We start from the raw sequence: 69,491 nt of genomic DNA, 5'->3' as shown, positions 1-69,491 counted from the left end.
GAATACGTATTATGTGGATCTCGAAGTTTTAGATTTGAATTTGTAAGGATGGGAGTGCAGACTCACGATGGCGTTTTGTGAGAGGACCTCATTGGATCCTGATTCTTCGTATTTTACTATTTTAGGGTCCCAGGCTAAGCTTCAAAGGTTAACTCAGACTATGGGCGAACCCTTGTACTAGCTTACCAAGGAAAAACCAGATAAATTCAGACATTGATAGAAAAGTGTTTGAAATTATAAAAGTGATTTCACACATGGTTTAAAACAGTTGATTGTTTTCATACAAATAGAATTGTTTTCAATACAACAATTGAAAATATAAAACATAAATAAAAACTAATATATGAGTGCCAAATACCAAAACTATGAAGGCTATACTTGTTGGCATAGTACAAAATATCAAGATAGGGCAATATATCGACTCCTGATTTATGGATATGTATCGTGGATATATCCCTCTATGTGGGGATATTTTACATTGAGGCATTTGTAAATATCCTGGATATAGATATATCGACAAATATCCACAAATATCAAGGATAATTTTTAAAATATGGTTTTGCACATGTAAAAGAAAAACTCACTGAACCCAGGAAAATTGCTAGTTAATAAATAATTTCCAACGTTGCCTGGTTAATATAATTATAATTATGTAAATACATAATTGGAAGTTCCTTTGTGTTTTGTGAATTATTGCAATTATTTAAGTATCATTAAGATTGTAAGAAGCCAAAAGCGTAATAGTCAATAAGACAACAGTGGCAAACTAACATAAGTTAACCACCTCTTTTAATGAAACTGGAAAAAGACTAACACAACAAACCAGATACCAGATTACCAGTTACACCATTTTTCCCGGCATGATTCTCAAAAGCCTATGATACACTGCTACCAATTACAGCTTCAGTCACTCAAACACAAATAATATGTTGATCTCCCGAGTCCCATCACCCTCAGCGATCACATCTTTACATGCTCTTGACGAGTCACAATGGATATGACATCCATCTTTTGAATTGCTCCTTCAACTCGCACTTTCTTGTGACATGTGCAGCAGGTATACAAAACCTTCAACAATCTTCAATCAATTTGGATAAATTTCAAATTCCTTTAATGGGTTACCAAGAAAATTCAAGCTTCAAGTTTCTTCCCTGCTCTAGCAATCTATTAATTCCTTAATTCCTTCTAAAGCTGACCTTACATCGACATTATATCGAGACATGAGGTCGCTTGTTCTTTCCAATTTCAACTGGTTCAATATCAATTTGAACAATCTTAGCTCGACTAGCAAAAGCCTTCAATTTTATCATTAACCCGATGATCAAGTTTGGTGATATATTGTGATATCCACTATATCGACGAAATATCTCGATATATCGATAAGTATTGGAGATATTTGCATTGGATTACTGGAATATATCCAATCCTATATCGTGATATTTATATATCCACTTTCAATTTCTCGATATATATCGCGATATGGGGGGGGGCGATGTGTCCCACCTATCTAATGACTTACAAAGAACTCTAACAGTTGTCATAACCATAGTACAAAATATCGTGATATATCCACTTTCAATTTCTCGATATATATCGTCAGAGGGGAATATTATGTTGTTTTCCCACCTATCTAATAACTTACAAAGAACTCTAACAGTTGTCATAACCACTTCAACAAGAAATCTGAATGTCAAATCTGTGGAAAAGAGAGAAATACCGTGTTGGCAGTTGTTCACAATAGACTAACTCTTTTATTTATTTTATTTATTTTTCTGTTACTAAGTCAAAAATAAACGGAAGTTAATTGAATAAGAAAGTACGGAGTTCCACTTGCACGCTAAGGAATTTTTTCTGCTTTTAACATCCAATGTTACTTTCTTGGAACAAGAAAGTTAATCATAAAAGGATAAAATATAATATAAACCCCATAAAATTTACATAAATAAATTTCACGGACGACAAAACTCCCAGCCATTTCTAATGCACAAAGCTGTATGAGCAGGATAGCATTTTGCAATTTCTAGCTCCTCGTGAGAAAGATCTATTATGTTGTTTAGGAATTATCACAGAAAAGAATCATTTGTAATATCAAATACATCTATATATTTACAAGAAACAGGGGATGGAGAAATGGGAGAAAGTGCCGGAAAGAAAGAAAATAATAAACTATAGAACATGATTCATATTTAGGAAACTTTATAAAATTGAACTCCCAAACATACCTCTATCGTTAAACTTTCTCAGTGTGGGGCCAATGAGCAATATAGAAGCTGCTTCCAAATGAGGCATCTCAAGGATAGGATTCTCCTCCACTAGCAAATGCTGCAGCAAAGACAGATAGAAATAAGAAACTCGAGAGTTAAGAGCGTGCATTTCTTTCAACTCTTAGTCTTCTATAAACATATATGACATGGATCTGAGTTAACTAAGAAAATTCATCCTTGTGCAAGATTCATGAAGAACAATTGAAAGGTAAAAAGCAACAGAGGAACACGATTAAACTGTCATGAAACCAAACTAAGCAGGAACATCATCTTCAAGGTTTACAACAAATAAATCTACTGTACACATGGATCACAGTGTTTACTTGCAAATGTATATTTTTCCAGATGATCCGCCCATGAGCATATGTGGATCAATCCTTGTAAGTGTGCAACTTCCTTCACTCAGATGAATCCACCCATATGCCCTTTTAACAATCATTTTGTATTTGCTCCAAACTTAATCAAGGTTGCCTGGATTGACGATAAGAGATTAATGCATTATAAACATCACATTGTCAAGTTCAGACCATATCCACATATCCAGGAGATCAGACTCAAGCTCAAATGAGTTATATATCTTCATTGATCATGGTTAAAGGAGTCGCCATTCGCACATACCTATATATACTTCTATAAAACTTCCTTACCATTGAAAGAACGTTGACAAGTACCAATTGCGAGTAGAAGAGTATATAATTGGTGGGTTATTATCGAAAAAAAAAAGAAGTAGAATAGTATATTATTTCTACCAGAAAGCAAAAATTGTTTGAGTAACGCCCCAACTTTGCTCCCTTGATTAGGATAAGAGAGCTAACCTCAAGAACTGGTAGATAGGGAAATCTTTGAGAGTTGATATTCTATTTTTGTTGGCGGCTAATACCTATACAAACAACAAGATTAAAAAAAAAGTTAGATGAACAAATCAATAGGCACACCAATAATTTATAAGAGAAATTTTAGCTTTAACCCGTTAAAAATGACTTGACATTGAAAGAGACTTTAACTTATTTTGAGTAACTGAGAGGAACTGAAAAAGAACACAATTCAGCAATACTAGGGTGGAAATGCAAAGAGTGACCGAATAATGGCCATGATTTTTAATCTTAGGACTAAGAAAAATATTTAAAATTATACACGCATGAAACATTTGATACATATAACTAAAGTACATCAAATTTTATTGATTGGAGGAGAGAATACCGTGTTTTCTGTTTTTTATCAACAAGTGATTGCTACATGAAAATCTTATTCAAGTTGTTTTTTATTTATCTTTTTATATTAATATATATATTTTTTTGGCTAAGTACCACTTAACATTCAAGTTATGAAGGTATGACAACTGTTAGAGTTATTTGTAAGTCATTAGATAGGTGGGACACATCGCCCCCCCCCCAACCCATATAACTAAAGTACATCAAATTTTATTGATTGGAGGAGAGAGGACCGTGTTTTATGTTTTTTATCAACAAGTGATTGCTACATGAAAATCTTATTCAAGTTGTTTTTTATTTATCTTTTTATGTTAATATATATATATTTTTTTGGCTAAGTACCACTTAACATTCAAGTTATGATGGTATGACAACTGTTAGAGTTCTTTGTAAGTCATTAGATAGGTGGGACACATCGCCCCTCCCAACCCATATAACTAAAGTACATCAAATTTTATTGATTGGAGGAGAGAAGACCGTGTTTAATGTTTTTTATCAACAAGTGATTGCTACATGAAAATCTTATTCAAGTTGTTTTTTATTTATCTTTTTATGTTAATATATATATATATTTTTTGGCTAAGTACCACTTAACATTCAAGTTATGATGGTATGACAACTGTTAGAGTTCTTTGTAAGTCATTAAATAGGTGGGACACATCGCCCCCCTCACAAGAAAATATTTTGTTAAACATTTGCTAAACCGTACATATGTTTTCATACTTTTAAGCATCCAATATTTAGTCTTTCAAGCATATAGTTGTAACGATATTGTAGTGTAAAACGTATAAAACGGATGGACTACAGAAGCACAACAACGTGTTACAATTAAAAAAGCAACTAGAAATTAAAAACAAAATGACAGAAAGGTTTACCAAAAATGGAGGCAAAATTGCGTGGAATTTTGAACATATAAGTCTTGACTTACTGAAATAAGAGTTTATGTACAGACCATATCGATACTTATATGACTTCTGTGAATGTTTTCTGCTAATTGAGGCGTCACTTACCTGCTTAGGAACTTTAATATGGAAAATTCACATTTTTAATCATACTTAAGTAAACCATGTATTACTTTTATAAGTTGACCTCTTCAAAATTGCAGATTACATAATTATATGTATCTTAACATCGTTGTGTCCATTTTAAACCGGTGGTCCAAAAACGCATTACTATTTTTACTATTTTCATTTCTTTTTTTATGGTGAAACAATATTATATTAATGAAAACAATGTGGACCGGAGAGAGTCACCTTACATACCTAGGTCTTTCTATTATTTTGGATCGGTTTCTTCTTCGGTAAAAATGTAACTTCATTCTATTTATAAGTCTCATTTTTTTTTGACTAGCTTTTCCCCAAATTGAACTTTTTTATCGATTTTGGTAATTATGTAGAGGGTGAGATATTGAGAAAAAGAACACAATTCAACAATACTAGGGTGGAAATGCAAAGAGTGACCGAATAATGGCCATGATTTTTAATCTTAGGACTAAGAAAAATATTTAAAATTATACACGCAGGAAACATTTGATACATATAACTAAAGTACATCAAATTTTATTGATTAGAGGAGAGAGGACCGTGTTTTATGTTTTTTATCAACAAGTGATTGCTACATGAAAATCTTATTCAAGTTGTTTTTTATTTATCTTTTTATATTAATATATATATATTTTTTTGCTAAGTACCACTTAACAATCAAGTTATGAAGGTATGACAACTGTTAGAGTTATTTGTAAGTCATTAGATAGGTGGGACACATCGCCCCCCCCAACCCATATAACTAAAGTACATCAAATTTTATTGATTGGAGGAGAGAGGACCGTGTTTTATGTTTTTTATCAACAAGTGATTGCTACATGAAAATCTTATTCAAGTTGTTTTTTATTTATCTTTTTATGTTAATATATATATATTTTTTGGCTAAGTACCACTTAACATTCAAGTTATGATGGTATGACAACTGTTAGAGTTCTTTGTAAGTCATTAGATAGGTGGGACACATCGCCCCTCCCCGACCCATATAACTAAAGTACATCAAATTTTATTGATTGGAGGAGAGAAGACCGTGTTTTATGTTTTTTATCAACAAGTGATTGCTACATGAAAATCTTATTCAAGTTGTTTTTTATTTATCTTTTTATGTTAATATATATATATATTTTTTTTAGGTTCCACTTAACATTCAAGAGTTATGATGGTATGACATTTTCAAAGTTCTTTTATAAGTCATTAAATAGGTGGGACACATAATTGCTTAACCCATATAACTAACTAAAAATCAAATTTTATTGATTGGAGGAGAGAATTTTTGGATGGTGTTTTATGTTTTTTATCAACAAGTGATTCTACATGAAAATCTTATTCAAGTTGTTTTTATTTATCTTATTTTATGTTAATATATATATATTTTTGCTAAGTACCAATTTAACATTCATTTTATGATGGTATGACAACCGTTAGAGTTTTTTGTAAGTCATTAGATAGGTGGACACATATACCATGCCTTAAACAATATTTTTTGAGGTTTTCCATATTGTGAGCAAACTATTTTCTTAAGTTACATTGACACGGATAGGAAATCTCTGACACAGCAAAATATCAAATATCAAGGTAAATCACATGCAATATGTGTCCGACACGGGCACATGGATATGTATCCGATACGGATTTTTTTCAAAATATGGTGTGTCCATGTGACATAACTATTTTCTGATATAAGAATTGTGAGAGAAGGCGAGAAACTAATTAAGCCAAACTCTCTTCTCTCTCGTTTCTCTCTCAACTTTCTTCTTTATTAGCAGCAATATAATTATACTGATACAATTTTGATGTTAACATTTCCTATCTAGCTTACTAATATAGAACCAGTGCATGCGACATATACTTCCAAATTAGGAAGTTGAGGAAGGCTCATTAGAGAAGTGATTTGACTCCCAGCAAGATAGAGTTGCTGCATGAACAAAAAATACTTCAAATTAGGAAATGTTATGTGATAATACTACTTTTTTCACTATGTGATAGAGAAACACAGACCTAATGCATTTTGCAATTCTCAAGCGGTTCAAACCCAGGGTCTTTAAAATCGATAAAACTCAAATCAAGAACCTGGAAGGAAAACAAATGTTTTCTCAATAATGAACATTTGTGCAAGATTTAGTTTTACTTATATCCCAAACAAAATATATAAAAATAATAATAAGTATAAGATATATAACTAAAGATGCAAAAAATACGAAAACAAACCTTAACTAGCAATCTATTAATTCCTTAATTCATTCTAAAGCTGACCTTACATCAGCACATATCGAGACATGAGGCTGCTTGTTATTTCCAATTTCAACTAGTTCAATATCAATTTGAACAATCTTAGCTCGACTAGCAAAAGTCTTCAAATTTATCATTAACCCGATGATCAAGTTTGGTAATATATTGTGATATCCACTATATCGTCGAAATATCTCGATATATCGATAAGTATTGGGGATATTTGCATTGGATATTGGAATATATTCAATCCTATATCGTGATATTTATATATCCACTTTCAATTTCTTGATATATATCGCGATATTTTGTACTATGGTTATGACAACGGTTAGAGTTATTTGTAAGTCATTAGATATGTGGGACACATCGCCCCCCTCGACCCATATTTTTTTGAGGTTATTCATATTGTAAGCAAACTATTTTCTTAAGTTACATTGACACGGATAGGAAATCTCTGACATAGCAAAATATCAAATATCAAGGTAAATCACATGCAATATGTGTCCGACACGGGCACATGGATACGTATCCGACACGGATTTTTTTTCAAAATATGGTGTGTCCATGTGACATAACTATTTTCTGATATAAGAATTGTGAGAGAAGGCGGAAACTAATTAAGCCAAACTCTCTTCTCTCACATATAAAACCCGAAACCGAACCCGGACTGAAATCCAAATCCGATTTCAATTGCATACTACTAATCTCATATAAAAGAATGAGTTAGATACATATTTGGATTATGATCTCATTCATGTTTATAATGATGAGTTATTTAATATATTGGATTATGAAAAAAATTATGTCGGAATTTCCAATTTTTTCAGTAATTGCACGTGATCATGTGTCTATAGTTCATTCTGAGTCCATCTATTTTTAAATCATATCAAATAATTATGTCCGAGTATAGATGATAATTACTTTCAAGTTTATTAGAAGTTTTATTTTGTTTGAAGGATTGATGAATAGCCGAAGAAGGAATAAAATATAGATATATATTTTAAATAAAGTTTCTTATTGTCTTCTTTTTTCATTTATACCAGGCTTTATCTTACCCGAAATCCGAACCCGAGCCCGATGGGTACCGAAATATAGGGTTAGGGTAGGGTTTGGTAACACTTCTCAACAAAATACCCGACTCTAAACCCGACCCGCTAAAAATGGGTCCGGGTTCGGATAACCCAATACCCGTTCAAAACCCGAAAAGTCGGGTTCGGGCCGGGTTGGGTACCCGTTTGGACATCCCTTGAATAGCCTATAAAACTACGTTTTTAGATATTTGATCCCGGATACCTCTTTGGGTATAGAGACAACTAGTACGTTGGTGCAGTCTCTCCTTCCTCAAAAACTCTAATTCCCTAATCTTTCGATCCTTCGGAGGAGAACCACCTTGAGAATGTCGGGCTGACTTTTTGCCCCGACAAAGATAATTGGTTTTTTAAAATTTGTATCAAACAATTTTTTTTATATACAAAATCAATTATGAGACTCATAATTGATTATATGTCATAAATTTACGTATTATATAATATTTGGTAGAGAGATACGTACTCAATTTTGAAATTGCATATCAAGTATGTTAACTGTTGATGTACATCTTTTCTATGTTCTAATTCCTGGTCCAACTTGTGTAGCCATTGCCTCAGTCATGTGCCGAACCAAGGTTAGGGGATGTTTGCCTCCGGGCTTAATGTCAAGAAGAAGGTAGAATAACAAAAATGTCAAGGTTCCAGAATAATAAAGAGATTTACCTTCTCATATGTTATATATTTTCTGATGTAATAAGCTAGCTACATTCAAAGGCCTAGCCAACCTGGCATTGTAATGGGCGTGTGTTATGATCATTGCAATGACAGTTGTTATTTCGTAAATTGGTGACTTTCTTTCTTAAGGTTGCTCATAAGCGCATAAAGAAGGTAGATCTAATAAGAAACAAGCTCGCCTAATTCAAGCAATAATAATTGGATAATGAAGATTCAAATTGGCTTGTTCTGTAATCTGAACACATTTAATTGATTTAATTTATCCAAATGGGATGTGCCAGAAAAAGAAAAGAAATGAGAACTTACAATTGGTAATTTGAGAATTCAGCACTAGGCATCCCAAAGGCTCGACACCGTAGTTTTCAATGGGTTTTCAAAGCAAACACTGATGGTTCAGCTCTTGGCAACCCAAGTTATGGTGGTGCGGTTGTGATTTTCAGAATGCAGAGTTGTTGGGAGTTCTAGCTCATGGTATGGGAATGACTACAAGCTATAATGCCGAATGCACAACTATTGTACTGACAGCAGAAGTGGCTGGAGGGAAAGACCAGAAACAGTTATGGATAGAATGTGACTCAGCGCCCGTTGTCTTGGCTTTCGGAAAAAGCACAATTCCTTGGAAATTGCAAACTAGGTGGAAGAGAGCTATTCATAAACTCGATATCTCTTATACTTATATGGAAGCCAACTTCGGAGTGGATGCAGCAGCAAAGCAGGGTGCAGCACTCACTCCAGGAGACACGCTATGGAGTTCTACAAGACCAAACTTTATCACAAAACTTAAATATCCTTACTGGACATACTATATATTTAGTTTAGTCTGGAATTGTAAGCTCTAGAAGCATGTAAATTTTTTATTTCTTGTACATTTTTTCATTCTTTATAAAATCCCTAGTTGAGTGCTAAAAAAGACACCGTAGTTTTCACTTTTCAGTACATTTGTAGTCAATTGTTACAGCTTCTTTTAAGATTCGGGAAACGTCCCAGAACATATACTGATATACAAGTAGTTCCACACATCCTCTTCTATGTGTTTGCTTCAGTTCCTTTGAAATTATTTTGCGTTTAAGTCACATGTGAATATGTGAACCAACTTAGAAACTATTTAACAATGATTCAAGTTGTTTTGTTCCACAAATTCAAAATTTTCAACATATTCATTCTACAAAGAAGTCTTGTGTATGAAGTTCTTGTTTTTTGCCTGGTGAAATATCATGTCAGATGCCCCAGGTCGATCAGTCCCATACATGGTATAGTTCCTAATTTCCTATGGTCTATCACTGAATTCCTTTGGAGGGATGGTTATGATTTATGAACAGGAAAAATAGCACAAGGATCGATACAAAATTACAAATACAGAGTCGGACTGATAGTACAAAACAGTTTACTTAATATTATACCATCATTTGGCCGTGGAAACTCTTTATCTAATTTGTGCGCAAAATAAATAAACTCAAACAAGATTACTACCATCATATGGCCATCGAATCACTTTCCCCATTCGTGGGAAAAATCCTCGTATGTAAGAGTTGTATCCAAATCAAAAGGTTTAACTCTTTGGAACGCCGTGGCTTTTTGTATACTTGTAAGTTTGGATGGGATTGATGCACTGCATTCTAGGGCATGATCAGTTCACGTCTTGCTGGACATGTTGTAGTGAGTAACTGAGTATTAGTCTAAAATCTTAATCAGGTATTGAGGTCAAAGGAGGCGGCGACAGTCATTAGTTTGGGATATCATGCAAAGCAAATAAATGGAGCACCATTGGTCAAAGTGTCATACCATTTATTGCGTTACAACGTGTAAATGTGCTAGCCAAGTGTCTCTCTCTTCTATTTAAAGAAGTGATCAGAGTGAAACAAAACAATCAAGTAAGAAAATATGAAGAAGGTGACAGCTTTACTTGTGATGTTGTTCTTGCTCTCAATTCAGGTGCAGACTATTGAACCTGCTGTGACTGACTGTTATGACGCTTGTTCAACTGGATGTGTTCAAAGAGACAGTAAGTATTAAGTTATTAGCACAGATTGTCCATTATATGTCCTAATTTTCTTTTCTTATATAGCGTTGGAAGTTTGATTTGATTTTCGTTCTTCTGAATTTTCAGCTCGGCTTATGCAGCGTTGCGATCGCAAGTGCGCAATCAAATGCGAGCCTTCTGGTATATCTTCATTTCCTTGGTAGTTTTCTTACCTTTCCCAAATTCTCAATTTTGAATATTATTGTCCTTAAGATTGTTCTAATTTCTTTTGCAGCTCTTGTTGAAGAGGTTGGAAGAGGTTGATAAAGTATGTGATGAACTGTTGCGCATTAGAGGCCATATGTCTCAGGACCCACTTTCCCAGTCTGAAAATGTGTTATTGCGTAATGTTTTGTGGACATTTATTTGTAATTTTTCTCACCCTTTTACTATTGTATCTTGGAATAACCTTGAGAAACTCTATTGATCTTGATTAACAGAGATTCACAATTTGATTTTGGATAAATTTGTAACTGACAAATTTTCAAGATTAGAGATTTTATTATTTCAATATCAAAACAAACATCAAGTTGATAATCAAAAGGTATAACTCTTTGGAACGCCATGGCTTTTTAGTACATTTGTTTGTAAGTTTGGATGGGAAGACGCACAAGGGCTACATTCTAGTGCTGGACTGCTGGACATGTATGAGTGAGTAAGAGCAAGGCTCAAAATATCGATATCGGTTAATATATCGGTGTACCAAAAAACCGATATATATCAGATATATTGGAAATATCGGTTTTTTTAGTGACCAGTCCAAACTATTTAAAATATCAGATATATCGGAAATATATTGAAAATATCGGATTTATATTTAAAAATGGTCAAAAAGTCAACCGATATATATTGGATCGATTATATCGGTGATATAAAGTTTCAATCGGAAATCGATATACGAAAAAAAGGGGTTCAATGGTGGATATACCCGAAATATCGATTTGGGAGATATTAAATGAGATATTGGATAGGTATTTTGGGCCATGAGTAAGAGTACATTTGTTTACTAGGAATTAGACTTGAGTAGTAGAATTAATTAACTATAATCATTGGTGGACCACCCATTTTTGGGGCCTGTTTGGGAGGGATGAAATCCAATAGAATTGGATTCTAAACAGACTCCAACTCTTTTTATCAAGTCTTTGAGAGACCTCCTGTTAATCCAATGAAATAAACTAAAAATTGGAGTATGTTAAAGGATTATATACGACAATCAATCACATAAATTTAAATAGGAATTGAATTTCAGTGATTTATAAATATTTGCCAAACACACATTTTGAAAGTTAGAATTAAATGCTATTATAGTGGGTTCCATTCTAATAGTTTCCAACTCCATTTTATTATTGATTAGTTTTCAGTTCCAGTTGCCAAACACACTCTAATCTCTACACTATATGATAGCCGGGTTTTGAAAAACCCACTCTCCACTAATCGAGTAGGCAAATTGAAATCTTCTTATTTGCTTAATTTATAAACACCTCCTCACAAAAATTAGAACCCCCCCCCCCTTCCCTTATTAATAACTTAGAAAAACCCTCCTAATGTAACTTAAATTATATAATTATTCCCTATTTTTCTCCCTCAATTTAGAACAAACCCTCTTTTATTAATAATTTAGAAAAAAAATTCTTTAATGTCACTTAAATAACATAATTACCTCTTATATTAAATTAGATGTGCCTCCCTTATGTAATTACAATTAGAATCCAAAAAAACCATACTAATTATCGATCTCAAATGAGGAGTTTCAAGACTTCAGGAAAAAAAAAACCTTGTGTTCTTAATCAGGGATTGAGGTCAAACGAAAAAAAAAAAAAAACCATTTACTCTAAACCATTTGAAGCATAGAAGAAAAAGGCTTCCTACTAATATTTTGAATCCAAGCCCAATGGAAACGGCTTTTATCCGGAAAACAAAAACCCGATCCAAATACAAAACAGTTTCTTCAAAATAACGATTAACGACTTTTTCTGAAAATTCCCAAATCAAAAAAAAAAAACTAGGGTTTGTAATTGTGCAACGAAATTGAGAAATTGAGAATTGAAAATGGGTCATGGTGGAATCTCTCATTCAGTAGAAATGGTAGAAGCAGTATTAGGTGTTGCTGATGTGGCTTGGGAAGCTATGGAATTTGGTCACCGCCGCTTCCACCAAAAACACAACGAAGAAGAAAACCAACATGCTGACTCAGCATCATCAGTGAATGTAGATGAAGAAATTGAATCTCTTAAGGTTGAGAATCGTCGTCTAAGAAAAGTTTTAGAAGAGAATCTCAAAATCCTTCAACGTTTATCTGCTTGTCCTTCTATTTACGAGGATTGCCCTTCTGATGTAATCCCTGCAACTAATTTTGTTTGTTTTTTGTTTTATTTTTATTGCATATAATTTTTATTGAAATTGTACTAGTAATTTTTTTTTGGTTTGAAAATTTATCAGCTCTATAAGATGCTTGAAGCAGCTGTGGACTCTAAAACATTCTTGACTCAGCTTGAATCATTACATGAGGCATCTTTGGATGCTCCTTGTAATAAGTTTCCATTCGACAAAGCAACAGGTTTTTTTTTTTTTTTTGCATTTTCTGAGCTTAAGTCATGTTTTGTTCTTACTTAGGCTGGGTGCAATGACTCCCCATTCCCTCAAAAGTGGAGGGAGTGGCAGTGGTTTTTGCCACGCGAGTTGAAATGGCATGGTTTGTAAAAACCCAAACGGCGCCACTTTTGAAGTGGCGTGGAATGCATTTTTTTTTTTTTTAATTCCGCGCCGGTCGAAGTGGCGTAGAATGGTCCGAACCATTGGACACCAAAATTGACTCCCCATCCTCAAAACACTGTTTTTTGGTGGAATGGAGATAAAGGGTGATGCACCATTGGACTCAGCCTTAGCCCCACTTTATCTAATTCTGTCTGCATATGGTGTGTGTTGTTTTTGTTTATTGGATTTTAGGAGCAGATATAAATTCAGCAGAAATTGTTGTGAATCTTGGTCTGAAAGAACCGAGTTTGTGGGTGTGGGTTACACATGAAAATGTATCTCCTAATGTTGAAGAGTTGAGCGGAATTGATAATGAATGTTATGTTATCGTTAATGAGGACCTTGTGGTTGATGGTGTCGCTAATTTTATGGCTAGATGCATCCTCTCCAATCCCAAGTCCAAGGTTTAGTAATACATACCTTTCCCTAATTATTTATGTTTCATGTCAATTTTCAAGGCAGTTTGCCAGTATCTCATATAGTTTATTTGAAATTGCAGCGTCTATCACCAGAGGAGCTGCAGAAAAGTGAGTGTTTGCTAGCCTTTAGGTTGATTTGTTCTTTTTTAGAGATGTTTGATTATAAACTTAGATGGAATAATTTTTCATGGATAATTTTTGAAATTGCAGCTGTGGCTAAAGCTTTGGGTGGTGTGAATAAAGTGGAAAAGATGTTCAATATTTGGCATGCTGGGCAGCTCTTCTATGCCTTGGCTACCTGGGGACTTTGTCTGTCAGGGTGAGGCTGGATCTTGTTTAAATTTTGATATCCTCTTGAAAATTTTGCTTCCGCTTATTGTGGAAAATAGTGGTGTCTAATTCTTGCCTATGTGATTGTTATTGCAGGTTGTATAGGCATCGTGCAGCCGTTCGAGTGGCTGCAAAAGGAATTGGAACAACTGGTAAAATTCTTATGAAGTCGCTGTAGAGCACAATTCCTCTACTCCCTCTGATGGATCAAAACTGTACATGTATTGTGTGGGTGCTAAAACAAGAGCATCATCAATGTATAGATTCTGTAAATTATTAATGTATCTTAAGTTTTCTGTCTATAGTATTTTATGTTGTGCTGGTACTAAAACAGAATTCATTTTATGTCAATTTGGCTTCTTGCTGTGACCTGTGCCTTCTATGCTTCCTAGTGTTTTTCTTTTATGCTCCTTGTGCTTTATTAAATAAGCTCTAACTTCTCGTGTGCACCCTATTGGATTCTAAATTCATTCCTCAAGACTATTTAGAAGCTAGAACCGACCAGTGGCAATCGTGCACGCACAACAAAGCGACACAGAAATTTAAATTACAGCAGCACCTTCAGCAACAACAGTATCTTCAATTGTTGTATCAAGAAGGGGCAATGTATGCTCTGTTACTTTATATCCAAAGTTTATAAAGGTTTCACTAGGTCTGCACACCATATGGACCTATGGTTTTTGTTTGCCGATAAGGTCTTTGCGGTTAACTATTGAAGGGAAAAAGGGTACTGTTAAAGTGTTTAGTGTTAACAGAGGGATGGTTAGGTGATCAACACAGAAGTGAGACTTACAAAAGGAGATATCTGATCTTCCGTTGTATAAGATCTTTGAGGAGGAATCAGCTTCCTTCCCCACTATTATACCAAAAAGAATAACTGGGCACCTGTCAAGGACACATTGGCAAACACAAAGGAGAATAAAACGGACAAAACCATATTTTACGAACTTCTCCAGCTTTTCCACAAATTGGGAGGCTTAATTCTTCCAATCTTCCTTAGTTATTTTCCACCATTTGCTTATTTTATAAGCATCAAGGCTATTGCCTTTTGAGATTAGATTGGTTTGTCCACTTCTTAACAGTGTTTAATTCTTTTACTGCCATTGATAGTCTCCTTCATCAATGTCAAGAAAGTTTACTAGGATATCTGATTAACCAATTTTCAGTGCTGAAGTGCTGAAAAAATTAATCCTGAACCCAAAATCAGGAAGAAATTATAGACCCAATTTTTATAGACTTCTAACTCATAATTTGGATCAGTAAAGCAGCAAATATTGTTGGGTTATTTAGGTTTTAGTCATCCTAAAAATGTAATATTTGAGATTTGGTCCTTACCAAGGCATTTATTATGTTTTGGTCTTTCAAAGAATGTAAATCAAAGAAGTTGTGAGAGAAGACAAAGCGCATTCTAAAGTTTGCAGATTATGACACTTGTTTATTTTAAGAGCATCTCTAGTAATAAAGGCATCAACTGTTATATTTGAGGCAAGCATATGCAAACAATGACTAATTCTAGGTGGGAAATCGCAAATTGTCAAGAAACTAATTCACGTGACAAGAGCAATGTTTCTAAAAAAAAATGAAAAATAAAAATAAATTTAAAACAAATAGTTTGTGAAAAGTATTACACCATTTCAAAAAAGAAAAAGACCTTCCACAAATTATCGATTACTTCTTTTGACCAATACACACGCATCCCTCTACCTGATGAGTGCCCACGCCAATGTGTTCACCAAATGGTTCAAAAGATGGTACCTCCACCTAGAAATGTTCTAAATATAAAAAAATTTTTTTTTGCACGTGTTACAATTGCAATGTCCCAGGTGAAATAATAATAATAATAATAATAATTAAAAACAAATAGTGACAAAAAAACAGTTGCAAAAAGTATTACACCATTTCAAAAGTCAAAAAAAAATCCACGCCAAGATCTATATCCGAGCCAAGAAATCTGCCTCCATAGATGCGGCTGTTTTTTTTTTTAAATGCTCTAAAAAATAAAGTCCCCGAGAGATGGTTTATTCCGATGGTACCTCCACCTAGAAATGCTCTAAATACTTAAAAAAACATTTTTTTTTTCTTCCAGATTCTCACGTGTTAGTCATGACTCATGAGAATCAAAACCTAATAAACGCCCATTAGTAGTTTAGTACCTCATAATCCTTCGGCAGTTTGAATTTTGTTTTCTACTCAGCCCTCATATCGCCACGTGCCTACACAATAACCCACCTAAACCCGTCTCTCGAGTGGGTTATCGGGTACGGGTGTGGACTCTGGATTTAAAGTACGAACTGCACTGCTTACACACACCCGTCACCCGTACCCGGAAATGGCAGCAGTAATGGCAATCTCCTGTTCAATTGCTTTTCGACACAGAACAAAAAAGTTGGTTTCTTTAACCCCTTTTGCCTGTTCTACATTTTCAACCCAATCAAATCTTCCATTGAGGAAACTTGTTTTTACTCAAAACCAGGTTGTTGTTTATGTGATGGCCTTAAAGAAAAACTCCATGCTGCTTTGTCTCTCTCTGCCCCTGATTCACTCCATGACGTTGATTTGCAGGTATTATTACTCAAAGTCTTATTCTTTTTGTGTTGTCATTTTGAATTTCTTTGTTTTGATGTTGTTGTTGTTGTTTAGATAAGAGATATAACAAGTAATCCAGAGTGGGAGAATGCTTATCAATATGAAATACCCGTTTTGGCTCGAGTTTTGTCTGATGGCACTGAGGTTAGTTTTTATACATTGTCATTGGTTGTGTAGAATTTTAATTGTAAGAGTGACTTTTTGTTTCATGGATTATTGAGAATTTTCCCCTTGTAGGCCATTAACAGTGAATGTAGTTACAATTTCATTTCATAATGATACAATTGATTTTCAAGCTGTGTTGCATGGGTACGGGACGGAGTGTCTGGTTTGGACACGGGGAGATCTGAGAACTAGGGTCTGTTTTGCTTGTGTCCGGGTGTCCGTGTCCGTAGACACGGGTACGCGATACAGAGGAAATTAGGGCGTACCCATGCAACAGAGTTTTCAAGTCATGGCTTCTGTAGCTTTCGATTTGGATTTTAGGCTGCTAATGTTCGGTTTAATTAATCTGTAGTTTCATTTCATATTTGATCTAGTCTAAAAGTTGTATTAGTTGACAGTAGAGATTTTGGTGAGTTGATGATAAATGTTGGTTCAGCTAGTCTGGAACAATTGAGAACTTTGGCTTGGTGTATGGGAAACGAGAAGTAGAGTATAGATCTTCAGTTGAACTAGAAGTAGAGCATTTTTCCTGTAACGCAACCAAGAGAACAGATACAACTAAAGTGGTAGTCAGTTGAAGTGATGAACCTTTTCGGTGTGCAAATGTGTCATGGTGGAATTGTGCAGAAAATTTATGGAAAACACCTAAGAATATATTCTTGACATGAGGTTCAGATTTCAGAGGCTATATATAAACCATGTTGCCATCAAAAGCTTGTATAAGTTAAAGTGTCCCTTGTCCAACTTTAACTCTGGCCTTATATCTTGGTGATTGCTAGCACCAAACAAAGGAAGCCCTTCATTACATATAAGGACTAAAGGACCTGTGATGTAGTACACACACATGCATCCATGCAGCAGATCAGTTGTTGTGACTCATAATGTGCACCTTACTTGACCACTCACAATAGGGGATCTCGTCAGCCTCAACCACAATATGAGGAACAATGACAATAACTAGACCTTTTTGCTTACTTACTTAAGATCGCCTCTTATTGTCCATGTTTCTTCAGGAAAATTTTCTCTTCTTGAAGGCACTTACTTGTTCAGCGGATTGTCTCATACTAACAATCAATACCCGTTATCCACCCACTCACACAGTAATGCACTGATGCATGACAGATTAGAAATCCTGGAATTAAACCTTCAAACCTCTGAGAATTAACAGTGAAGTTAAAAGTTCCCATGGAAGACCAAGAAAATTACTAACCATACTCTAGATGTTAACTAGGCAGTGTTTCCATCCTCACTTTTTGAGCAAACTTAAAAATCAATAATTGATATTGACAGAAGGTAGAATCAGTTTGTGTAAAGTTATTTACTAGTGGCTGCTCATTTCCAAAGACATTTCACACTCGAAGCCTAGTTTGCAAAGTTCAATAAAGCAGACAACTGAACCCTTTTCTTTGGGGCATAGTTCTTAGATAGAGAGAGCCAAGGTTCATTGTCATCTGATCTGAAGTGAATTAATCAAGCATTAGGTTTTTTCGTTCCCTTGTGGTTAAGTAGATTTGGGGTGCTGTGGGATGACCTTATTGATTTCTGTATCTGTTGCCTGCATTCTTTTTGTTAAAATGCTTAAGGGCGGGTGACATTAGTTAGATACATGCTTTAAATGATTAACATCTAATGTTTAAATCAAAATGCTTAAATCATGTGATATTCCTTGTCCTTCAGTGTTGGTAGGTATTTTACCAGACCTCTGTCATGCCCATCAACATGACTCTTAATTACATTTTTTTCTGTGATTATTGGCTTGGAATTCCTCTAGTGCATAAGTTGACATATTTATAGAGATTAGATAGTTATACATTAGTTTTCTATTATAAGATGCATTTGAGTCTAACAGGTGTCAAGCTTTCTAATAGTCTGTTAACAGATTCTGTTTTTGTGTAAGAGTAAATGCATTCCTATAAATAGGGGCCACAATTGTAATCAGAATATTTTTCATTTTCAATACTTGTTTACATATTATTTGAATCTTCCTAACAACAAATTCTGCATTTTCTTGCTACTGTTGCAGGAAACACTCCCAAGATTATCTCCCCGTCTAGGAGTTGAGCTTATACAAAAGAAAATTGCAGCCGCTCTAAAACAATAATACCTGTTGGGGATTCTCCTAAGTTCATTAAAAGAGACAAGTCAAACAGGAAGAGATATTGTAAAAAAAAATGTCTATGTATTTCATCCTAAAACTCAATGATAATAAGCTCATATTTATCTTCCATTCCTCCACTGATATTCTCATGTTGCTCAGATCATACATTTTGTACTTTCTTGCAGAACAGTACCACTGAAATATATAATGTTGAAATCAAGGACTAAAATATTGCCGATATATTGTTGATATATATTATTTTTTGGTACAAAAACCAATATCAAAATATTTCCAATATATATTTATTGAATATTGAATCTTTTTTTCCGATATGATATGTTCGATATTTTCTGATATAAAATTTTTATATCCGATATATATAATTGATGATATAATGATATTTATGATATATATCATTTGACTTTTTGACTATTTTTTAATATAAATCCGATATTTCCAATATATTTTTGATATTTATGATATTATATTTCCGATATTTTAAATAGTTTGGACGGTAAAAAAAATAGATATATCCGATATATATCGGTTTTTGGGTACACCGATATATTCACCGATATTGATATTTTAGTTCTTGGTTGAAATATATATCGTAAAAAAATTCAAAAGTTTCGAAATATCATATTGTCGGAATTTCGAAATTCCAGTCAATGCCGCGTGAGTTGAGATAATATTAAGTAACAGGAAACAAAATTAGAGATCTGACCTCTGAGAGTTTGGTTTCCTCTTCTCTTCTGAAAGAGAGAGATTTTTTTTTTTTAACGTGGGGAAGGATGGAAAAAGTTGGAAGGTTAATTTTGTTAGTATTGGTGGTAAATTTTCTACCTTTGGGGCAATCGATTTGGTTAAATCTACCGAGTTCAGGAACAAAATGTGTTTCTGAAGAAATCCAAACGAACGTTGTTGTGTTAGCTGAGTATGGTGTCATATCTGAAGATCGGTCCCATGAGATGCCCACCCTCTCTGTCAAGGTATCAATTATCATCATCCTCTTTTTCATAATTATTTAACATTGAAAGATTAGACATTGAATTTCAATTCATATTTGATATTTGATATTGCATATTGGACTTTGCATTATTGTGAAACCTTATATTGCTCTGCAAATTATTGAACTTGGATAGAGTTATGCCTTAGTGGTGAAGTGAATTGTGTTTGTAAGGCCATAAAGGGAAGAATTTTAATAAGAAAAACTTGTGTGTATTTTATTGGTAAAATTTCACTTTTGTTAGACAAGGAAGGGAAAAAAATAAAGGATTGGAGAGGGGTATAAAAGATGGAGTGTAATTTTCTGCCTTTTCTCTTTTTCGGTCGCTTAAGATTCAAAATTTCCCTCTTTTTTTTTGTTTGGTAAGCCTGTTTTAAATGAGATCAGTAACTCTTTGATGCTGGTGGGATTCGAGCCCCAGACCTCTAGTATCATCACCCAAAGGTTTTACCGACTTTGCTAGTTGGCACCTGCAAAATGTGTGGGCAAGCCTGTTTTTAAAGAGATCAGTAACTCAATTGTGTGTAGCGGAGTTTGAACCCCAAACCTCTAGTATCATCACCCAAAGGTTTTACCAACTAAGCTAGAAGGATTTCCCTCTTGACATGAGTTGCTAACTAATTTATGCCCAAAGAAGTTGTCTTATATATTTCTTCTATCTGTCTATTGTGTTAAGAAATCTTGGAGACCCATTTTCTTCATGGTGTATACTGAGTTAGCTTTCACTTGGAGATATGACTTTTGAAATGATTAGAGATGCTCATCAAATATGTATGCATGAGTGGATGGATGAATATTACAACGCTGCAAAAGCCTTGTACAAGTTAATGTAGTTATTAAGCATCTGTTTTATATATAAACGTATGATCAGTTTTGATTAAGTTGGGGATATACTTGGTCGAGTTGAGAAGGTTATCCTCACCAAAATCAGCTCGTTTTGAATTTTTGACGTGGGTCGAATGGTCAGAGTTTTAATTAGAAAAATGTTCTCTTGTTCGTCTGCTTACTAAAATAGCAGAGACAGATGCATTGCACAGCCTACTTGAACGTTAACATGAACATGATGCTTTTGGCAGTTCCTGTCTTGTACTAATTCACCATTTGTTACATTCTTGATGATGTCATGTTTGTAATAATGGTGAATCTTGCTCACTTTGTTGTCACAAGTCTCATTCATTTAGATGAACTTGTGTCATAATGTTTTTGGTTGTCACTGTATACCTTTGAGTCTTTGACTGTTAATTTATTACCTCAAACAGTAGCGAGTTTTGAATAAAGCTTTGCTGTATAATTTGCAGGTCACGTCACCATATGGAAATAATCTTCATCATCAAGAAAATGTGACCCAGGGTCAGTTTGCATTCACAACCAGTGAGGCAGGCAACTACCTGGCGTGTTTCTGGGTGGATGGCCATAATCATGGAGGTGGAGCAAGCGTCAATCTTGACTGGAAAATTGGAATAGCTGCAAAGGATTGGGAATCAGTTGCAAGAAAAGAAAAACTCGAGGCTAGTGCTAACCCTTTTTTTTTTCCATTGATTTTTATTGAAGCTTCTTGTATATATTTTTTTCTTAATTTCCATGGATCAAACCCATTGAATCCTGAATATATCCTGTCCTCTAATATATAGGGTGTTGAGCTTGAGCTGAGGAAACTTGAAGGTGCAGTGGAGGCAATCCATGAAAATTTACTATATCTCAAGGGCAGGTAATTTTTGTGTTTTAATTGTTACTCATTCTCTTAGAAAAATTTCTCATTTGGCTTTAAGATTTTTTTTTAAAACATTCCACAGGGAGGCGGAGATGAGGGAAGTGAGTGAACTAACCAATTCCAGAGTAGCGTGGTTTAGTGTTATGTCCCTCGGTGTTTGTATAGTTGTTTCTGGTCTGCAGTTGTGGCATTTGAAGCATTTCTTCCAAAAGAAAAAACTTATCTGAGTTTTACTTTGCGACTGTTTTCTCGATAAGAACTTCCCATGTTATAAGAGTAAAGAAATGTTTAGAATCATTTTAATATCGTTGTACTAGACTTGCTTTCTTATTTGATGAAAAAATGGGAAAATTTTGATACTGTTATGTAGAGATTAAGAAAATTTTGGTGGAGCCTTTTGTCTTTGTTGTGTATAGGTTACCAAAATTGAGTAAGCGCTCTCTGTTTGATGTTTATAGATTTTGGCCATCTACAGAATTCGTATAGTATAACCTTCCCTTTGGGAAACACTTTTGCAACCAAAGATGTATCTTCGATGGAGCCACATTCGAAATGCCGTACCGTGGGTGATTAGGAAGCATTTCTTTTTAATGCGATAGATTGTTCTGTGGTTAAAGGGTTAAGGTTAATTCTTAATATCTGCCTTGATCATTTTAGTCTTCTTCACTGATTATTATAATTCATTTTATGACATATAATCTATTATGAGTCCCATAATTGTTTTTAGACTTCAAAAAAAATTGTTAGGTAATTTTTTAAAAGCAATAATTCATTAAAACATAAACGAAAAAAAGTAGCTTAAAGAATGAGAAACAAAATTTATGGAGCTTTCCTCTATAAACGAGTTACCATATTTTAATTTTTTTTGGTTTTTGACAATTTATGTTTTTATTTTTGGTTTAATCATAAAATCAAAACTTGATTTGTATTTGATTGTTTAGTATTCCATAAAGGTTTATCTCAAAAAAAAATATTTACGGTTAGAATTGATTTTAAAAACATAATTTTTTTCTACTAATAATGGCTGCCAAACGCCCCAGAAAAATAAAATATATTTAATGGTTAATTCCAATTTCAATTTCAAATTCTAATACGAAATTGCCTATTCCTTTTTGGATTCTTGTGTTTAGAAACACCAACACAAAAAAAAAAAAAAAAAGGTGCAAACAATCCTCCGACGATCCTAATTACGTCCACAGCTGTTTCGAGTTTCATGTCATGTATAAACCTTTCCTTCCTGATATTGCAAAAAGTGCAGCTGGTTTAAGCTGACTTCAAATTCTTATTTAGGTAGACTATATAAAAGGTACCTATTCCCAAAAGATAATCTTAATCGGGGAACATTCGTTCTGTGGGTGTTGTAATCTTAAAATCATTAGTTCTGCTTCAAATAATGATCCAAATTTTTATGTAATATTCCATAACAGGTTGACAACTAGTAATTACTAAATGGAATTATAACTTTCTATGTTAGTGAAAATAAGCGAAGGACAGTATATACAGTTTTATTTTTGGTAACTCAGTATATACAGTTAAATATACTTACAAAATACGCGAAGGACAGTATATACAGTTTCATTTTTGGTAACTCAGTATATACAGTTAAATATACTTACAAAATACGCAAAGGACAGTATATACATTTTTTTTTTGGTAACTCAGTATATACAGTTAAATATACTTAAACTACAGAGCAGATACAATTCATTTTTATCATATAAATGGTTCACCCAATTGACAATTAATCACATGTTCGTACTCGAGCTGTTTTGAGTTGTAAAAGAAAGGCAAATCACTGAAGAGGATATACTGGTTTCTAGCATGTGTATCAGGGTCCATATGATATTCGTGATCAAGTTATATTTGTCGCAAGGATCTCTCATAGTAAACCACATGTAAAATTATTAAACTACGTGTTAAAACGCTGCAATCTTCATCAACAAATGGAGCCATCAGCAATGCAAAAATCGACACTGCATGGACAACGCGTGGTGTCATATTTTTAAGTATGGTAAGGATCATTTCATCTCCAACTCCAACATCAATTAGTATATATTTTGAGAACCTTGGCAATGCAAATGCATTGTGTTATGGAAAATATTTTGCCGTGCGAAATTATCCTTCAAGAAATTCTACCTCGTGTTCCAGCCAAGTCTTTAGTCCGATTTAGATGTGTTTGCAAGTATTGGTGCAGTTATATTTCATCTAATCCTCATTTCCTGAGAAGCCATCTTCATCATTGGAAGTCGAGCCAATATGGCATCATCAAAGAACACAACGATGAACAATTCACGTTCCTTGATCAAGAAAGAGGTGAGAAATTTGATTTGAAACTGAACCGTTTGCTAAAACTTTCTACTTGCTTGTTGCCAGTCACTTCATCTGATGGTTTGCTTCTTGTTCAAAGCCTTGATTGTTCTAATTCCATGCCTACATTCTATGTTTGTAATCCTATAACTAGGCAATCCACAAAACTCCCCCCGGCCCCATACTATATAAATCCATGTGAAATAGCATATGATGCTGTTGCACAAAAATATAAGGTAATTTCTTGGTGTCGAAGAAGAGGTTGTGCAGTTTTTACAATTGGCGATGATGCAGCAAAAGATAAATCATCGTGGAGATTGGTTAAAATGCCACCAGGTTCCGGTGACATTTATGCGCGCGCAGTTTCAGCAAATGGTGCTCTATATTGGGTTTCTATTGCTTTTGCAAGCCCTTTTGATAAAGCTATCACTCCTTACTCTTCTTTTACTGCTTGCATTCTGTCTTTGGACTTAAACAAGGAGGAAATCAAGAAGGTGAAAATGCCAGAGGAAGAAGAGAAGTATGATAATAAACCTCCAATCTTAGTAGAGTTGGAAGGGGTTTTGTATGCAGTGTTTAATAGTGAAGCGAATTTGGATGGATTGGTGCTCTGGGCATTGGATTGGAAGGTGAATACATGGAAAAAGCTTAGCAAATGCTCAAAATCTGTTTCTATATACTCTTCTATCACTAAGATCGTCGGACGAGACAGACTCATTTTGCAGTATGGGATATTACCTTTGCGTGAAAGAAAAACTGGTTTTAACTTTTACGTTGAGCATGTGAATACCCTTGTGAGTTGGGATGGCAAGGCATTTGACAAGAAGAGAAAGTGGTATTCAAGCAGATGTCTCAAGTTCATTTCTTGTAGTTTTTGTTACTTGTTTCTCTTCTATTTTTTTTCACATCAGGTCATACTGTGCTAATGTTGATGCGTGTTGTTTTAGAGTGAGTTTCCAATATATTTTAAGCCATACTAAGCAATTGGATGCAAATGATTGATTACGAATCATACCAGCAAATTAACATTACTACATCTGCTAAATTTAAGGTTGGATAATGTGCCCAATCAATACCCTTTACTTGTAAACAAACCATATAAGCAACAAAATAAGAACTTATTACTAACTTCTTATGTGCTAAACAGTGATATTCATCAGTAAACTAGAGATAAGTATATAACAATTACGTTTTCCATGTAACATGAAACACAGGACTCACAAATATTAGACTAAAACATCCATCTAAGTATCTAACTAGCAAAATCAGAGCACAGACTAACAGAAAGTATGTGTACCATTCCGAGAAGATATCAGCGACGACCCCACGATGCACCTTAAACTGCAATAACATCCCCATTATCATCAGCATTGTGATTGTGAACAGTACCACTGTTTATTGCAAGTCCACCACAGTAGCGATAGCGATAACAGAAAATAACAGAGGTAACCACTAAGATCACTACGAATAACGATGCACTCATCTGCAAGTATACGTTATCCGTATCTTCCATGAAAAAGAACAAGACTAAAGGTTGAGGTTGGATTATATTTGTGAAGAACAGCACCAAAGGGAGCTTTTCTCACAACTCTGGTAAGAATATTCTGCAGAAACTTGATTTTATCTAGTATGATGAAACTTGAGCTCTTCATCTCAAATCTCAGTCTGGCTTTAATCTTCGGCAGGGCTTTCATTTAGATACGTTCACCATTTTTGTACTTCCCTCAAGTCAATTGTGTTTTTATTACACTCTGATCCTTATAATGTCTACCGAAATTTAGCAATAATATCAACTGTATGCATCACGCATGCTATATGTCCTATGTAATCAATGATTCTTTTAATACCTTCGAGAACGTCTATTTACCTATAGAGTCTTTTGGCAACTGGGATTGGAAACTGCATAAGAATTTCAAAATTCAACTTGCTCACTCAAATGTAGCACGCTCAGACAAATTGTTTCCTCTCGAGGTTAACCACCAAGCAATAAAACCTCCATGAGTCCATGGTGCATGGTTAATGCGTGGAAATTACATGATGTACTGTTGAAGTTGCTCTGAGTGACTTTTTTTAGTTTTTCTGTAACGTGCTCCGAGTGATTTGAATTAAGAAGTATGCACATAAAAGTATAAGACAACAATCTTCACAAAATTGTTTTAATTCTTAACCACATATCCCATGAAGTTGCAAACTTTACCTGAAAAAAAAATACAGTTGCAAACATTTTTGTGGAAATCCGACGCTATTAGTTAATTTGGAATACTGTTTAAGTTGCTCATATAGTCACTTGAATTAAGAAGTATTTGCGAAAGATGACAAGCTTTGTATAAAATGTTTTCATTCTCAACCACAAATGTACAACTATCTATAAACAAACAAGCAAATATATTTCTTAATGCTACTTTGTTTATGATATCTTTGATGATTTGGGTTTCGGAATAAGAAGTTATATAATCTTTGTCCACAAGAAAATCTAACCCACAAAAATTCTATTTGAAATCCTAATTTCCAAAATATCTAGTAAGCACATAGTGTATTAGTTTTAAAAAATAATATTCTATCAGTTCTCGCTCAGTAATTGGTTAACTACTATTCCTGTGGAATCCAGAGCAAACTTTAAGTAAATTTTTAAGAGAAAATTTGCCACCCTCGAGAAAAACTACTTAACAAACTCAGTTAAGACGCAAAGAGCACTAGAAACATGGACAAATATTTTAAATTTTAATCTCCATTTATAAATGGAAAACATAATAACAGCAAGAATTTTAACTGATTCTCACTGACTTGAATATGTTTCTTTCTTTTTTGGTAATTGACTTGAATATGTTTTTATCTGTCCATCATCAAAATAATGATTTTTGTTGATTAGATAAATGGGCACTTTTGTCAATTTTCGTAACTGTGCAAGTACCTGGGAAATGTTTGGGATTTTCCTATTATTTGCTTGTATAAGAAGGTCACTTCATCACAACTTATTTGGTACTCTCATTTACCAATAAATTACTTTTAGAGTGTGTTTTAGAGAAACCAAATGGGAGACCAAGGTAAATATAGGAATCTAATTGCAAACTTTAGCAAGGTGAAGGCTTACTTGGCTATGGTTACCCTACAGTGTGGCTATGCTGGGATGGTTATACTCACTATGCTTTGTTTGAACCGTGGTCTTAATCATAACATTCTCGTTGTCTACCGCAATGCAGCCGCAACAATCGTTGTCGCTCCCTTTGCTTTGATTTTCGAAAGGTCTATATCATCTATGATCTACTGGCTATTAATTTACTAAGAGTCATTCGAGTTTTAACTGAAAGTATGATATTCGACTCATTTCCCATGTCTCTTTTACAGGAAAATCAGACCCAAGATGACAATTTCCATATTCATCAAGATAATGGCGTTAGGCTTGATAGAGTATTGCTCTCAAACCCACATACACTTCACAGAAAAAGAATAACTTTACCTTTATTAAGAGCTCATTCTTAGCGACCTTACACATGTCAACCATTTACATGCAATTGTGCATTATGGAAAAATATGGAATATTAAAATCTTTAACTAGACAAGCAAAAGATTCTGATTTTGAGGGGTGTGTTCATGACCATGATCCATGTTTTTAATTGCTTAGGACATATGTGGATATAGGATGTACATCTTAACATTATATATAGGTAATCAACAAGATATGATTGAGCGAGGATGTTCACATATTCATTTTGTTTGCAGGCCAGTTATTGATCAGAACCTATACTACATGGGAATGAAGTACACATCAGCAACCTTTGCTTCTGCTATCTTGAATATCCAGCCTGCAGTCACCTTCACTATGGCTCTTATTTTTAGGTAAACCGTACCAAAAATTATCTTGAACTCTTTTATTTCAACAGAGAGCTCGCAGTACCAGCAAAAATCCCAACACTTTATACAGATGAACAACCCATCCGCACACTTATTGTTACACCCAAGGAATTAAATTTCATTTTCGGTCATTGTTTCGGTGACACAGAAAACGAAAATATGAGAAATTTTTGTAAAAAGTAAGAGAAAAATTGCGAATACATTAGCAAACATTATAAATATGGGTAGCAACTATACTTTTAAATTTAAATGTCCATATACCAAAAATTACCAAAATAAGCAATTCTTTATCTCAAAATTAATAATCATCTCTCTCTCTCACACATATATATATAATCAAAATGGAGAGAGAAGAGAAAGTTTATCTAGGTGAAATTAGATGAGTCTCTCAAATCTTTGGATGACTCAATTAAATGTTTGGAAAAAATTAGATAGTTAATGATTAGTAATTTAGTAAATAAAAATAAAAATAGACAAAACTAGCCTCTATTTTAAATATATATTGTATTTGCTACCATTTTAAAATTTTCCTGAAAAACTACAAATTAGTGAACAAAATGGACAAAAATCGAAAAAATATCAAAATTTTTGTGAAAAGTGACATCATCACTTCGAAAACTTGCAAATATAAATGAGTAGTGCTACATGGAACAACTTTTTAGACCTATTGCGACTCACTATTTTGATAACGTTGGTTTGCATTGCAATACACACGGACACGTATCTCTATGTAAATCAATGATTATGACTTTTGATACATCAGTAAGTCCAAATAATAAGTCAAATAAGTGTGCCATTCTACCATTACTAGACAAAAAGCCTTATTTACTCTTCTTTTCTTGGTTGACAGTTATATTTTTGACAAATAATAGGTCAACTTTACTAGACACAAACTTAATTATTTTTCTTTATTGACAGTTATATTTTGACCAACTTTCACAAACTAATTAGCTTACCTGTTTTCAAGCTCCAAAAGGTAATCAATTAGTTTGTCTAGTGGCTGTGTTTCCTTATGGTGCTAGTGTTTACAGAGGCACAAACGTTTTGTAAATCTATATAGGGGAACAAATATAGAAACTCATCTAAATTTGAGTTACAAATGATAGGATTTAAATTAGAATATTGCAGTGAAAGTTGAGAACAAACAAGAAGCACACCATAATTTAATACTGAAATTAACATATATAGGTTATTGAATGATTTATCAGGTTAGAGAAAGTAAAGATTAAGAGTATACACAGCCAAGCTAAGATTGCAGGGACTATAGTTTCTCTTGGTGGAGCCATGATCATGACCTTGTACAAAGGCCCCATTATAGATATGGTCTGGTCGACAAGAGAAAATCACAGTGGATCTACCAGCATTTCCACTTCCACGGCACAGAATTGGTTCGTTGGGACGCTAATGCTCCTAGGCAGTTGTACCACCTGGTCTGGTTTCTTCATACTGCAAGTAAGCATTTTCACTTTGGCCCAAAAAAATGAACAGAAAAAGGGACTAGCTGTACGCCTGTACGTGCAACTTGTAGGGCGCTTGTCTGTAATGATTTTGTTCCGATATTCAATAAAATATATAGTTGGTTAAAAGAAAAGACTACCATATAAACCATAGGCTCTCCAATTAAGCCAGGTGATTGCAAACCAACTATTTTCTAGTACGCGGTATTGTGTTGCAGTTCCGAAGTTCATGTTGTGGATCTCTACCAAAAAAAAAAAAAAAATCATGTTGTAGATGTCACATTTGCGTACACTCTTACCTGCTAAATTTTGTCTATCTATGCATTTCTGTATGTGCAGTCAATCACCTTAAAGGAGTACCCAGCCGAGCTCTCTTTGACCTCGTTGATAGTCTTTATGGGTGTGATACAAGGTGGAGTCGTTGCACTTGTGATGGAACGTGACTTCAGCGCCTGGGTCATTGGTTTCGACTCTAGACTTTTGGCTCCTGTTTATTCTGTAAGTGCAGTTCCTCTTCTTAGGCCAAACAGGCGGATTTTTCTCCCTATTTATATTTTACTCTCTTATATAGAGAGTAATATTGAGGAATAGAGAGTGGTTTGAATTGGCGGAAAATGAAGAGAGTGCGTTCTGCGCGAGTTGAATTGGCGCAAAATGAACAAAACCAAATTGTTTAAAGTGTTTTGACTTGTCCAAGTGTTTAAAGTGTATGTTCCAAACTATTGGATCCAATTTGATACTCCCTAATCCCTATCCTTAAAACACAGGATTTTTTTAAGTTTTGCATATAGAGAGAGTCCAAGACCATTAGACTCGGCCTCATGGATTTAATTTTAACATCTTCTAGCTAGGTTCTGCACTTGTGTCCGGCTGCTTGGTATACAAGAGGAATAAATTGCATGCTAAACTTTTTATGCATTATGTTAACTAAAGCATGCATATTTATTTTTAAGACTTGGAAGTGGTTTATGGTAGCATTTTTAGCTCTGTTCCACCAAATGCTTCACAAGCGCGCTGTCATGCTTATCGGCAGTTCATTTTGGTTGGCGCAGTTGGCACATATTTATGCCCAAGTTGTTTACGGCGCTACCACCAACTGGATACCACAAAGGCGCACACAATGATTATTACTTCTGTCCATTTGCGCAACAAATTAGTCTCTTCTCTAATGAATTCCTAACATACGACAGTTTCATACACATTGAATTTTCCTTTTACGCGTTTGCAGGGGATAGTAGGTTCTGCATTTGCGTATTACGTGCAAGGAGTTGTAATGAAAGATCGAGGCCCCGTTTTTGTTACTGCCTTCAACCCTCTATGCATGATTATTGTTGCTGTTTTGGGGACCATGATAATAGCAGAGCCGCTACACTTGGGAAGGTAATTCACTAATGCCAGGTTTTGGGAACCTCTAGTATGTGTGTGAGTGGTCGAATCAATCAACATTTTCTGTTTTATTGACATTTATTTTTATCATGGATCAGTCTTATTGGATCTCTGGTTATAGTTGTGGGCCTTTACTCGGTCATCTGGGGCAAAAGCAAAGATCAAAGTGGATCATCAACATTGACCGATGGGAACGCCAGTTGCTTTGAATTACCAATTGCAGCAAAATATAGCAATAAAATCGGGATTCCGATGAGTGTCATTGATCGTGACAACACCATACCAAAGGTTAATAGTGGAACTACCAAGTCAGAAGTTCCTATCGAAATGCTCATATCACATAAATGATAACCTTTACGTGCATAGATGATATTCTATAGTCGGATTCTGTGTTCTTTTAGACGTTTTATCTGTATGGATTTGAGAATCACGTCGTCAAGATTCCTGAGAAAGAAAGAGAGCTGAAACCAGAGATTTTTAGGCAAAGAAACTGATAATATATGCAGTTGAAGAGACAGCGACATATGAGTTTTGAAGTGATATATATATATATGTATCTGGCTAGGTTTGTATGTTTTTTTTTTCTCCTGCCTCTTTCTACTGTAAGCGTACTAGGCAATATAATGCCTATGGGAGTTGTTTAGCATCTACTGGTTTTACGTTTTCATGATATATTATTTCATCACATTATGAATTGATGATATAGTCTCAAAATATGAAAAAAGTATATAAACTTTTTAAGGGATTTCTGTCTCTCTGAGGGTTCCACTCAAGTTGCACTTCAAGTACTGGCGTACTGCTACATATTTTTCCTTTAATTAGTATAGTGACTAATAATTACCACATTTTAGGCTCACAGACTAGCTTAATCTATGATTTGGTAAATATAACTGCCGAGTTCAATACTTGAATTATAAATTACCATGTTCTGGTTGTCACAGTTTATCGTTCGAGGTTTCGAGCCAATACAGAGATGGAGCGTATTCGAAAAATCACCTATGCTATTTAATTTGCCATTCTATCTCATATGGCCGATGTGCCGATCGAATGCTTTGCATAATATTGATAGCGACAATCAATCCACTGCGAGACCCCTTCCCATCAACTAAGATTCCTGTCTCTATCCTTTAGCCCATAGAATCTTGAGAACTTGCAAAATGGTGGATGTTCACATAATTTTTGAAAAAACATTGATCAATTGAACCTTGGAAGTAAAGGTCTTGGTGCTTTTTATTTACGTGACTCTACAGCCAACTAATTATAATCACTATCACCAAAAGTTATCTACGACATGATCTTACGTGAGATTATATTGATCGTCAAAAAAAGAACATACTTAATCCTGAACGCCCTATATTTATAGAAAAGAAATCAATCAAGCTTTGAGCATTTGTAAGCAAGTTAGCTTAACCACGTTTAGTTGGAGTCCTTTAAATTAAAGAATCACACGTACTATGGATCTAATTTTGACCAACTTTAAAATATTTATAGTGTCACTTTAACATCAAAGAAAGAACTGAAAAAGATTGGAATCTGTGTGATTCAAATAATGATTCAAAAGGTGCGATACGATCCAAAGTATGCACTTGGTACGAGCTCAAAATCGTATATAAATTGGGGGACGACTACAAGTCTACAACACATGGCCAGCACAGAAAAAAAAAACGAAATAAGCTCTCATTGGCTGTTGGAATGTACGTGGCCATAGAAAGAGAAGATTTAGTGCACGTACAAAAAACCACCAAAATTAAAAAAAAAACTTCTAGTACCCGTGTATCCTCTTCCCATTTTAATTGCTTAGGTAAAACTCTCTCCTCTTCCACATCTCTTCTGGTTAAAAATTTGACTAAAACACTAAAAAGGGAAATGTACTATTTGAAGTTTACCAATTGAAACAAGAGGGCTGTTTACAGTACTTCTTTGTACTTCTTTGTTGCAATACACATGAATCCTCTGCCTATATGAGTGGCCCAAATGCCTGCGTATGGGTACACTCTGCACACACTAGCTTTTCAGTTGAAACAATATACTATTTTTTGGACCAATTTATGCAATTAACTATCTCAATTTGAGTAATTGACATAACAACTCTAATTCATGCCAAATTAGATTGCCAGAGTGATGACGTGTCAGGTGAAGAAAAAACTTTAAATTAAAAAAACTCTAAATTAAAGCACAAAATTGTAAAGAGAGGTAAAATAAGATTTGAATACAATAAAAATGTGAAAACTTACTTCAATTGATGTTGAAATGATCTTGAATTTTTTGTCAATTTCAATTTAGGGTTTTTTTCACCTGACACGTCATCACTCCGGCAATCTAATTTGGTCTGAATTACATTCGTTATGTTAATTGCTCAAATTGAGATAATACATTGCATAAATTGGTCTTAAAAATAGTACATTGTTCCAATTGGTTAACTGTACATAATACATTGCCTTTTGTAGTATTTTAGTCTAAAAATTTAAAATACAAATATAATTTTTGCTTAAAATCTTAGAAATTTTTCGTCCAAATAAAAATTAACTCATAATTAAATTGTGGAATATGATAGCTCTCAAATATTTTTCAATTTCCTTTTTCTTTCTTCGTTGTTTGAACTTTGAACACAATCCGACGAAGAGAAACAAAGACTTTTAGAACTGAGGCAGTGTGCCAAAGGCGTCGATACCACCTATTGAATGGGTTTATAACTGCCCAACTTGTATCTAAACCCAATCAAAACCAACCATGTTTCAAAATAAATTGAGGAGCCAACTAGGAATATTTATCTTTAAAAGTGAACTACCTATTTTTCCCTTAATAAAATAAATGGAAAAACATATAGAATTGCGCATGACTCCGTTTTCTTCCCTTGCGGGATTTGTCTTCTCCATTCAGCGCACATGAATAGATGGAGTTTCATGACGAGTGTAACAACGACCTTTGAAATTTAAAATTCAAAGGAAGCACTGTTATTAAATTAAAATCTTAGTATGACAATAGCAAAATCATTAACAATGTTGATTATCCCAAATTTTGAGTAGGTAGTAGCATACTAACATTATGTTGGTGGAAGTGTTAACATTAAATTGTGATCCTACATAAAATTTAGTGAATTTTGACACAACAAATAGATGAATAAATTTGATCAGCAATGGGTCATAATGGCAGACATGATTTCTTTCGAGTTGATGGAGAAGTCTGGAGAAGAAGAATCCCACTTTGGAGCAAACATAGTAAATCTTCATTTATGGTGAGACATTGGTGCTTGGCTCCCCAAATTATTAGGAAACGTGGTTGGTTTTGATTGGGCTTGGAGCGACGCTAGAACAAAAAAATTGTATGTGGATTCGTGTGTTTTTTTTCTGTGCTGGGTCATGTGTTGTAGTCGTCCCTTATAAATTATCTATACTAGCTACTCTATTTGGTTCGATGCAAAGTGCAAATAGCAAATGGGTGCAATTACATCTTAATGCACGATAAGCAAATAGCAATGGCAATTCACTTCACCTGTTTGGTTATAGTAGTGCCAAAACATCCTACATTTTTTCATCTTCTTCACAAATACATAACTAAATAACTAGATGATTTTCTCCTCTCCATAATTCCAAATTCTAAATACCCACTTTAAAATTAAAACAAATCTTTAACCGTTTATTTTCAGATCTCATCCATAAAAACTACTTAAAATCTTTTTTTTTCTTTAATTTTTTATCTAATTTCGATAGAAATTTAACAAAATTAGTTGATTTGAGTTGGTTTAAATCTTCATAGAGAGGAGATTGAGATTCAACGAAAGAAATTAGTTAATTTGAGATAGTTTATTCTTCATGGAGAAGAGAAATTAAAATGAAAAAACTAAACTTTTTTATTTTTCTTGGCTGGTTGCAGACTTGCACCTACAAAAGAGGATAAGGTTACCAAAAAAAGCTACGAAATAGAGAGAGAGAGAGAGAAAAAAAAAATATTGTCTCCTGACCTATTTATACTGTGCACATGAGTACAATTTATTTGCATAACTACCTCTTTGCATTAGTGGGCTAAACACCAGTAAATATATAGTTAGTGGAAAATGGGTGCAAATGCATCCTATTACAGTGAACCAAACAGAGCATAGTATCATGCACGTGCTTCACACATTTTTTTAGTTTTATATTCTTCCCTCTATCTCTACACTATATGATGTTTTTTTTTTCTGTGCTGGGTTATGTAGTTGAGTCACTATAAATTATCTATACTAGCTACTCTACTTGGTTCGATGCAAAGTGCAAATAGCAAATTTAGAATTACATATTTTAATAAAATACAAAAATAAAATTATTTTTTTTTTTTAAAAAAACTGTTTCGGGATGATCTCTCCATAATTCCAAATTTATTAATTAAAAATAGTTTAGATGGATCTTTATTAAAATTAAACATCTTTTTTTCTTTAATAATTTTAAGATAGTCTTCTTCATTTAAAAGCTAAAATTTATAGTATATAAAGAAGAGAAAATAAAATTTTTATATCTTTCCCCATTTTAGAAAATTGATTTTTCTGGCAAACAAATTTTCTCTATTTATAGTGCACATGAGAATTACAACGGGGCATTTAATCATTAGAAGAACACATACTAGTTTCAACTATTATTACCATATATTATAGAGGCTACTATTGGTATTTCAGAAAGAGATTTAGAATTACATAATTAAAAAAATATAAAAATAAAATAAATAAATTACTGTTTCGGGACTGTAGATGGGTTGCGATTTTTTAAAAATAGTTTAGATGGTCATGTTTATCACATCAGCTTTTGACTACAATAGAGTTATGCTCTTCTTGAGGTACTGAAGTAGTACAGTTAAAGAATAATAGAAACGAGGTAGTACAGTTAAAGAAGAGAAATGCAACTCTTTCTCTACAGATAATTTTTTCATTAGGCAAATACCTTACTAGAAAACATGATTTTTGTGGCAAAAAGTATAGAATCTAGATATGGTGAATTATACGGGGGGAATCATTAGAAGAACAGAATAATAAGGCTTCCATCACTTATTGCATGGCTTAGTCATTTGAATTGACGGGTATACACGTAAGATAAAGAAGCTTCTTGTACATTGCTTTGAATTTCAACCACAATTTCACTAAAAAGAGGTATTTCTTAATACCTAATTACTTTTCCCCGATAATTTTTCTTGATGATTTGGTTTTTGGGATAAGATCTGATTCATTATTTGTGACTACTATGTATTAATACACGAAAATGGCAGGGACGGAGTCATCTCGGTTAGGGGGCAAGATATATGAGGGAGCAATAATACACTATCTTGAAATTTTTTGGAGGGGCAAAGCCTTATAGTTTCATGACATTTTTGTATTGATTGCAGTGTAATTTTTGGTTTTTCAAAACGTTTTTGTGGGGGGACTGCCCTCTCCGCTCCCTATCTCTATCCTTGGGGTATCTGGTTATAATTTTTGACTACCGGTCATGTCATTGTGTTGTGGATTAATAACAATAGACACTTCCGAGATCTCACTCAGCTAATTCACTAGTCTCAGCTGATTTGGAGTACACCGACACGGCGACCCCTCAAGTGGGGGTTCTATAGCACATGTCTAAAATAAAAGTTTTTCACATGAGATCTAAACATATTTTTTTGTGGTTAAATGGATCTAGTTTTTGAGTATTGGCATACCACAAAATGAAAAAAATATAGAGTTTGGTAATCAAATAGAACTTGTTCATGGCAACTAAGATTTTTGAAATACGGGTGGGTTTTTGGTTCATTATTTCGAATTTTGTCCTTTTTAGTTTTGTCCCCTAATAAGTGACCTTCCAAGATTCATCAGCTAACTGATTTGGAGTACACTCAATCTAATTGTCAACGCCAATATAGCACATGTCTAAAATAAAATTTAGCGAAGTTTTCTTTGGTTAAATTTGAAAAATTAGAGTTTGGTAATCTCTTGAGTGCCTTCATGACTATGAGACACTTATCAAATTTGTTTTCTTATCAAAGTTTTCATCAAATCCTTTTGATAGAGTATGTCCTCAATTTGCATATTTCAATTGCCAAAGTTTGTACCCTCAAATTTTTCTATCTTGTAATTTTCTCTATTGGTCGTCATGAGTTCTACTTGAACCAAACAACAGTGAAGAATCTCACTAAGAAATTTCTACACACACCTAACTTGCAACACAACTTTGGTGCAACACTAAATGTGATGTATTAGTATTTTCCTTAAACACCTTGTATATTATGATTCAATCTAATGCTCTGATACCACTTGTTGGGAAAATTCACTAGGAGGTACATCTCAACCTAGTTACTCTCTATCCCAAATGACTTCAACTTGGAGGTCACACCAAGGAAGTCACTTACCCAAAACTTTGGTAGTTATATATCACAACAAACTCAATAGAGCATTAAATACTACTACTTAATCCATAAACAATCAATAACAAGTAATAAATATGAAAGTAAATGCAAAGAGACACAAAATTTAAGGTGGTTTGGTAAATGTTATCTACATCCACACAAGAACCAAGTTTCCTTTATAGTAAAGATTTGAGAGCTTACAAGAGTTAACTAGAATTAAAAACAAACAACCTCACTCAAACCCTAACTTAATAGAGCTCCCACAATTCTCTTGAAAATGAATCTCTCAAAGTTGTCTCAATCCTAACCCTAAGTTTTTTTATATGGGTGGGGAGAAGATTTCATGAGAAAAATGGGCTTGGGTTGAATTTCGACAAATTATCAAAATTTCAATACATTTCGTCAAGGCAGTCTTGATCGGTAACCAAGTCTCATATGTGCTTCTCAAATTCGGTATCTCCCTACCATTCATAAACAAGTTTCATGTTCATTTTAGAAAGTCGGTATCTAAATACCGAAAATGTGTGGAGGACTCGGTACTTGGATGCTGAACAAAAGTGAGAGTTCCAACAATTCATTGCCGATCATACTTCTCCAACTTGGTACTTCACTACCATCCAAACTTGAGCCTTGATACAACTGTACCATCCACATAATATTTAGTGAAATTTGAAATTTGAATATGTTGGTGGAAGTGTTAACATTAAATTGTGATCTTACATAATATTTAGTGAATTTTGACACTACAAATAGATGAATAAATTTGATCGGGAATGGGAAATGGTCATAAATGGCAGACACGATTTCTTTCGAGGGTCAATAAAGAAAAAGAATCCCACTATAAAGGTGTGGATTTGTATCTACAACCTGATGTTAAGGTTGATAGGGAATGGTGCACTCTTTTTTTGGGATAAGAGTTGCGTACGTATCAAGTTTCTTGGGTCAACTTGAATCAAGCCTTACGTAGTTCATCTCTCTCTACTTATAGATGTTTGAGCTGACCTTCTTTATTTGCTCTAGGTCATTATAAAGTGTAGATCCATATTTTGTGCTATCTTGATGATTTGTCATTACTTCTATTGTTACAAAGTAAATATCTCCTTCATTGGTGTGTTGAGTAAGCTTCAAGATCGTGGTAGACCATTTGCTTCCATATATGGCTGTGTTTGATATTTGAGACGACATGAGTCTGGGTCGTTATTTACATCCTGGTGGCATGGTATGACTTGGTGATGTACGAGCTATGAAGATACAACCTGGTGTGTGGACACGTATGCTGTAGTGATATGTTTGAGAATGGAAGGTACTTACACAGCCCCATTTATTCTTCACAGGCTGTTTGACTCATTAAAATGAGACGGTTTGAAAAGAATAAAGTTGAAACAGTGAACACGTGTCGCATAGCTGGTGGGCTTTTGAAAATTGAGAATTTTGGAAATTATGCAGGAAAAAGGGATTTCTGATTCATGGACCCAAGTTGCGGCGGATTTGTGGGCGAGGTAAGTTGGTTATGATTGTATTTTGTTGAGGAATGCAAAACGTTTTGGCTTTTTCGAGGTTTGTGCAGCTGAAGGGTCTGGCGGTCTTTCATTTCTTCATTCTATCAACACAAAGGAAGAAAAAAAAGAGAGAAAGAAAAACCAAAAACTTTCCAACTTTTCGTCTTCAGGTGCGTCTCTTTTGATCTAAAAAAATTGATCTTTTTGTTTTCCTTTTTGTTTTTGTCATGTCGATTACTAGTGATAGTTTGAGTGGAGAAGTTGTCTTGGATCAGTGGAGAGAGAGAACTGTGAATGATGGAGATGGTGGTGTTAGGGCGCGTAGTGGAGGTGAGACATCATCGTCTTTCTCATTGGAGACGATGACTAAGGAGGCGGTATCTAGGTCGGTGTTTGATAATTTTGGGGATTTGAGAAGGGAGTTTGGGATTAAGAGTCCCGATCTGATGATATACGACCTAAGTGGTGAGAAGAATATTTTTGGTTCAGACTATGTTCCTTGATATGGTAGGGTTGTAATTATGTATGGCCAACTGAAGGCAAGATTGAAGTTGCCGTTCTCACATCTAACCTTAGACATTCTGAACTATTGTGGAAAGGCACCTTTGCAATTTGTGGGTAATAGTTGGAGGGTGTTTCATGTTTTGGATCTGTTGAGATAAAGGGGTTACAATATTTGTTTGTCTAACGTGTTAGAGCATTTTACTGTGAAAATATCTTCTGCTATGAACTTTGGTTTACAAGTGATGAGGGGTAAATCATTGTTGATTGTTGGTGTGAGTAAGGAGAAATAGTGGCGTAGGCCTCTGTTGATTGTGGGGAGTTATTGTCCTCCTGGATGTGAGTTGGAGAATCGTTGTGTGATGACTGATGGTAGGTCGTTATCTGTGTGGGTCATTTTCATGTGTAGGTCGCTTACTTGTGTGGGTCGTTTGTTTTGGTTATGAGTTGATATGATTACGTGCTGACATTTGTTTGTTTTGTAGAGGTCGTAATTTATGGTCGGACTTCTACGGGGGCTATTGAAGAGTTTACGAGGATGAGTTAGGAAGAAAAAGCGTCCTTGTTGGAGGAGGTTGCATATTACTTCAAAAGACGAGGTGATGCGAAGATAAACTTGAAGAAGGTTGAGCAGAAGAAGAGGGCTCGCTGGCTGATTTGTGTTGACTCTGATTCGGATTCAGCTACTGAAATAGGGAGAGATGAAGGGTCAACTGCTAGGGGGAGGAGCTCAAAAGGTGGTAGTGTTGGGGGAGTTGGTGATGCTCTCACTCCCTTTTGTAGGCCTTAGTTGAAGAGGCGAGCTGAGGTCGGTGAGCCTGAGAAGGCTAAGAGGACCCGAACTAAGTATGAAGAACGACCTGTTATGGTGGAAGGTCGTCCTTCATCAGGTCGGGCTCCTTTGAAGAGAATGAACCTTAAAGAGCTGGCGGTGGATGTTGGGGTGGCTGATGCTAGGGGCAAGAAGACGGCTAGTGACACTGAGCCAACTGCCCAAAAATACAAAGGGTCTGGGAGTGCGGGCCAATATGATAAGACTAGTGAGTCTGACGTTCTGGATATAACAGTCATCTACTACGACCCAGTGAGTAGGTTGACACAGCTGGTGAAGAATAGGGACTATAGTTTCAAGTCTTCACTAGTTGCGAATGGGTTGCTGGAGAGTATTGCCCTAAATGGAGATAGGCATCAGTTGAAGACTGGGAAAGATTTGGAGGCGAATCTGAAAGACATGGATCGCTCGATTTGTTTTGTAAGTGTCCATCTGATCTGAGTTTTTGTTTTGTACTTTAAGTTATTGTTTTTTTACTTATTTTGTTGGTTTGTCAGGTTATGGCTATGTATAGGAAGTTGAGAGAGATGACAACTATCTCTGATCTGTACAAGAAGGAGCTGGAGGTTGCCAAGGAGGCTTATGACAAGTTATTGGTTGTGCAAGAGGTTGAACAGGCTGAAGTGGTGGGGCTGAGGGCTTAGGTGGGGCTTTGGTTAGGAAGGTGGCCTTATTGCAGCCATCTCTTGATGCTTCGAGGGTGGAGGTAGCACATTGGATTGTTGAGAGCAAACAATCGCAGCCATTCTTTGAACGAGCTCATAATGAATATAACGACCTGGTCGATTTGGTAGAGAGTGGTGATGCCTATGTTCTGGTGGATGATTACATGGAACTAGAACATAAGTACAAAACCCTCAACAGGTTTGTTGAAAGTAGAGCTACAATAGTAACTATAGAAAGTATTGTTGTAGATGCTAATAGATGATCTAATCTACCAACCGACCGGTCTTTGCTCTCCAAATTTGCTTTCAAACCCCATGAAGATGCTACCACTGAAGTGCTTAATGTAAGTGGTGATCCGGCTAGTGGCTCTGTTGGTGAAGAGGGCTGCCAACTGGATCCCTTGAATGTGGAGAATTTGCCTCGTGTCAACTGATTATGTTCTTTTGTAATTTGATTGATGATGGATGAAAGTTTTTGAACTATATTTGCTTTTGTTGTTAATACTGATAACTTCTATATTTGATGGGGATGCTGAGGTCGTTTTCTAAGATAACTTGGGGGCCTCTAGTATCTAACCGAATTTGTAGTAAGTAAAAATATTTAAATTACTTACTTGTTTTGAAATGAGATTGCCTATGAATTTTGTATGAATGTGATTGTTTCTCCTGCTTTTTGTTTTGTTATTTGACGAGTTGTGCTGTATAATAGTAGACTCGACGACTTGTCGTACTTTGGTAGATTGTCTGATGCTTGTAGGTCGTAAGTGTTTGTGTACGACCTGATAGAGATGTCGTAGTTGGCACCTAGGTTTCTTCGTGTCCTTAGGTGTGTGTATTGATTGAGTGAACTTAACCCTTTCAAAGGCCTTAAGTTGATTTGTGGTCTTTTTGGGGGTACCTTTGGATTGTATTTGATTGATAATTAGCATTTGCATGACAATTATAGTTGAATTGTTCTTAATCTTGGTGTTGGTGTTAAGTTAATTTGCAGTCCTTTTGGGAGACCATGGATTGAATTTGATTGATAATTAACATTTGCATGTCAATTATAGTTGAATCGTTCTTAACCCTAGTGTTGGTGTTAAGTTGATTTGTGGTCCTTTTGGTGTTAAGTTGATTTGCGGTAGACACGATTTCTTTCGAGGGTCGATGGAAAAGAAGAATCCCAATGTAGAGGTGTGGATTTGTATCTATGACCTGATGTTAAGGTTGATAAGGAATGGTTGCACTCTTTCTTGGGATAAGACTTGTATACGTATCAAGTTTCTTGGGTCAACTTGAATCAAGCCTTATGTAGTTCATCTCTCTACTTAATAGATGTTTGAGCTGACCTTCTTTATTTGTTCAAAGCCATTATCAAGTGTAGATCCATATTTTGTGATATCTTGATGATTCGTTATTATTTCTGTTGTTACAAAGTAAATGTCTCCTTCATTAGTGCATTGACTGAGTTTTAGGATCACGGTAGATCATTTGCTTCCATATATGGCTATGTTTGATATTTGAGACGACCTGAAAATGGGTCGTTGTTTACGTCCTGGTGCAGTGGCAGAGCTAGGGGGGCCAGGGTACGCCCTGGCTCACCCTCAACTTTCCTGAAAAAAAATATATATGGTATCAGTCGAACCAAAAAAAAACTCTAGAAACCCAAACAAAAGAAACCCCTCACTCACTCCACTTCTCCTCCCTAACTTCCTCATTATTTTTCTACTAAAAGATTTCTACTCTTTTTACTTCTTGTGGAGTAACTAGGTAAGACTCACATTATTTAATTTCTTGTCTTCTTTTTTATCTTTTTGTACTGATTTCTAGACCATATTATTTAATGGCAACTCTTACTTAATTTCTTGTTGTGAATTCACTAAATACTTAGGTTTGCAACTGTAAGGGCAATTTGTCGGTTGTCTATTCTGGTTAATTAGGTTCATTTCTGGTTGTATTTAGAAGTTTTTTTAGGGGAGTTAATGTGTTCTAGTTTTAATTATGGTTGTCATTATTGCGACTGCCGACTAAAACTTGAGGTGTGTTTAATTAAATGGTAGATTTTACTTTTTTTAGTCAATAGAGGTTGTGTTAGGGACTTAGGGATGAGTTTTTATGGCAGATGCAAGATCCCATATTGGTATTCCTTGTGAAGATTGAAGATGTTCCAATCCATGCTAGGGTGTTGGAAAATAATGACGGTAAATAGGTCCTTATGTGGATATGATGACTTTTGGTCAAAGGTTGTGGAAATGAACTTGTTACTCGTTAGTGAAGCTGGTAAACTCCGTATGTGATCTTGGTTAATAGAACGTTTGGTAGTTGTTTCTGTAAGTGTTTAAAAAGGAATTTGCACCGTGATCTTGTTTTACTAGTGCTTTCATTATATATTTGTTTAGTGGTGGGTTTTAAAATGTGAAAATGCTCCTATTGAGATCTTTTACTCTCGCAACAATGCTCTGTTTGCCAGTCTCCGTCTCAAGTTTCTGTAGAAGGTTGCATATCTTAGCGTTGGCATTTACCCGTTCACTTCAATATTCCACGTTGTCTAGTTGTTTTTGCTTTCTACCGGATCTTGTCCTTTTCTCTAGACATTGCATTTTAGAGACTCTTGATCCAGTGTTCCTATTGTATCGTTTTATAAGATATTTGATGTTCGAAATATATTTGTTTTGTGGTTGGGTTAAGTATGAATTATTAGTTAAAAGAAATTAGTTATTATTATTATTTTTTGTATGTTTGGTTGTTTGGGTGGCTCACCCTCACTCAAATTCCTGACTCCGCCACTATCCTGGTGGCGTGATATGACCTGATGATATACGAGCTATGAAGATACGACCTGGTGTGTGAACATGTGTGCTGTAGTAATATGTTTGAGAACGGAAAGTACTTATACCCACTTTGGGGCAAACACACTAATTCTTCATTTATGGTGGGACATCATTAGTTGTTCTCCCCAATTTATTACAGTTAAAGAAGAGAAATGCCACTCTTTTTCTACAGTTAATTTTTTCATTAGGCAAATACTTTATTAGAAAACGTGATTTTTGTGGCAAAAAGTATAGAATCTAGATATTGCGAATTATACGGGGGAATCACTAGAAGAACAAAATAATAACGCTTCCATCACTTATTGCATGGCTTAGTCATTTGAATTGATGGGTATACACAAGCTTCCTGTACATTGTTTTGAATCTCAACCACAATTTCACTAAATTAAAAAGAGGTATTTCTTAACACCTAACTAATTTTCCCCAAATAAATTTTCGTGATGATTTGGTTTTTGGGATAAGATCTAATTCATTATTTGCCACTGCCATATGTATTATTACATGAAAATGGCAGGGACGGAGTCAGGAATCTCGGTTGGGGGACAAGATATATGAGGAGCAGTAATACACTATCCTAAAAAAATTTGGAGGGGCGAAACCTTATAGTTTTATGACGTCGATTGTAGTGTAATTTTTTGGTTTTTCAAAATGTTTTGTGGGGGGATTGCCCTTTCCGCTCCCTGTCTCCATCCTTGGGTATCGGGTTATAATTTTCGATTACCGACTGTGTCATTGTGTTGTGGATTAATAACAATGGACACTTCCGAAATCTCACTTAGCTGATTTGGAGTACACCGAAAAAAAAAAGAGTACACCAACATGGCAACCCCTCAAGTGGGGTTCTGCCGTTCTGGAGCATATGGCTAAAATAAAAGTTTTTCCCCTGAGTTTTGCTAGTTAAATGGCCGAGCAGAAAAGGAAAAATGAAGATTTACGCCACCCACAAAACATGCTATAGAATGCAGCAATGTAATACATAACGATATCTACCCGTATTTCATGGTACCAAATACCAAACACCGATAATTTGAACGATCACAATGTATCCAATTTTTATGGCCATTAGTTATGTGTCAATATTGTCAAAACTATCGTCTTTTTCCTAAAGCAATTTATTTTTGTCCAAGATGATTTTTCGTTCTATACCCACAAGGGGGAGACTTGATTTTTTAGGCGACATGCCGACATATTGCCCTAGACAATCGAGGTTGGATCCTAATATGAGCGCATTAATAGATTAGGCATATATATTATATATATTTTTTCTGAGGCATGTTTAATTGTCTCTCCACACCCTCCAAACCACCCAACTCTGCATGCATGAAACCCACAAACGCCTAAGACATCAGCAAAGAGCACTAAACCGAATTCCAATTCGGTGGTCAATTAATTCGAACTTTAATCTCCACTCAACAATACAACGAAACAAAAAGAAAACAATATTTGAATCTTTTTCTTTGAGTCTATCAATGTGTCATCATAAAAATGATACTTCTTGCTTGGAAAATGGGTGTTTTTTTGGTAATGGATAAGGCCATAAGGGAATCTGTCAAGTGCAACTGTGTAAGTGCCTTCGACATGTTGAAGTGCTATATGGAAATGTTTTTTTTTCTTTTTATATGTTTTTCTTTCTTTGCTTGTATATAAGAAGGGCACTTCACAACTTCATTGGTACTCTCACTCATCGATCAATAACTTCTTTTGAGAGCGTACGTGTTCTAGAAAAACTAAATGGGAGACCAGCAGGGTACATGTACTCATCTTATTGCAACTTTCAGTAAGGCAAAGCCTTACTTGCTTATGGTTGCCCTCCAGTGTGGCTATGCTGGGATGTACATAGTTACCATGCTCTGCCTAAAGCGTGGTCTAAGTCACTACGTTCTTGTTGTCTATCGGCATGCAGCCGCAACAATTGCTGTCGCTCCCTTTGCTTTGATCTTCGACAGGTCCATCTATATATATATATATGATCTTATTGGTAATCCAAATTAAGATATTCATACAAGTATTAGGCATCATATATTAAACTCATTTTCATGTCTCTTTTGCAGAAAAATTAGGCCCAAATTGACAATCTCCATCTTCATCAAGATAATGGCGTTAGGTTTCATAGAGTATGCTCTCAAACACACACGTACTTTCTTAGGAAAATGATAGTCATACCTAAGCTCATTTTTAGTGAACGTATGAACCATACACATGTTGTGAATTTGCGAATATATGAGGACGTGAATTTGTAGTCAAACAAAAAATTGAACTGTGAGACCAAGGTTTATTACCTATATACATTAATTAAGGCGTTCGGTAAAGAAGTGGTGCACTTGATTGTGTAATGGTGACTAGGGAAAGTTCCTCGAGTGGAGGAGTTTGAGGCGAATCTCGCTAATGTTGATAACCTGCGGCCCTGGCGCCCTGCCCCACTGGGTTACTTTGGGCAGAACCACAGAAGATAGTAATTGGCGACCTTGGGCTTAAGCATAAATTTAGAAAAAAAAAACGCTCAAATGAGTGGGCTTAGCCTGGGATAACTGATTATTTTTTTACTTAGCCTGGGAGAAATGATGATCCACCCGTCGCTTGAGGCCTAGACCACCAACCGTTAGTACTGCAGGGGTTTCATCAGGAATTTATGATAATCATTGAGTTTTGATTTGCACTTTATGTAATCATGTAAATGGCATAATTACTACATCAATGTGGTCTTACATATTTGTTTGTGATTTAGGCCAGTTATTGATCAGAACTTGTACTACGTGGGGATGAAGTATACTTCAGCAACCTTTGCCTCTGCTATGTTTAATGTACTACCTGCAATTACCTTCATTATGGCTATCATTTTTAGGTAAATGATTCATCTCTTACTTTTTACTTTCCTGCAGGTGATAGACTGATAGTAAACGGAAAAAGGCATTTCTATAATCATGATTATTCTGTGACTGGGTCATCTAATGCCCCCAAGCTATTGCAAGTTACTGGGCAGCTAATTCAGCGAGCTATGCGTGATGTCAAGTCTTTTTAGATATCTTTAGCAAAATAAAAAAAGTCATTTTAGATATAGATATGCCATATATATGGGACGAGTTCTGGGTACTATTAGTCAGCCTTACAGTCCACAGGAATGTTAATTTGGGCCCCATTTCTGTGCTGAACTCGAACTTTTTTTATACGGGAAACCAAGTTCATGATCTTGCTATTTCCTAGTTGGCTAGTTTGAAGTATTAAGAGTATAAGACCATGGGTCTGGATCGGCCTTGCATATGTATGTACCCTAGAGGTGCCTGATATTTAAGTCAGGACTGCCAATAGAAAGCCCTTGTATTTTCAATGGCACAGCACAATTTATTCAGTAAAATTTGGAAAATAGACAAGTCTGAAAAGCTGTCAAAAAAAGGGTTTGGTGCCAGCAATTTGTACATTTTCCAATTGCTACAGTGTAATCCAATGTAAACTAAAATTTCGCCCCTGATCAGCTGATCTGGACTCTAGAGATCAATAGCTTTCCTAGTGAACATGCTCAAGTATGTGCATATTTCATTGGAAGGGGGCTCCACGTGATATAGGCCTTAAAAATGTTAAAATAGACAATAACGTTATATGGTTGAATGCTGTAACAATTTGCATAATGCATGGCAACAAGAAGAAAAGTCTTACTTCATCTTATATATTTGAGTTAAATAATACTGAAATTGATGTATACTGGTGATTGGATTTATATCAGGTTAGAGAAAGTAAAAATTAAGAGTATACATAGCCAAGCTAAGATTGTAGGGACTATCGTCACTCTGGGTGGAGCCATGCTCATGACATTGTATAAAGGCCCTATTATTGACATGGTGTGGTCGAGAAGCTCAGCGCATAGTGGAACCAGCAGCATTTCCACAACTCAAAATTGGGTTGTCGGGACGCTAATGCTCCTTGGCAGTTGTACTGGCTGGTCTGGTTTCTTCATATTGCAAGTAAGAGTTTTGTTTTAGCCATAGGGTACAAGCCGTTGGACTGCAAACCAACTTATATTCGTGTGGTAGAAAAACATGGACATTTTATTGCAATCGAACAGCTTGATCCCTTTGCCCATACGTTGAATTTTTACATTAAAAAGTATACTCTTGCATACTAATATATCGTGTTCTGTACGCGTTTGTGTGTTCAGTCGATCACCTTAAAGGAATACCCAGCCGAGCTCTCTTTGACCTCGTTGATAGTCTTCTTGGGTATGATACAAGGCGCAGCTGTTGCACTCGTGATGGAACGTGACTTCAGTGCTTGGGTCATTGGTTTCGACTCAAGACTTCTAGCTCCTGTTTATTCTGTAAGTTCCAGTTCCTCCTAAAGTCCTTTTTTAAAAAAAAAAAAAAGGGAATCCTCCTAAAACATCAGAATCATGCTTATTAATCTTATGTTCATTTCGGTCCTAACGAGTTGCAAAATACCAAATATAACGACAATTTTTGTAGTATATTAAACTGTTATTGAATGTGTTTGTAGGGAATTGTCTGTTCTGCAATTGCATACTATGTGCAAGGAGTTGTGATGAAAGTTAGAGGCCCCGTTTTTGTTACTGCATTCAACCCTCTGTGTATGATTGTTGTTGCGGCTTTGGGGTCATTGATACTAGCAGAGCAGCTACACTTGGGAAGGTAACACAAACACTCTAAAGGAGATAATTAAACAAAGGAACTGCGCTATGTGAATGAAGGGTTGAACAAATAAGCATTGCAGCTTGGACCCCTCATTGGCATACTATGTAATTGGACCCTTTGAGTCAATTGCTCTTTTTTCACAATTACATTAATGTGCTTTCATGTGGTATGATCATTTTTCTTTTGGATTCCAGTGTTCTTGGAGCAATCGTCATAGTTGTTGGCCTTTATTCAGTCATCTGGGGTAAAAGTAAAGATCAGATTGGATCATCAACATTGACCAACGGGAAAGAGAGTTACCCTGAATTACCAATTGCAGTGAAAGATGCCAACAAAACCAGTATCACGATGACCGTCATCGATCATGACAGCACCTACGACGGAACTATCAAGTCCGATATTCCTACAAGCATACTCGTAGCACCTAAATAGTAAGGACTTCACGTACAAGCATTCTCTATCAAAGTTGTAATGGTTCAATCTTAATGTCAAATATCGTAAAAGTAATTGTGTAATTTTTTTCCCTAAACTTTCAAGCTGTACTGCGGCGTTTATTGTAAAACAAATGTGAATCATCAAGGTATTAGACTATTAGTAATTTAGTATGGGTTCAAGTATTCGACAATAAGAAACCCAACTGAAACACGAAGATAATTGAGCAACATAAAATCGTTGAAAAATATTAATCTTTGATGTCATACGAGATTAAACAGGTTCATGTTCATTGCACGTTGCATATAAGACTTTTTCATGAACTAACGCTCCTCTCTATCTTTCAGGCTTTCATTACTAGTGTCCGGGCCTCCAGCCCAATTATTTTGGCCCTGGTTATTATGTTGTATGCGCACATGATATTGGCTAAGCCCCACACCCTAAACAAATCCCCATAGTCCATTAGGGCTGTCAATGGGCTGGTCTAGGCCTGTTGTCCGATTGAATCCAAACCGATAAGATAGGGACTTGGCACTTAAAGTTAAATGGTGTCCGATAAGACTATTGGGCCAGTTATGGACATACTGAAAACTAAAAAGTTTTTTTTTAAGTTTTAAATTAAAACTACTTATTAAATTTGCATTTGCACCCATTTTGCATTGTTCCCACTAAACCCATTTATTGGTGTTTTAGTTATGCAAATAAGTTGCACTCATGTGCACCGTATAAATAGGTTAGAAGGTTTTTGCAATTTCTCTTTTCTCTCTCTCTCTTAGCTTTTTTTGGTAACTTCCTCCTCTTTTGTAGTCGCCACCGAAGAAAAAAAAAAAATTAGTGATTTTTATCTCAGTTTCTCCTCTCTTCTATCTATGAAGATTTAAACCAACTCAAATCAACTAATTTTGTTGAATCTCTGTCGAAATTAGATAAAACATTGAAGAAAAAAAATATTTTAGGTAGTTTTTATGGATGAGATCTGAAAATAAACTATTCAGTATTTAAAGATTTGTTTTAATCTTAAAGTGTGTATTTAGAATTTGGAATTATGGAGAGAAAATCATCTGGTTATTTAGTTATGTATTTGTGAAGAAGATGAAAAAAATATAAGGCACTTTTGCAATACTCTAACCAAATAGGTAAAGTGAATTGTCATTGCAATTTCTTGTCATGCATTACGATGTAATTGCACTCATTTGCCATTTGCACTTGCTTGCATCGAACCAAACAGAGCATAGTATACATAAAATGTTAAGAGGCTTGATGGATTAGTGTTGTAGTGCTACATGTAAGGCTTGGGTTCAAGTCTTACTATACACTATTTAATTTCCATATAAATTTATTAGACCTAAATTTGGCCCGAATCCGATCATGTCCAACGGACCTAGACTGGGACTTGGACTTTCTAAATGTAAACATAAGTGAGTTCTGTTCAAGTCCGGCCCGTTGACAGCCCTATAATCCATAGTCCATATTCTACTACGTGGGTGATATTTCATAATTTCAACCATTAAGAAAATATCAGTGAAATCGAGAATTTGATTATGGCATGTCTGCCTGTCTGCCTGTCTGGTACAAGAACTCTGATACAATGAAATATTTCGAGATAGTTCACAAACTTAATTGCCACGAAAACTGTTTCTGTTTATAAGTTATAACTGAAAAAACGACTTTCTAGACCACACCTCCCGCCTTCTTGCTATTCATCAAACAACAACACCAGAGAAAGAAAACTATAGAAAGAAAACAAACCAAGAAAAGAGTCTTCAACTAGTCATCAAGAAGAAGAAGAAGATAGGATGCAGTCCTTTCAATCTTCATCATCTCTTTCTTACAACAGCAACCAACTTCCCACTCCATCAACGACCACCACTCAACTGGCTAATCTCCAACTAGGTAGTTCACTCACCACCACCATCATGCCCATCATGCCTATATCAACTTTCAATGCTGACTTAGACACCCATGTTACTTTCTTTGATCCATGTTCTCTTTGTGGTAACAAGAAACGTCGTTCCCATCAATGCTTTGGTAACGAACCAAGAAAGAAGCTCATCTTCACTCCACCCATTGTCCCACCCATTCCACCTTATCAACCCACCAATAACCATACACCCATTCGTTCACCTGTTTCATCAGGTTTGACGGAGAATCATTCATCAGAGATGTTAAAGACTCATTTTCCATCATCACCACCACTCTCGGCAAATCTTGGTCGTTTGGGTTCATGTTCTGGTTCTTCAACTGGCTCTCCAGCTTCTGCCTCAAAACCACCTCGCCCACCAGCGAAAGTTCTCAATCGCTCCGTTTCCGATATCACTCCTTTATTGGAACGTGAACAGGTGAAAGTTTTAAACCGATCGGCTTCCACTCCTTCGCCTTCGTCTGGAAAGAAGATCTTGATTTTGTCACCGGAGCCGACGAACGGAAGTGGTGGTGGTGCTAGGGTTCCGGCGAGCTGTTCTGGTTCAGAAACAACATTTGAGGATAGTCCAGTGGTGGTAAGTGTTTTTTTGCACATTTACGAAACTATCCCTTCTTATTTGTGTAATTGACGGAATTAGCCCTTTGATATGTGTTATTGGAATTTGACAGAACCGTTTGAAGAAGAAAATGGAGAAAGGTCTAGCTGAGTTTGTGAATAAGGTTTTTAAGGAACCAGATACAGAACCAGACGAGGTAATTTATTTACATGACATAATTTTTTTATTAATTTTAATTTTAATAATTGGTGTTTAATGTTTTAGCGGGAAGCATGTCAAGCAAGTGGTGCTGAAGAGAATGTGGAAACAGAAGAAGTTGTGGAGTATTATAAACTGGGTAGTATCAAGTGCAGCTGCGGGAAGATTTTACAGTTTCGGTGCATTCCAGCAACAGAATGAGAGAAAGTGAGTGTTTTATGCAAAATGTATGTAGGCAGCAGGGTAGGAGGGTTTACGGAATGTAATAAGTAGGCAGCAATGTATGTAGTTTTAGTATGTTGTACAAGATTTGATATGGAATTATGGAAACTGTAGTAGTATAGTGATAATTCAAATTGATTACATACTTGTAAAAGACATGGATATGGGCAAGGAGTAATAACCAGTATTTGTTTGAAGAATCTGAGTTTTTTTTTAACTTTTGAGGTACATTTGTGCTATAGCACTTTTAAACTAAGCAGGTTAAGTTTAGTACTTGGAAGTTGGAAGTATGATTATGGAACTGCAGTCACAGGTGTACCTTCCACAGATGGTTACTGCCTTTGCTGGTGCTCCATTCTGAACATCATTTTTTTAGGTGCCTTAAGGAATGGAGGACTTCAACAAACAACCCTTCAGGCCACTGATAAATGATAATAACTGGATAGCACCTCCAATGGGATACTATAAACTCAATGTTGATGCAAGCTTCAGAATACATAACAATAATGCAGCAGGTTATGGTTATGCTATTTGAGATCATAATGGAAACCTAATTGATGCAGGAACTGATATTGGTTGGGAGCCAGACCCTGAATCAGCAGAATGCAGAGGATTCATCAAGGCACTTAACTGGTGCAAACAGCTCCAGTTATCCACCAAGTTTCTAATCGAGATGGATAATAAAGCCGTAGTTCATTTTTTGGAGGAAAAGGAGACAAGTATCTCATGGACATCTAAAAATATCCTCATTGATGCTGCTAGGCTTATGAAATCAATGAATTGTGTAAATATTAAGTATGTACCCCGAACTGCAAACACAGTAGCACATGCTCTAGTTTCTTTTGCTTATAAGTTATCTCCAGCAAGAAGGTTATCAATTCCTCCACCATGGCTTTCAAAAGCAGTGGAGGAAGACAAGTCATCTATGTAACCTTCTCTGATCTATATATATATATTTATATAATGATTACCAAAACAGAAAAAGGAATGGAGGACTTGGGATTCTTGAGAAGGAGCAAAAAGCTCAACCGTCGATAGGAAGACTTGGCGAACTAGTAAGGACTGTAATTGTAGTATTGTACTCGTATTGGTGTTGCTCTGGTCAATAACTGTGGTCGTGGGCATTGTACTTTGGTGGTTAGTTTTAAGAAAGCTGAGCTCTCTTACAAGTTAAAATATCAATAGTACGTCTTACCTCCTGAAGAATTGTTTGATTAGTTTTAAGAAAGATTGTGATCTTTCGACATGCAAACCCCAGGGCAAGTCCTGGCTCAACTGGAAAATCTAAGATAGTTCCTCCGCAGTTGGTTTATCAGTAGGTGGAAGTTCAGCTTCCCAATCTGTTAGTGATCGAGGAGGTTATGCGTGCTAATGGATTTGACCTTGTAAAAATGGTTCTTACATAGATGAATCATAAGTTCCTAATCTGCACTATAAGTGCAACTTTTCCACATTATTGACAATGTAGATCAGTAGATGTAGTATGCACTTTTCCATATTATTTGACAACAAAGAAGAGAATCACATTACTCCATTAGTATCATAAAGCAACTTCATTAGAAAACAAAATTTATTGGAGTTAATATCCAGCACTAAGCAGCTAAGCTCCGACATACATTTTGGCTGCAAATATCGATTGCAATTTTACTTCTTATCATCTCTCTGCCAATTTCACAATAGGTCGAAACAAAGACAACTCTAGTACTCTACATAACATCATATCACATATTGACTAAATGCCTCCAAATCAATAAGCAGGTGAATCCACTTTTGGTTTCACCATCTTACAAACATCAGCATAACAGATTGACTTACTGCATAATATGGTATTTCTTTATTCAAAAAATGGCTTAAAATGACTTCTAATTAGGATGAACCTTAGAAGGTTTCGAAGACAGTCCCTTCCATGCAGATTTCATGGAAGAAGTCGCGGAATGAAGTGCAGCTTCCATGTACTTCTTTGCCGCTACTGTAGCCGCACTTTCCATAGACTTTCCCATATTCTTTGCACTATTAGCTACTCTAAGAAGACTCTCAAGTTCAGCCTTGGAGGTACTATCAAGTTCATCTTCAAAAAGTCTAAATTCTTCCATGGCATCTTCCATGACTGACTCAAGATAATTTTCAGCTTCTTTCAAGGACAACTCTGCTTCATGGACTTCTTTGTTAAGATCAGATTCCATGCTAGCCCATGAGTTGTAGGCCTCTAGTTCAAAAAACTTCATTAGTTCTTGAATTGTATTTGGATCAAAATTCTTGTCTAGTAGAGCTTGGTCTGATAGAAAAGAGAATTGAGAGAGTAGAGCTTCCATTGTTGTTCTAAACTTCTAATGTCAGATCACAAGATGTGCAATTTGGTTGTTTTGGAATGCCATTGGATACTTTTCTTATCTTTAAAAACTTTTTGAGTTGCATTATTAAGTGGGGAACTGCTAATTAGCAACCCATTTTAAGGAGTTGTATTGGTGCGTACCCCCTAGTCCAACCCACACCCACACCGAAACCTGTCCGAACCCGAACCTAAACCAAAATACATAGGGTAGGATTTGGTCACACTTTCTAAACCTGAACCGACCCGATAATTTAGCCCTAAACACGTTAAAATGGCTAAAAAACCCGAAACCAAACCCAAACCAAAATCGAACCCCAAATCTGATTTCAATGTCATACTACTAATCTCATATAAAATAATGAGTTAGATAAATATTTGGATTATAACCTCATTCATGTTTAAAAATGATAAGTTATTTAATATATTGGATTATGAAAAAAAATTATGTTGGGATTTTTAATTTTTTTCAGTAACTGCACGTGATTATGTGTCTATAGTTCATTCCGAATCTATCTATTTTTAAATCATATCAAATAATTATGTCCGAATATAAGTAATAATTACTTCCAAGTTCATTATAAGTTTTATTTTGTTTGAAGGATTAGTAGATAACCAGAAAAAGGAATAAAATGTAGATATATATTTCAAATAAAGTTTCTTATTGTCTTCTTTCTTCTTTTATACCGGGTTTTATTTTATCCAAAATCCAAACCCGAGCTCGATAGGTACCCGAAATATAAGATTAAAATAGGGTTTGGTCACACTTCTCAACAAAAATACTCGATTCGAAAACCGGTCCGAGTTCGGATAACCCAATACCCGTTCAAAACCCGAAAAGTCGGGTTCGGGCCGGGTACCCGTTTGGACATCCCTACCTAGTCCCGCTTTATGTCCCATACTCCATGTTAATTGGTGGACCCGAAATTGAGGAAGAAGAAGAAGAAGAAGGAGAAGGAGAAATGGTGTTGTGGGTATTCGGGTACGGGTCATTAATATGGAAAGCAGGGTTTGAATACAACGAACGTCTCGTCGGTTTCATCAAAGGATATCGACGTGTCTTCTACCAAGGTTCTCTCTTTATACTCTTAGAAATTATTATGTCTTGAATGTGTATGTGAAATTTGAAGTTGGTGATTGGTGATTGGGTATAGGTAGCACTGATCATAGAGGAACTCCAGAGTATCCAGGCAGAACAGTTACATTACAACCTGTTCAAGGAGAAGTTTGTGTAAGTAGCCCATGTGTGACACGGTCTCATTCTATGATTGTATTAATCCCAGGTTAATGTGTTTTTGGTTATCTTGATATTATATTTCCATTTTATATGTTGATGCTTTGATTTGAATTTGCATTCTTTGTCATTTGATGTTATAGTGGGGAGCTGCTTATAAGGTTTCAGGGGAGGAGGCTGAACAGATTGCTTTAACAGTACGAATTTTGAGTTTATGTATTCACAAATTGCTATTCAGTTTCGCATGATTTCCTTAAGCATTTTTTTTCTTCATGCTTTAAGCAAGTTTCATAATTTTGCATAGATGAGTACTTTTCATTTTCTTGGAGTATTACTTATTTTAATTGATTGATCGCCGTATAACTTTTCTCTTAGGTTAATTTTTCATGACTCGTGGGTATCAGGCCATCAGCATTAAGGGAAACACTCACTAAATCACAACTAGTAGAATGAGAATAAATTTTGGTATTGGAGTGACCCTTGGAGAATTGAGAAAAAGTCGGGTGACAGAATTGGGATCATTGATTTATTTGCATTGTGTCTTTAACACGGTATAATGGGATGAATAAATATGAGTGTTGTTCAATTAGTCTATGCTTTAGATAACACACTTAACTAGAATGTCACTTAAGCTGCATTCTTAACAAAAGAATATTCCTTAATCTGAAGTTACCGTTTCAACTCTTATGCTCTTTTAAATGGAATTAGGTTGAGTTGATGAAAATTGCATTTCTGTTTAGGTTTCATCCAAAGCTGTCTGTCTTACAAGATGAATTTTGTAACATTCTCCCATTCGATTATACAAACCCTTGTCAGAATCATTTTTTGATTAGCTCACAAACCAAAGTTCTACAAAACACTACAGATTTCCCAAGTTAATTGCATGCTACCTTATTTGGTTGTTTTAAACTCTAGGTATCTTAACATTTAACTTAATGTACCAGATATACTAATTCAGTACATAATTCGCTGTGCATAGTTCTATTTTGATCTGTAGTAAAATGATGGTGGTCTATTGTGCAGTATCTAGAAGTTAGGGAAAAGCAGTACGATGTGAAGGCTCATCTTGACTTCTTCACCGTAAGTTTGGATACTCTTATTATAGTATTACTGATCTTATGATGCAATTGAGACTTACCTAATGTAAAATGGTTTCAGGACCCGAAAGATGCAACTCCAGCAATATCTGGGATCATGGTGTGAGTGGCAGTAATTAAAATCATTATCATTTCAGTTATGTTTTATCTTACTTATGTGGGACAATTCAGAATCTGACTCACTGCCCTTTAGATATATAGCATCTCCAGACAAGACGCTCAATAGGAATTACTTGGGGCCTGCATCACTTGAGGAGATGGCAGAGTATGTCTATCCCATACCAAATTATACCGTTTTCTATGAAAAGCTTCAATGCTTTATAGTTTATAAATGACAATTTTCCTTTTACCCCTTGTTATGCAGCCAAATGATCCGTGCGGAAGGCCCCTCTGGACCTAACAGAGACTACCTTTTTCAGTTAGAACAGGCTCTTCTCCAACTTGGTAGGCTATTCTCAAGGCTCCTCAATTGCAGTACTAATCAATCTTTTTCTTTTTCTTTTTGTTAATTCATCTTTCGCCTTGCCCGCTCTCACCTTTTAAGTTTCCTTCATTTCTTGTAGGATGTGAAGATAAGCATGTCATGGACCTTGCAAATGCAGTTCGAGAACTCCTTTGTGCATGAGAGGGATTTGACAGCTTCATGACTTAATGAAGTGCAGTTTATTGTTTAGCGTCCAGCTAGGGTAGTATGGTACGGTAATCTTTTTTAAGTTTTTTTATCTCCCTTTCAGCATTATAGCCGCATTCGCTTTCATTTCAGAATGTGTCATTCTCATTCTCATAGTAATAATGTTTTCATTGTTTCAGCTCTCACGGTAGGATGTAGCATTATGCTGAATGAATGCCTAAATGAAATGGCACAAAGAGTATTGTTCTCTGTGATTTACCAGCACAATGTCCTGCATCCCTTCCGCGGCGAGGAATGGCTAGATACTGTCTTTGATGTCCTCACGTGAACAGAGACGCTTCACTCAGACAATTTGATGTATACGTGAATTCAATTTATTTTTATTTTTTGTTATCATTATTTATAAAAAAAAATTGGAAGATGGATAAAAGGATTCTACAATTTGTTACAACTTACAAATAAACTATTGCGTCTATTTATTTGAACTGGAGATTATATATTGTATACTCGTAGATATATGTTTACTCCCACCCTAGTCCCTAATCTGGAGAGGTTTAACTCCACTTAGGGGTGTGCACGGGTCGGTTTGGATCGGTTTTGGGCTAAAACCGATCACCGAACCGACCATATCGGTTTATGCAATATGGTAACTGAACCGACCTGACCCTATAGACTCAACCGACCTGCAACCGACCCGACCATATTCTGTTCTAACCGATGCCCGACCAAAACCGACTGTTGGTCGGTTTACCCGATTATAACCGACCCAACCCCAAATTCAAAAGATCAATTGCAAACAAGCCACAGAGATTGAATGGAAGCGACTGTCACTTCGAGGGCATTCAAACCTTTTAACTGATGGAACTAACATGTATATTTAGTCTGAAAACTTTACAGAAACTAAAGCCTGTACTCTTGTTCAATATCTATTCTTTCTTTCTTTTTTAAATGGGTTATATCTAAAGTGGTTCTGCTTTTGTTGATTTTTCAGAGAAAACAACCAGTTATGTTCCAACCAGGTAGTGAATTCTTGCCTATGATTGATGAGGTTGGTTGATTCTTTAATTTTATTGGAGTGTAAATAAAATTTTGTAATGAGTACTGTTTGTAAAGTTATATAAAACTATGAAGTTAATGTTGTTTGGCTTTTGACAAAAATTACAGGTTTATAAAGCACTATTAGAGAAAACCAAATCAGTCCCAGGTGCTAAAGTGGAGAATAATAGGTTATTTTATGATTTGGTTATGTAGCATCCCCATCAGAGTACTATGAAAATTGACAAAATAAAAACAAACGATATATTTATATTTTGATATATGATGTCTGAAAATTCAACATGTCACAAATTTTCGGGGCATATAGCGGAATTTGGTACTGTTAAGTGTTAACGGTCAACTGTTGTCGTGCTAGACTGCTAAGGTGCACTGTAGTCTGTAGATGCTGATTGGAAGAAGAAGTGGCTAATCTAATTCCTCTTAGATCTCGCGGTAATCTTCTTTCATCACTGTTTCTTCATTTTATCGCTTAAAACCCCCAATCAAATTTAACTCTTACTCCATAAACCCTCACACACATTTTATCTCCTCTAATGTTCATAAAACTTGTATATATTTACTGCTAAAAATGAAAAACAAGAAGAAAAACCACTCCTCGGTACTGCCCAAGTCATCACTTCCTCCTCCTCCTCACCATTTTCTACCACCATTTTACCCACCTTGGTCTACATACCCAGGTGTTTGGCAATTTCCACCGCCACACGACTTTCCAATAACAATGCCGCCTCTAAATTGCCCTCCACAAGGGATTATTCCCATCCCTCAACATCCTCATTTTGGCTTCTGGCCGCATCCCGGAGGTTTTACCTCCCCACCTATAGTAATGAGCCCTATCATGCCTCAAACAAGTGGTCAAGGTTCAGTAGTGTCATTACCTACTACTAGCCAAGCTCCAACTGCTATTGCTCCTTCACAAGCACCCCCACCACTTAGGAGACGTTCGAATGCCCCCCCTCCCCCCCCGCTCTCTGGCTTAGAGGCATCTCATTTTGCCCCAAGCTTGATTCGGACATCTAGTCCGCAAAGGGCTCATCCCCCCCAATCGTCTTTGGTGGGTTGTGAGTCTGGAGCTGATGGGGCGACTCGTTTTGCCCCCAAGTTTGATTCAGACATTTAGTCCGCAAAGGGCTCATCCCCCCGCCTTTGGTGTTTGTGAAGCCTGATAGGGGTAGCTCATTTGCCCCCAAGTTTGATTCGGACATTTAGTCCACGAAGGGCTCATCCCCCCCCCCCAGCTGTCTTTGGTCAGCTGTGAAGCCTGATGGGGGTAGCTCAATTTGCCCCCAAGTTTGATTCAAACCTCTAGTCCGCAAAGGGCTTATCCCCCTCGTTGTCTTAAGTTAGCTGTGAAGCCTGATGGGGGCAACTCAATTTGCCCCCAAGTTATTTTCATTCATAGCTCAATACTCATGAAACAATTGGAAGAAGTATGCTCTCTATTTCATTGATATAACATTTAACACAAACTATCATTCCTCAGCTCACTTAGCAATATCTAAAAGCAAGCTTCATCTCTTTTAATTGAAAAACTAAACAAAGACTCCGAGGTTCCCCGTATAGCTAGTACGGGGCTCGACTTTGGTCTTACTCAATGTTATATCATACAATATACATTTAATGCAGACAGTAAACTCTTTGATGACAATATAGTGTATGCAAATAAGGTAGTAAATGAGGTGAGATGGATCCATCTCCGATACCAAACTCAAACTCCTTTCGGTTCCGCGGCATCGCAATTCTTTCTCTTTCTCTGTAACCTGAAACTTTCATGTTCGAGTATTGTCCAAATAACACGTGAGATATAATGAAGGACATTCCACATAAACACTTGTATACAAGACTAATGGCGATAAAGTGCTCCATACAACGTACCACCCGTCTTACCTTGAGGGGTACAACCTCTGTTTCGACAGTAAACTGTTTCAACATAACAAGAGCAATGGTAAAGAATGCACTAAGAAACAGAGGAATTTGATGTTGGAGGAGATGAAACTGAAACAAATAATGGCTGCCTACGTATCCAAAATCTATTATTTAGGGATCAAGTTTCAACGTAGTTCCTTATGAAAAATAGTTTGGTATTTATATAGGTAGAGTAGAGAGTCATTGAAGCTCAAGTAAAGTAATCTTGTAACTTGAGTAATGTGATAGAATATAACTCTCAACCGATAATTATTCCTTTGATGTTAAAATGAATCCGGACATAAATTAAGACATACATTAGTGGTAAGCCGTGTGGCTAAGGTTGATCTTAGATTACATACGAAGTTAATGGGCCCCAGACATCGATCCACAGATTGCAAATTGGGCTTTAGCCCTGTTGATTAAACGAATAAAATGGAGACCCCTAATAATGGACAGTTTGCCACGTGATAAGCGCATAAATATTATATATTTACACTCAATTTTATATTAGTTAGTTCGTTTAATTTATTCGTTTGATTTAGTTAACGTATTTTTTATGTTTTTTGCAGGATTGGATTTGAGTTGATTAAAAGTGCCGAAACTATCGATATTCGAAATGTTAGTGCATGAGTTCGTGGTTAGGTTGCTTGGCGTTGGTTATTCAATTATGGAGATCGAGGTGCCTGGTGATGGTTTGTTTGCGTGCATTAGATTTGGCCTTGTGTCACTAATGAGAATTTAAAACCAATGGAGTCGTTATTGATCTGGACTTAATTGGTACCTTAAATTAGCACCTGATCGTAACAGAGAAACAAGGCTATAGTTTTGAATAGGCACATAAAGACGAAACTTAAGTGGGTAGCTTACATGCCGCATGAGCCAAGGGGGTTGACTTAATGAGATTGTTTAAATTATGGGCCGAAATTAGTTATATCCCATGAGCTTAAGTAGTCACATGAACAGCAAGGGGGTGGACCTAGAATTAAAGACCGGACCATGTGCACTCAACTCAAACTAAAGGCCAACTATCTATCCTACCTACTGGACCACAGGATTGGAACATTAGTTCCTTCTTCATTTCACTTCGCACGAACAGAACCCCAAAACCCCTTTAAATTCTGGCGAATTGATCGAAATCGAACCAAACAACTAAATAACCCACACACTACCTTACCATAAACTCTACCTACTCTCGCTACCACCGAATCAAGGAATTAGTTTCCTTCTCCAATTCATTCTCGCAAATAGGAAGGAAAACCCAAAACAGCATCTCCTTTAATTCGGACTTGGATCGAAATCGAAACTCTTGCGACCGACTTAGAGTTTCCATTCCAAATCAAACACTGCCATAACCAAACCTCTATATATACAAGGGGAAACAAAGAGGAGGGCGCTCCAGAATATCTAGAAAATCAGATCTTGAGGGAGGAGAAACTCGAGTTAGCGCCGGCGGAATTGAAGCTTGGGCAAACCGGATTGGGAGAAGACGACACCACTGCTGGACTACGGTTTTGCGATGATTATCTCTTCTTTTAATTTCGTTTTTCCCTTCATTCATATTGTTATGTGTAACTAAACCCAAGTCTAGGGCTTAGATGAAGCCCATCTGATCGTTGTTTATATTGAGATTAAATTTAATGATTACGGTTAGTTCAATATTATTTTATTCTTCTAGTTTCATGTATTGATAGCTAGCTTATATCTTTCATATAGTATGTCACACATGCTTTATAGTTCGATATTTTGCTATTAGTTACGCTTTGTTTTAACCGTTGACGTCAAATTTAGATATTATTCGTGCGAAGTAAAAAGGCGAAAGTAATGTTTTAAGTTTGATCAGAAGTGCGAAACTTTAGAAGATACATGTTTAGTTAAAAGTTGTCACGATCATATCTCCGAGAAAGCAGTTGATTCTCATCGATAATGCTACTCGTATAAATCTGGAACATTGAATTTGATTCTAAATATACAAACAGAAGTCAAGGTGGATTCGATAGTCATAGAATTCTCTTCCTATTTGATAAAATTCAATTATTTAGTTTATAGTTTTCATAGTTTAAATAGTTTAGTGAGTAGTTAATTCAATTTTCCATAAAAAGAATATTGTCTGAATTAGTTAAGTATAATTTTAATACTCGTTTGTCGTAAGTAGCAATCCCTGTGGGATTGACCCGTTTGCCGTCGCAACTATTTTCAACGATAGTTGTGTGCGCTTGCGGTTTAACTAAGGTTAGATTAGTCTAATTAATTTAGACCGACTAATTTCCTATCACCACGTATGTGGGGGTCGAACACCCTCTTTGTCATGCGAACAAAGTTCACATGGCAAAGAAGAGAAGAAAAAGCAAGGAAAAAATGGAATAAGAAAAGAGTAAGCGGATGTATAACAAAGTGTCGCGCGAACGTAAATGATAGGAAAATGGACAATCGGGAAAAAGTCGTGAACTATCAAAAACGAAAGAATATCAAACTAACGTATACAAGACGCAATGTAGTTAAGAAAATGGCTGAAAAATGTACCGAAAAAATAAAAGATGCACAAAAAAAATTTCAAAAGAAATTGATTACCGAAAATGTACCGAACCCATTACGCAACAATATGAAAGTTGTTTTTGTTGTTTTTTTTTTTTTTTTAACGACGCGTGCCAGCGGAATAACGATACTAAGATTAGACCGTTGAAATTAAACATAGGAACATTTTAGTAATAACAGTACTAAAAGAAAATTAAATACTAATTGGACTCAAAGTGTTGGGATGAGATAAGAATGTGCAATAGATAAGAATTGAGATTAGAGATAAAGTTGGATTAGAAAAGAATGTGGAGTAGATAAGTAGTTTTTTGTTTGATCCGTCCAAAATACGTTGGGCCTACTTAATTGTTGGTTGGGCCTGCTTAATTCAAAAGGATACGGTCTCCTGCTTAACTCAAAAGGAAAGCTAAAACCGAAAAATAGAAGTTTGACCATCATGTAAAAACCAAAAGCCAAAAAGGATTTGGTTTCTTTTATGAGTCTAAAAAGTTTTTTTTGTCTCATTATAAGGACTCTTTCCAGTTTCGGAAAATTGGGTATAGGTACACAGACACAAATTTCTTAAGTTTAGAGGAAATAGCAATTTTTTTTTCCTCCATAAAAACTGAAATTGGACATCTGTCTCAAATTTCATACTGACTTTTACAATTTTGACCTCTTTTATTAGTCCCAACTAAAGAAGCCAATTACCAACAAAAAAAAAGATACAAACTAAATCAGTTACCAAAAGAGTAGTGGGTTAATCAAAATAACTAAAATTCATCCGAAATCTACAAAATCCCAATTAAAAGTGAGATGAATTTCTGGAGAGACCAAAACAATATGGAAAACATCAAGTTCAAAAACGAAAAAAATGTATGTTGATTACAACTAATTTCAATACAGCTTTAACAATTTAAAATGCATCTCTGATAATTTTGAATAACATGTTTATGTTTTGTTTGATGTAATTCAAATTGTGAAATTGTGAAAGGACAAATGGTTTTTTTTTATAAGACAATTGTATTATTTGATTGCAGTACATCTTGGAGCAATACACACGCACCCTTGCCTGATGAGTGGTCTCGATTGACACACACACCTACAACCTGCGCACATTAGATTTTCGTATTATTTATTTGTAGAAGAAATTGGCAGTTACAAATAAAAGGGTAAAAAGGATAAATAAGAAGTTTTAAAAACAGTTAATACACCCAAAAAGTGACATGTTGTTAAAATTAGAGTAGAATCAAAATATAATATTGGTCTTTCTCTATACAAAAAACACACTAAAGAAAGTGTATAGAGCCCAATTTCTAGGTTTCGAAATAAGAAGTTCACTCCATAAATTATCGGTTGAAAAAAGTTGATCCACTACTTACAGGAAAAGAAGCAAGGTACGTGGGGCTCATTGCATCATATAACAACAAAAACAAAGAAGCAATGAACAGGAACAACAAGATCTTGGCTGCGAGCAAAATATATTCACAAAGAGTCGATGAATGGAAAAAGTTAGAAGTTTGTGGCAAAAAAATTGTCAATTAATGTCGAGAAGATGATTAAAAAGAAGGTGAGAATAGTTATTAGATTGGTTCAATTTATTATTACAAGAAAAGAATTGATTTTCAATGTTTTAGAGCAAAAATAACAAAAAATTGTCGGAAAAGTCAATTTTAATTTGGGAAAGGAAAGTTTCGTTGAAAAAGATCGCTCAATGTTTTAGAAAAAAATAACAAAACTGTTGGAAGTTTCAATTAGCTGGGAAAATTTGCTTGGAAAGATTCAATGCCTTCGAAAAAAAAATGGCTGTTGGAAATGCAATTTAGAAAAAAAAATGAATGCCTTAGAAAAAATAATGAAGTTCGCCAAAACTTTTCGGAAAATTTTCAGAGAAAGATCGGCACAATGCCTTGGAAAAAATAATGAAGTTGACGAAAATTTTCGCTTGGAAAATTTCTCGTTGAAAGATCGGCACAATGCCTTAGAAAAAATAATGAAGCTGACGAAAATTTTCACTCGGAAAATTTATCGTAGAAAAATCGGCAGAATGCCTTAGAAAAAATAATGACGCTAACGAAAATTTTCGCTCGGAAATTTTTTCGGAGAAAAATCTGCACAATGCCTTAGAAAAAATAATGACGCTGACGAAAATTTTCGCTCGGAAAATTTTTCATAGAAAGATCGACACAATGCCTTAGAAAAAATAATGAAACTGACGATTTTAAATTTTTGCACGAAATTTTTCGTAGAAAGATCGGCACAATGCCTTAGAAAAAATAATGAAGCTAATGAAAATTTTCGCTCGGAAAATTTTTCGTAGAAAGATCGGCACAATGCCTTAGAAAAAATAATGAAGCTGACGGAAAGTTTAACTTAAAAAGTTTAACTCAGAAAGTTGGACTTAATGCCTTAGAAAAAATAATGAAGATGGAGAAAGTTTTCGCGAAGAAAATTGACGTAATGCGAATTCTCGCCGCACGGAGAAACGGCGGTATTACGAGCAAATTATATTCATAAAGAGTCGACGGAGAAAAGTTTAGCACAGAAAGGCGTTAATTAATGTCGTAGAAGAATTAAAGAAATTGACAGAAGTTTCGTTGAGAAAGAGCGGCACAATGCCTTAGAAAAAAGAATAATTGCGGAAAATAGTTAACCAAAGCTTAAGCTTAAAAGCGAATGCAGATTTCGAAGAAGAAAATGAAGATTTAATCGAACAACCGTAAGACAATTGACAGAGACAATTGATTAAGTAATTGTGTGAATGTAATACCATAGAGCTAAAACTTCTTTTGATGAAAAATAAAAATAAAGATGGGTTTGCTATTGAATATTGTTGTTGTGTCAGATAACATACCTGCGGAAAACTGACAATGTTGTAGATTTATGTAGTTGAAATGAAATAGAACGAGACGCCCCCATGTAGAGAAAAATGCCCCCAATGCGTACTTAATTTTGCAAAATTAGGCTAAACGAGCATAAAAGCGTTCAAACTTAGGCTGATGAAGCTAAACGTGGTAACCTCGTCAGATTTTGTTGGAACGATAGTAATGGACTAAGCGAGCGTAAAAGCGTTCAAACTTAAACTGACGAAGTTAAACGCGGTAACTTTGTCAGATTTTGTCGTAACGATAGTAACGAACTAAGAGAGCGTAAAAGCGTTCAAACTTAGACTGGCGAAGTTAAACGTAGTAACTTCGTCAGATTTTGTCGTAGCGATAGTAATTACTAAGCGAGCGTAAAAAGCGTTCGAACTTAGACTGACAAAGCTAAATGTGGTAACTTCGTCAGATTTTTTCGTAATGATAATAATGAACTAAGCGAACGTAAAAACGTTCAAACTTAGACTGACAAAGCTAAATATGGTAATTTCATCAGATTTTTTCGTAATGATAGTAATGAACTAAGAGAGCGTAAAAGCGTTCAAACTTAAACTGACGAAGCTAAATGTGGTAACTTCATCAAATTTTTTCGTAATGAGAGTAACGAACTAAGCGAGCGTAAAAACGTTCAAACTTAGATTGACGGAAAGATGACTGCAAAAGTGATGTGTTTTGACCCTTCGCTTCTAACGACGGCGGAGAGATAAGCCAATGAATCTGCATGACGTAATGTCATTTCGAGGTCTTTGAGTGATAGAGATGCTATCAAATTGTCGATCGAGCAAGACTATGTATCAAACTAAGATAAGCCACCATACGCTCATATCTTGCTTCAAAAGACCCACCAAACTGATTGGCAACAAGGCGAGAATCCGTGTATAACTAGAGCTTTCGCGCCCCCAGTGTCAAAGTTGTTCTCAAGGCACAAATAGCAGCCTCATACTCGGCTTCATTATTTGAAACGGTGAAGCCAAGTCGCACAGATTTCCCAATCTTTTCTCCGCCGGGTTTAACAAAAATGCATCCAATTCCAGACCCAGATTTACTATGGGAGCCATTTGAGTAAACAATCCATAGGTTAATGGGATTAGGAATTGCGTTTTCATGTTGGTCTTCGTCGCCCCCAGTTATTGGCGGCAGAATGTCTTCCATAGATTCTTCCTGGCGCAAGAAATCGGAAAATCAGCTATCAAATAAGCCATAGCATGTCTTTTTCAGTAGTACGACTTTCAAAGACAATGCTATATGTATTAAGATAACTTTTCCATTCGACTAATCTACTTGATTCTTGTGCATTACGAAAGATCTTGCGTAAGGGATTTTCGGTATAAATTCTGACCAACCTCCCCTGGAAGTATGGTTTCAATCGGCGAGCGACATGAACCAATGCAAGTGCAATTTTTTCCATCTTTGAATAATGAGACTCAACTCCGGTTAAAGTCTTATTGATAAAGAAGACGGGTCTACCATCATCAATGAAAAGAACAGCACTAACAACTTGAGTTGTAACTGCCAGGTATATGCCACTAGGTTGACCCGTTAAAGGACTTGTCAATATAGGAGGAATGACCAAGTATTTCTTCAGTTGTTGCAATGCCATCTCACAATCAACGTTCCAAGTTGTCGCCCTCTTTAAAGTCTGGAAGAAGGGATGATAACGATCGGAATATTTAGAAATAAATCTATGAAGAGTGGCAAGCCGACCAGTAAGTCATTGAATTTCCTTCTTATTTTTTGGTGATGGCATATCAATAACGGCACGTATCTGATCAGGATTAGCCTCAATACCTCTACGAGTCATGAGGTATCCCAGAAATTTTCCAAAAGAGAGGCCAAAAGAACATTTGGCGGGATTGAGTCTCATGTTATACTTGTTAAGCCTATCAAAAACAAGTTAAAGATCGGAAAGATGATCACAAATATGCTTCGATTTACCCCACCATTCGGTGGGTTGTACTCCTCACTACGTACATTTTCACTCAACCGTGGCTCGTATATCTCCAGGTCGGGAATGTTGATCCCATAAGCTGCCCTTAGTTCGGGGAACGAGCTCGCAGCACGATGATCTACCGCTCTAAGGGGCAACTCACTTGATGACGACATCTCCCCTCATCCTGACGTACTGGCCACGGCACCTTCTGACCCAGATCGAGTATTACCCTCATCTACCCTAACTTCCTCATCCAACTCAGTCTGAATGCCAACACTCACCGATTCTTCATTATCATCCTCATACTCTCCACAACTTAATGAAATCTCACGAACCTCTTCCGATCGAGTATCATCAGAATCAGACATTATAACGTTTCCTTTTTATCAATTACTCAAGCTTAAACCCTACAACTTAACACTGGCCTACCTACTTAACAAATCACACTTGAACGAGAGGAAAGCAAATTGAAAATGAAAAGGTAATAGCAACAGAAGCACTCACCTGAGAAACCCTAGCTTGCGTTTTTTAGGAGAAGGAAACAGGAAATACCTTTTTGATTGTCCCAAATTTGATTTTGTACAAACCGCTCGTTCAGTTACCAAGAAGTTATGATTACATCTTATGCCCTAGCCTGCACACGTGTTCCAAGGACCTGTCTTTTCAAGAGTTCCGAATAACGCGGCGACACGTTTCTTTACCAACTGCTACGATTCTGTCACGTGCCAATCACGGACCAACTTCCCTTTCCCGCCAAATCATCATGCCACATGATTCAAAATTTACGGTATCCCAGTCGGATCGCCCACCACTACCTCGCTCATGCTCCACACGTTCTTACGTTTTTCTCTCAACAGATCGTTTCGGGGACACATAAACAATCATCGAGAGGGGCCGGTGGGGAGTAATATCCTCATTAAGGAATATCGCACACGCGTGAAGCATAAGCGAACTTAAGATATCGACCTCCAAGACCGATCTATGAGCAGCTCCCTTGTGAAGTAGAGTAATATCCTCATCAAGGAATATTGCACACACGCGCAGCATAGGCGAACCCAAGACATCGACCTCCAAGACCGATCTGCGAGCAGCTCCCTTCATGTAGGTGGTACGTTTAAGCTCGATCAAGGATGTCTCAGTACGAACAAACGGCCAGAGACAGAACGCCTCAGATAAAGTCACCACTAGGTGTAATCATTACCAAAATCTTACTTGTACTTCCCACCACCGGGAAATAGGGACTACCGCGCCAACTCCCAATCAGCACACGACTTATACTAAAACTAGCCCAACACTCATCCACAATCTTCACCTTACACGTGTGCAAGAGGTACACATGTCTCTAGGATCGACACTTCCATAGGCCTATAAATACCACATACTTGAACTACGTGGGACCTGATTCTTCTCGCCCCTGAAAAAACCAAGAGAAGATACGTAGGCAGCTCGCTCATCAGCGAACTCGGTCTCTCCAGAAAACCTCAACCCATTCTCCTCTCTTCATTGTCTCTAAAGGAAAACAAAAAACACCCCTTTACAATTGCAGCTCAAATTCCGACTGGAGGCTTCGGCTACGTCCATTGCCTCACGTCGTTAACACCGTTAAAATTTTAAAGTTTGCAAATTTTCCGGGCTATGGATCAACCTGCAACCTTTTCAATTGCATGCCTAACCATGGCGAACTGAAACAACAACTGAGAGTCCAGGCGGACCAATTGGCCACTGGCCTAGACATATTGGCAACTTTCGATTTCATTCGAGATTGGGTTTACAAGTCATCTCTTACCATATCTAGATTACAATTTATTGATACATATCATATTATGAAGGACTGACAGTTTCCTGGCTCCATTGGAGGGTAGTTCAGGGAATAACCACTAAGCTATTGGCAGCGCTTTCCACACAAATGTCGAAGTAAGTCGAAGCGATTTGGTTTATTTGGCAATAAACCAAGACTACCATAAAAAGGGAGCGACCATCTAAGTGACAGGCATACCAAAATCAACATAGAGTACCTCCTAAGTACCACCTTGCAACAACCCCGCCAGCTAGTGTCGATCAAAACTCGACAGGGGCTACTAGGCCACTCATCCGAATTTGAGTCTCTTCTGAACTTGAAGTTTTCAGAAAGCTCGATCTACTACAGGTCGATTACACTCCGAGCTGGGGCTCGCACTAGCCATTTGATGCCTCGGTTGAGTACAGATCAAGCAAGCTCTAAACTAGGGCTAGCCACAACCATTTCTGAACTGGGGCTAGTTATTGCCATCTAAACTTGTTCAATTCAGTTATTATTTGAGCTCAATGATCTATGCTCTATGCATCTCCAGAATTACTACCGTTAGTTGGTACTAACTCTTTGGTGCTAGCTCGCATTTTTACAGGTCAATTAAACTCCAAAACTGGGGCTAGCTATAGTCATGCTAATTCAAGGCTAGCTATCAACTGCGGTCTCCAAATAAGGACGCTCACTAGAGCAGGCAGACTCACTCGGATCACAACGCCCACCTGGGTATAATGCTCACTCAAACTAAAACGCTCTCCAGAGCTTAAATGCTCTCCATATTTAAACGTTTACTCGAGCTTAGGGCTACATAGCCCACATGCTACATAGCCTTAACACTTCTCGCTAGTTGGGACCTATATTTCAAGGGTCAACTAAGTGTAGAACGCTCTCTAAGAGCAAAACATTCA

At 35.9% G+C, this 69,491-nt stretch overlaps 9 protein-coding genes across 16 annotated transcripts; 8 read left to right on the top strand and 1 right to left on the bottom strand.

Annotated features, from left to right (window-relative positions):
- The first annotated feature begins 12,434 nt into the window (after positions 1-12,434).
- Positions 12,435-14,402, top strand: LOC147501018 (elongation factor). Its single transcript, XM_086606056.1, has 6 exons — positions 12,435-12,864; positions 12,970-13,087; positions 13,477-13,688; positions 13,784-13,811; positions 13,914-14,022; positions 14,130-14,402. Exons 1-6 carry the CDS (start codon positions 12,580-12,582, stop codon positions 14,209-14,211), a joined length of 834 nt encoding a protein of 277 aa, XP_086462182.1. The 5' UTR covers positions 12,435-12,579; the 3' UTR covers positions 14,212-14,402.
- A 1,754-nt stretch (positions 14,403-16,156) lies between these two features.
- On the top strand, positions 16,157-19,019 carry LOC147501017 (Thioredoxin superfamily protein). Its single transcript, XM_086606055.1, is given in 4 exon segments — positions 16,157-16,489; positions 16,492-16,595; positions 16,674-16,763; positions 18,808-19,019. Coding segments are annotated over 4 exon segments (399 nt in total). The 5' UTR covers positions 16,157-16,362; the 3' UTR covers positions 18,886-19,019.
- A 535-nt stretch (positions 19,020-19,554) lies between these two features.
- On the top strand, positions 19,555-21,991 carry LOC147501016 (transmembrane emp24 domain-containing protein p24delta3-like). The gene is made up of 4 exons (XM_086606053.1): positions 19,555-19,871; positions 21,187-21,396; positions 21,520-21,596; positions 21,682-21,991. The coding sequence occupies exons 1-4, from the start codon at positions 19,674-19,676 to the stop codon at positions 21,824-21,826; spliced, it is 630 nt and encodes a 209-aa protein (XP_086462179.1). The 5' UTR covers positions 19,555-19,673; the 3' UTR covers positions 21,827-21,991.
- Positions 21,992-23,664: 1,673 nt separating this feature from the next.
- LOC147501015 (putative F-box protein At1g32420) lies at positions 23,665-24,901 on the top strand. Its single transcript, XM_086606052.1, has one exon. It carries the CDS (start codon positions 23,672-23,674, stop codon positions 24,830-24,832), a length of 1,161 nt encoding a protein of 386 aa, XP_086462178.1. The 5' UTR covers positions 23,665-23,671; the 3' UTR covers positions 24,833-24,901.
- A 1,938-nt stretch (positions 24,902-26,839) lies between these two features.
- Positions 26,840-31,354, top strand: LOC147501014 (WAT1-related protein At1g21890-like). 3 transcript variants are annotated; one of them, XM_086606051.1, is made up of 7 exons: positions 26,840-27,149; positions 27,252-27,314; positions 27,627-27,743; positions 28,967-29,210; positions 29,555-29,713; positions 30,444-30,637; positions 30,700-30,834. In XM_086606051.1, exons 1-6 carry the CDS (start codon positions 26,938-26,940, stop codon positions 30,597-30,599), a joined length of 951 nt encoding a protein of 316 aa, XP_086462177.1. In that variant the 5' UTR covers positions 26,840-26,937; the 3' UTR covers positions 30,600-30,637; positions 30,700-30,834. The 3 variants fall into 3 exon arrangements, with proteins under 3 accessions (XP_086462177.1, XP_086462175.1, XP_086462176.1); XM_086606049.1 differs by having other exon boundaries at positions 26,847-27,149; positions 30,444-30,595; positions 30,700-31,354; XM_086606050.1 differs by lacking the exon at positions 27,252-27,314 and having other exon boundaries at positions 26,851-27,149; positions 30,444-30,595; positions 30,700-31,354.
- Positions 31,355-44,923: 13,569 nt separating this feature from the next.
- LOC147501013 (WAT1-related protein At1g44800-like) lies at positions 44,924-48,495 on the top strand. 2 transcript variants are annotated; one of them, XM_086606047.1, is made up of 7 exons: positions 44,926-45,199; positions 45,305-45,367; positions 45,979-46,095; positions 46,972-47,209; positions 47,404-47,562; positions 47,739-47,890; positions 48,088-48,495. In XM_086606047.1, exons 1-7 carry the CDS (start codon positions 44,985-44,987, stop codon positions 48,323-48,325), a joined length of 1,182 nt encoding a protein of 393 aa, XP_086462173.1. In that variant the 5' UTR covers positions 44,926-44,984; the 3' UTR covers positions 48,326-48,495. The 2 variants fall into 2 exon arrangements, with proteins under 2 accessions (XP_086462174.1, XP_086462173.1); XM_086606048.1 differs by lacking the exon at positions 45,305-45,367 and having other exon boundaries at positions 44,924-45,199.
- A 1,250-nt stretch (positions 48,496-49,745) lies between these two features.
- LOC147501012 (uncharacterized) lies at positions 49,746-51,379 on the top strand. Its single transcript, XM_086603757.1, has 3 exons — positions 49,746-50,823; positions 50,918-51,001; positions 51,070-51,379. Exons 1-3 carry the CDS (start codon positions 50,122-50,124, stop codon positions 51,202-51,204), a joined length of 921 nt encoding a protein of 306 aa, XP_086459883.1. The 5' UTR covers positions 49,746-50,121; the 3' UTR covers positions 51,205-51,379.
- A 1,384-nt stretch (positions 51,380-52,763) lies between these two features.
- On the bottom strand, positions 52,764-53,617 carry MEE9 (maternal effect embryo arrest 9). Its single transcript, XM_086606045.1, has one exon. It carries the CDS (start codon positions 53,535-53,537, stop codon positions 53,088-53,090), a length of 450 nt encoding a protein of 149 aa, XP_086462171.1. The 5' UTR covers positions 53,538-53,617; the 3' UTR covers positions 52,764-53,087.
- An 848-nt stretch (positions 53,618-54,465) lies between these two features.
- Positions 54,466-61,075, top strand: LOC147501010 (ChaC-like family protein). Of its 5 annotated transcripts, XM_086606041.1 has the most exons (11): positions 54,466-54,625; positions 54,709-54,785; positions 54,932-54,985; positions 55,812-55,868; positions 55,947-55,987; positions 56,079-56,150; positions 56,250-56,359; positions 56,449-56,579; positions 56,696-56,873; positions 57,508-57,564; positions 60,047-61,075. In XM_086606041.1, the coding sequence occupies exons 1-8, from the start codon at positions 54,517-54,519 to the stop codon at positions 56,508-56,510; spliced, it is 582 nt and encodes a 193-aa protein (XP_086462167.1). In that variant the 5' UTR covers positions 54,466-54,516; the 3' UTR covers positions 56,511-56,579; positions 56,696-56,873; positions 57,508-57,564; positions 60,047-61,075. The 5 variants fall into 5 exon arrangements, with proteins under 5 accessions (XP_086462167.1, XP_086462169.1, XP_086462170.1 ...); XM_086606043.1 differs by lacking the exons at positions 57,508-57,564; positions 60,047-61,075 and having other exon boundaries at positions 56,250-56,329; positions 56,696-56,965; XM_086606044.1 differs by lacking the exons at positions 57,508-57,564; positions 60,047-61,075 and having other exon boundaries at positions 56,250-56,329; positions 56,449-56,584; positions 56,696-56,965.
- The last annotated feature ends 8,416 nt before the right edge of the window (positions 61,076-69,491 follow it).

This window comes from Coptis chinensis, chromosome 4 (genome assembly GCF_015680905.1).
Source record: "Coptis chinensis isolate HL-2020 chromosome 4, ASM1568090v1, whole genome shotgun sequence".
NCBI classification, from domain to species: Eukaryota; Viridiplantae; Streptophyta; class Magnoliopsida; order Ranunculales; family Ranunculaceae; genus Coptis; species Coptis chinensis.
The sequence above is the reverse complement of the archived record's forward strand: the minus strand, read 5'-3'. Positions and strand labels throughout refer to the sequence as shown.

What these genes read in the sequence shown, in the direction of transcription:
- LOC147501018 (XM_086606056.1), top strand. Translation starts at nt 12,580, where the DNA reads ATGGGTCATGGTGGAATCTCTCATTCAGTAGAAATGGTAGAAGCAGTA. An exon ending in ACGAGGATTGCCCTTCTGAT is followed by an intron (nt 12,865 to 12,969) that starts GTAATCCCTGCA and finishes AAAATTTATCAG; the next exon opens with CTCTATAAGATGCTTGAAGC. An exon ending in TCCATTCGACAAAGCAACAG is followed by an intron (nt 13,088 to 13,476) that starts GTTTTTTTTTTT and finishes ATTGGATTTTAG; the next exon opens with GAGCAGATATAAATTCAGCA.
- LOC147501015 (XM_086606052.1), top strand. Translation starts at nt 23,672, where the DNA reads ATGCAAATGCATTGTGTTATGGAAAATATTTTGCCGTGCGAAATTATC.
- LOC147501016 (XM_086606053.1), top strand. Translation starts at nt 19,674, where the DNA reads ATGGAAAAAGTTGGAAGGTTAATTTTGTTAGTATTGGTGGTAAATTTT. An exon ending in TGCCCACCCTCTCTGTCAAG is followed by an intron (nt 19,872 to 21,186) that starts GTATCAATTATC and finishes TATAATTTGCAG; the next exon opens with GTCACGTCACCATATGGAAA. An exon ending in CAAGAAAAGAAAAACTCGAG is followed by an intron (nt 21,397 to 21,519) that starts GCTAGTGCTAAC and finishes TCTAATATATAG; the next exon opens with GGTGTTGAGCTTGAGCTGAG.
- LOC147501013 (XM_086606047.1), top strand. Translation starts at nt 44,985, where the DNA reads ATGGGAGACCAGCAGGGTACATGTACTCATCTTATTGCAACTTTCAGT. An exon ending in TTCTAGCTCCTGTTTATTCT is followed by an intron (nt 47,563 to 47,738) that starts GTAAGTTCCAGT and finishes ATGTGTTTGTAG; the next exon opens with GGAATTGTCTGTTCTGCAAT. An exon ending in GAGCAGCTACACTTGGGAAG is followed by an intron (nt 47,891 to 48,087) that starts GTAACACAAACA and finishes TTTGGATTCCAG; the next exon opens with TGTTCTTGGAGCAATCGTCA.
- LOC147501010 (XM_086606041.1), top strand. Translation starts at nt 54,517, where the DNA reads ATGGTGTTGTGGGTATTCGGGTACGGGTCATTAATATGGAAAGCAGGG. An exon ending in CTGAACAGATTGCTTTAACA is followed by an intron (nt 54,986 to 55,811) that starts GTACGAATTTTG and finishes TCTATTGTGCAG; the next exon opens with TATCTAGAAGTTAGGGAAAA. An exon ending in GCAATATCTGGGATCATGGT is followed by an intron (nt 55,988 to 56,078) that starts GTGAGTGGCAGT and finishes ACTGCCCTTTAG; the next exon opens with ATATATAGCATCTCCAGACA.
- LOC147501014 (XM_086606049.1), top strand. Translation starts at nt 26,938, where the DNA reads ATGGGAGACCAAGGTAAATATAGGAATCTAATTGCAAACTTTAGCAAG. An exon ending in TTTGCTTTGATTTTCGAAAG is followed by an intron (nt 27,150 to 27,251) that starts GTCTATATCATC and finishes TCTCTTTTACAG; the next exon opens with GAAAATCAGACCCAAGATGA. An exon ending in ACTATGGCTCTTATTTTTAG is followed by an intron (nt 27,744 to 28,966) that starts GTAAACCGTACC and finishes ATGATTTATCAG; the next exon opens with GTTAGAGAAAGTAAAGATTA.
- MEE9 (XM_086606045.1), bottom strand. Translation starts at nt 53,537, where the DNA reads ATGGAAGCTCTACTCTCTCAATTCTCTTTTCTATCAGACCAAGCTCTA.
- LOC147501012 (XM_086603757.1), top strand. Translation starts at nt 50,122, where the DNA reads ATGCAGTCCTTTCAATCTTCATCATCTCTTTCTTACAACAGCAACCAA. An exon ending in TTGAGGATAGTCCAGTGGTG is followed by an intron (nt 50,824 to 50,917) that starts GTAAGTGTTTTT and finishes GGAATTTGACAG; the next exon opens with AACCGTTTGAAGAAGAAAAT. An exon ending in CAGATACAGAACCAGACGAG is followed by an intron (nt 51,002 to 51,069) that starts GTAATTTATTTA and finishes TTAATGTTTTAG; the next exon opens with CGGGAAGCATGTCAAGCAAG.